This window comes from Porites lutea, chromosome 11 (genome assembly GCF_958299795.1).
Source record: "Porites lutea chromosome 11, jaPorLute2.1, whole genome shotgun sequence".
Lineage (NCBI taxonomy): Eukaryota > Metazoa > Cnidaria > Anthozoa > Scleractinia > Poritidae > Porites > Porites lutea.
This window is the reverse complement of record NC_133211.1, coordinates 19,775,353-19,846,061: the sequence shown is the minus strand read 5'-3', so window position 1 is coordinate 19,846,061 and position 70,709 is coordinate 19,775,353. Positions and strand designations below refer to the sequence as shown.

At 38.4% G+C, this 70,709-nt stretch overlaps 6 protein-coding genes across 8 annotated transcripts in view; 2 read left to right on the top strand and 4 right to left on the bottom strand.

Moving 5' to 3' along the window:
- The window catches only part of LOC140951642 (serine/threonine-protein kinase unc-51-like), a 25,083-nt gene extending 20,643 nt beyond the window's left edge, over positions 1-4,440 (bottom strand). Inside the window, exons 1-7 of the mRNA XM_073400939.1 lie at positions 4,088-4,440; positions 3,538-3,630; positions 3,152-3,193; positions 2,145-2,177; positions 1,884-1,920; positions 1,440-1,490; positions 360-482 (exon numbers count right to left, since the gene is read on the bottom strand). Coding sequence (XP_073257040.1) covers positions 360-482; positions 1,440-1,490; positions 1,884-1,920; positions 2,145-2,177; positions 3,152-3,193; positions 3,538-3,630; positions 4,088-4,180 — 472 coding nt within the window. The 5' untranslated portion in view covers positions 4,181-4,440. The remainder of the gene's footprint in view (positions 1-359; positions 483-1,439; positions 1,491-1,883; positions 1,921-2,144; positions 2,178-3,151; positions 3,194-3,537; positions 3,631-4,087) is intronic.
- Positions 4,441-4,762: 322 nt separating this feature from the next.
- On the top strand, positions 4,763-9,628 carry LOC140952672 (uncharacterized). Of its 3 annotated transcripts, none has more exons than XM_073402108.1 (11): positions 4,764-5,293; positions 6,072-6,166; positions 6,466-6,585; positions 7,130-7,243; positions 7,459-7,582; positions 7,687-7,778; positions 8,032-8,133; positions 8,685-8,738; positions 8,883-8,936; positions 9,068-9,154; positions 9,488-9,628. In XM_073402108.1, the coding sequence occupies exons 1-11, from the start codon at positions 5,191-5,193 to the stop codon at positions 9,515-9,517; spliced, it is 975 nt and encodes a 324-aa protein (XP_073258209.1). In that variant the 5' UTR covers positions 4,764-5,190; the 3' UTR covers positions 9,518-9,628. The 3 variants fall into 3 exon arrangements, with proteins under 3 accessions (XP_073258210.1, XP_073258209.1, XP_073258211.1); XM_073402110.1 differs by having other exon boundaries at positions 4,766-5,293; positions 6,060-6,166; XM_073402109.1 differs by lacking the exon at positions 8,685-8,738 and having other exon boundaries at positions 4,763-5,293.
- Positions 9,629-21,145: 11,517 nt separating this feature from the next.
- On the top strand, positions 21,146-22,824 carry LOC140952758 (orexin/Hypocretin receptor type 1-like). The gene has a single exon (XM_073402201.1). The coding sequence runs from the start codon at positions 21,249-21,251 to the stop codon at positions 22,575-22,577; it is 1,329 nt and encodes a 442-aa protein (XP_073258302.1). The 5' UTR covers positions 21,146-21,248; the 3' UTR covers positions 22,578-22,824.
- A 3,466-nt stretch (positions 22,825-26,290) lies between these two features.
- On the bottom strand, positions 26,291-33,964 carry LOC140952490 (glutathione hydrolase 1 proenzyme-like). The gene is made up of 9 exons (XM_073401915.1): positions 33,763-33,964; positions 32,156-32,466; positions 31,349-31,541; positions 30,188-30,495; positions 29,676-29,809; positions 28,817-29,007; positions 28,269-28,509; positions 27,252-27,401; positions 26,291-26,500 (listed from the first exon to the last, which is right to left on the bottom strand). The coding sequence occupies exons 1-9, from the start codon at positions 33,915-33,917 to the stop codon at positions 26,330-26,332; spliced, it is 1,854 nt and encodes a 617-aa protein (XP_073258016.1). The 5' UTR covers positions 33,918-33,964; the 3' UTR covers positions 26,291-26,329.
- Positions 33,965-36,245: 2,281 nt separating this feature from the next.
- On the bottom strand, positions 36,246-41,498 carry LOC140952124 (COUP transcription factor 1-like). Its single transcript, XM_073401549.1, has 3 exons — positions 40,998-41,498; positions 39,744-40,316; positions 36,246-36,659 (listed from the first exon to the last, which is right to left on the bottom strand). Exons 1-3 carry the CDS (start codon positions 41,212-41,214, stop codon positions 36,379-36,381), a joined length of 1,071 nt encoding a protein of 356 aa, XP_073257650.1. The 5' UTR covers positions 41,215-41,498; the 3' UTR covers positions 36,246-36,378.
- Positions 41,499-44,803: 3,305 nt separating this feature from the next.
- LOC140952692 (glutathione hydrolase 1 proenzyme-like) lies at positions 44,804-59,213 on the bottom strand. The gene is made up of 7 exons (XM_073402135.1): positions 58,917-59,213; positions 55,698-55,896; positions 54,827-55,149; positions 54,351-54,490; positions 53,423-53,610; positions 51,429-51,666; positions 44,804-46,580 (listed from the first exon to the last, which is right to left on the bottom strand). The coding sequence occupies exons 1-7, from the start codon at positions 59,095-59,097 to the stop codon at positions 46,299-46,301; spliced, it is 1,551 nt and encodes a 516-aa protein (XP_073258236.1). The 5' UTR covers positions 59,098-59,213; the 3' UTR covers positions 44,804-46,298.
- Between the last annotated feature and the right edge of the window lie 11,496 nt (positions 59,214-70,709).

Here is a 70,709-nt window from a genome sequence, read left to right as displayed (position 1 = left end):
TTTTATTAACTTTTTTCATCCAGAGCATTTAACAATAGGTACACACGGAGAATTCATCCTTTGTCTCAAGAGAAAATAACAACAAAAAATAAACAGGGCAGTTCTAATTTTACCTAGAACCTAATCACTGTAGCATTAACAAGTGAGTGAAATATTACCATCACTATGGACAGCTTCCTACATGTAAGTCTACAAAATTTTCAACTATTTTTTTCATAAATTAGCCTCTGAAATCTTTTCATAGTTGTCTGCAGTTACATGATAATGAATACTCATAACTTCAAGTCTACACAAACCAAACTGAAAACAACAAACAATATAAATAGCAACCTTCATGAGTTACAAAGGACACAGCCTACCAATTTTGATTTTGATATCTGATGGTGAGGGCTTTGCAACCCCTGTGTGATGCAGGAGAAGATTTTGGGGCTTCAGATCTCTGTGGACCACACCTTTGGACTTCAATGTGCACATGGCAGAAGCTGTAGATAAAAACATATTTAAGAAATAAAGATAACAAAATAAAAAAATTATTCTTAGGAGGAAAAACAATAACAATGGAACAACTTCATCTGTCAGAAAGTAAAGGTGTTAACAAATTTCAGCATCATCGGATTATAAGAGACAATCAACAGGCATCAGCAAATATTTGTTTATGAAGATCATGTCTGAGTACACGTGCCATAATTGAGAAATATTGAATGGTGTTATTCCACCCTAAAATGTCCTCCCTGTGTATAAATCAACATTAATACACACAGGTACATGATGTACATCATTAGAGCAAAGGCTTGATGTGTACGTGTATGCTGTGGTTCAATTTTATCCTTGGTTTAAATTTTACTTTCCTTTGTTCTGGGGTATGGTAATGAGTTTGAAACAATGAAAAACATTTAAACCAAGGATAAAATCGAACCACACAGGGTCAGTAGCTGGCCAAAACTGCCTGCTACTTTCATCTCCTTCTACCATAACTGCTGACAAAAAATAAGCACCATCTAATAAAATTGTAAAGCATCCATTTCCCACTTTTGAATGACAATGAACGCATATTTAAACAGGTTTAGATCTGTGAAACGTTCAAACCGTCCCTTGTCTTGGAACACCTGGGACATTTTGACGACATTGTTCCCAGTCTTGCATGTATTCTGATGAAACAACATGGCACCATTTGGGAGACATTAAAAGTTTCAAAATGTCCCTAGATGCCTCAGCCCTCAAGAACTTGTGCCTTTGGTGTGAGTTCTAAAGCCGCCTACTATTCATTATCAGCCTGCTAGTTGAAAACATTCTGACATCCCTGACCACAAGATATACAAAACTAAGGTACACTCATGGTATACATGTAGTGAAGGCTAGCTGTGTAAAGCTTTAACCAGGGATTACCTCAGTAGTGATGATGATGATGACATTAACACTAGAACTCAATACATGCTCACCTATCTGATGCAAAAAGATGTGAATTGTGTCCTCACTGAGAGTTCCTTTCTCTGCAACAAAAGAAAAGTTACTGAATTTAGACCTATAAGGAAAATTACTTAAAATTTTAATTTAACAGATGATCTGCCAACTTCGGTCAATAAAGTACTACTTCCCTGACCAGGTGTACATGTATGTGACTTCTTGATACACAACATACAAAAAAAATTAACTCAGTCAAAATGTTGGACTACAGAAAAGTTCGTATTTAAAAACTGAGAGTAAGACCTTACATGTACCAAAGAAAAACTGTTAAAATGTGCTTGGTATGAATGAAGGGCACACAGACACACACACGTCTCCTATGTACATGTACATAATAAATATAATGATCTTGCTAGTTTGTTAGTATACATTTTTATTGTTACAGTAACAACAGAAGTTGGTATTAATCAATTTATTACCACGAAGATAGTCCGCAAGATCCCCTCCATTGCAATACTGGAAATGAAGACATGAGAAAAGACAGAATTAACAAAATTAATATCTTTTCTGTAAACTTTACTTTTGTTTGTTAACAACTTAGGAACAATCCATTACCGTGAAATTTGAAAATATACAAAGTAAGATGAGGTTAACTAACAAAATAACAAAGCAATACTTCACATAACAGCATTTCAGGATTTTCAGGAATACTGTGACAAGTGGAAGGTGTTAATACCAACCTCCATAACAAGATAGACATTGCTTGAAGTCTCCTATGATAACAAAAAAACCATCAAGATCAATGGTTATTTATGCAAAACAAGAGAACTCTAGTGGTTAAAGCATAGTTGGAGACGGAAATCTGGAGGCCCAAACATGAATTAGAAGCATAATGTATGAGTTCTTAAAATCTTGCAGCATGGGTGCCTGATTTCAAAAAATTAAGGGACCAATAATCTTATAAATATCAGAGGTAAGGAAATAGATGGCCTTGTGTTTGTAACATTTTCTAAAATTTGCCCATAATACATTATTTTAGCTGATATCTTAGTTTAGGGCAACATGCAAAGAAAGTAATGCTCGATAGCCTGGGGCTAGTGGATTTTGCTATGGGGCTAGTGAATTCTGTTTTTAACTTGCCCGACGGGCAAATGATGCTTTTTGAGCAATTCGAATAACAGAAGAACTGTGAAATCAATTCTGCTTGTCAAAAGCTTTTGGGGCTAGTTGAAATGATGCCTGGGCTAGTAAATGCTAGCTTCAGCTTGCCCAAATGGCAGTTTCTTTGCATATAAAATTAATTTGATAAAAGTTTTGAATCATATTGCGTAGATAAACAAATGGAATGTACTTCTTATTAGTTCTTCCTTAACTGCAAAACACAAAAATAATTATGTTGAAATCAATCATTTCAGTGGGGTGGGGAGGGGTATGTTTGTTCAGGAAAACAAGCACACTCTTAAAAAAATATATGACAACTTTCATTTCCTTTACTATATCCCTCTTATCATGATCTTAACAATATCTAAAAGTTATCAATTTATGGCAAGTTTCTTTACAGAAATACTGTTATTGGAAAAAAGCCAACATATGTACATTATTTCCCAGATACAATGTCAGCAAGCAAAATTATGGAAAACATCAATGGCACTCACATATGATAGCCTTTTAGGTATACATTGACTTTTATTTACAAAAATTCTTTTTGCAAAAAAAAAATACAAAAAAGATGAAAAACGATTGTTACCTGACAGTCAAACAGTGAGACAACATTTGCGTGGTGAAGTTCCTACACAAAGGATCAAATTTTCGATAAAAATGTTAACAACATTAACGAAAAACAACAACTTCACGCAAGATTGCATGGCAGCAAGCATTAATGTGGAGGAAAGATCAATAAGCTATTATATTGCCGAAATCAGAAGCAAAACCTGATCATGTAATAACCACGTGCATTCTTTCATCCTTTGCATCCTTTCACACAAGTTAGTTGAGAATTTTCTTTGTGTCCCTGGGGGTACAGCATGTTTACACCGTCATGCAATAACAACGAATTATCATGCAAGAAGTCCGAGTTACCAGACCATGTAGGTATCAATAATGTTTAAATATAAGAAGATAGACCTGTCTTACCTTCAGAATTTTGATCTCCTTTGCAAGTAAATTCTGGGTCTTGGAAAGATTTTTCTTCGCAATTACTTTAATAGCAACAACAAAATCGTCCTTCTGCGAAGAGGAAAGGTTTGAACCAGAAAATTGAGATCGATTTCACGCATTTGGACCGATAAAAGAGGATAATTTAGCGTATACAAAACCTTTTACTTTCGCAAAGCTTTTCTTAAGATATATACTATAGTGGCTTATCACGTTGAAGTGTTGTTTCCCTGTAACCGAGGAGCATCAATATGGAGATAAATAAAATTAAGCTTAAGTTTATATAGCTAGAGCGAGCCAAGGGAAATAAATTGTCATTGCTCTACAAAAGTAAGCTCAGTTATAAAGTAAGCAGGTTGAACACTTACCTAAAAAGATAAAACAATAACAAAAAAAAGACTTCTTACTTCAAGCTTACACAGCAGTATGCTTAACTTGTTTGTGACGACGAGAGCAAAATTTAGAAAACGAATGATCACTCAGTGATTTTACTTTCGTGGGTCCCCCGGTAAATGAAATGTGCTCTCACCTTTCGGTGATTTCCCTTAAAAACGACAGCAAACGCCCCATGTCCTATGAGGTCCTTCTTGCTGTAAACAAATTCACCTACGTGCTCTGTCATTATAAAGAAGAGATGTCGAGTCTCGAGGAAGAGAGAATGAAAGGAGATCGCCTTCGTCCCGGAATATTTTTTCTGGCGGACGGATGGCACGAAAACGAAGCGAAATGATCGCCAAAAATGTGAGTTGTACGAGGACTGTGTTGTCCTTTAGTAGAATTAGCCAGTGACATAACTTCTATCTGTCCTCCATGACTACATCTTTTAGTTCTTTCCTTTAAAGAATCCTCCTTTGTCGATGAAATACGTTTGTTTTGTTTATGTTCGATGAATTTATTTCACCGCGCAAAGGTCCCGGTGACGTCACTTGGAGGGTGGCTACAAAGCTGGAGGACGCGAGGACGCTAAGCCCCTCGGGCCTGGGGCCCGTTTCTCGAAAGTCCCGGTAATTTACGGGCCCGTTAACTTACCGGGTCATTTATCGGGAAGCTTTATCGGGCCCGAAGTTGCGTTTCTCGAAGCACCCGTAAACTTTCCCGGTACTTACCGGGCCCGAAAAAATAGCGGGCCGTTACCAGACTCTGGCTCGGTCACTTCACGGTCGCCCGCGGGAGAAGGAGAACGAGTTGGAACTCTATTTCATTCGAATCATTCGCTTTGTGCGACTGTTCGAGCGGATTTTTTTTTTTTGCGTTTCGATTCGAAGGACAATTCAATATGTTCTAAGTTTAACTTTGGGGTCGTCGTTGTTTCAAAGGAGAGCAACCAAGAGGTCATTTTTATGTATTATCATGTAATTTACAAGCGATAATCGACGATGACCACAAATCAGTTGCGTTCAGTAGTTCGATTCATGTTTGCCTTTCGTCATCGATAAGCTACAGTTACTGTTGAGCTATTCTCATGCTGATAATTCCATGGATGTGCGAAGTGGAGGTTACATGTTTAATTTTTTTCAGAAGACACAAGACTAAGAGGTAAGTATATTGATATTTCAGGTAAGTGCTATTTCATGCATTAAAAATGAATGTGCTTTTCTGTATGATGGAGTTCATGACCACCATTTGGTTGGCATGCTACCCTCAGTTTGCGCGGGAAAAAATATGTTGCCGTACTGTACGTTCGCCAATCCAGTGGCCGGTTGTTGTGCAGAAAAAGGTTTTGTGGTGTTTAAAGGTATGTACAGATTTTTTTATTTATTTATACTTCATCAATCAGTTATCATAGCCTTTCTTTGTAATTGTTTATTGCAATTATTTGTTATTAACCAAATTATGTTGTATTTCGGTTCTTGGTTTTAAACCTTTTTCGTACTGCTTCTCCATTTCGCGAACGATGTCAAAGGTGAAAATAAGCAAATGAGCTTAAGCCTCATAAAAGTACAACCACTAAAGAGATTAAGATTAACTGTAACAAATGCAGCGTTCATGCAGAAAAACTTAATAGTTGGGCAATTTTTAAAATGAATTGATTATCATCACACATTCCGTGACATTTTTGAAAATTTAAGCGTATTGGTATTTGAAATATGCAATTAAATAGATGTCTGTTAAGGAAAACTCAAGAGGCAGCCGTTTCACTTAGGCCAGGAGCAAAGCACTTGTACTTGCCTAGTAAGCTAAATCCTATTATAAAATCATTTATAAATGAATTATTTTAGGTAAAATAAAGCATGCTTTAAGAAAAACCAATAAAGGTTTATTGACAGCATTTTCATTACTGCATCACTCTACATCTGTTTAAAAATTAAAATAATATTACAATAATTATTACATCTACTAATTATGGTAAATTGATTAGGTACTATCAATGATAAAATTACGAATATATTTTTGACAAATGTTTCTACTACAGCTAGACAATTAATGTCTTTTACATTTCCACATGTCCACTATTATTATTAGTTGCCAAATTTTATCATGTTTTTTTGGTACTTTGTCAGTTTGCATGTAAGTTTTTGAAAAGATGTCTGCCGGAAAAAAACAAAGAAGTTCGCGATTTACACAAGGCATGACAGATGCCCTGGTAGAAGCTTATGGAAAGCATCAAGTAAGTGAAGTTAAGCCTTAAATGATGTTGTTGGTCTTGTTTCTTTTTTAAAGTTTTGATAATTAACTTGTTAAGAGGTCATTGGTAGTTTTTAGCAGTCATTCTAAATATTTGTAACTTTAACTCTGTATAGTCACGTCACTCAGGAAGCAAGCTTTCTCTGGAAATGTAGAACTGTGTTGTCATGATTCATATACATAAACACGTAATTCTTAAAATGAATATAGGAGTCACACACATAATTATGTCAGCAAAGTTTTGGAAAATCTGTGTAACAAGCTTATACATTCTCTGTCTAGTACATTCTGCAGAGCAAATTTTCCAATCTTGTGACAAATGAGAAGAAGAAAGAGGCATGGATAAAGGTGGCAGATGCTGTTAATGCAGTAAACCCTGCAGAACGGAAAACAGTAGAACAGGTAACTACCACATTGTAGGGTACTTGCAACCTTTCCAGAAAGGAAGGTGTTTAAGTATGCTTTCAGTGAAGATTAGTGCACTGGAATCCCCCCCTGGGAGTCAGTAAGGCTCTCTAGGTTTAAAGATAAGTAACCCCATTTCTTTACCTCATTTTTTGAGTTTATATGTATATAACATAGTCTAGTATATAACATAGTCTTCCATCTTAGTAGTATCCCAGGAACCATGTATTACACTTGTCTAGTAAAACCCGACTGGTTTTACATCCTGGTAATCTCATAAAGAGCAGGGTTGTCATTAAGAGCCGGGGGCCGGGGATTTTCCCCGGCTACTAAGAGAGTGGCCCCCGGCTACTTTTATTGGAAAATAGAAGAAAAATAGAACCAAAAGAAATCCCTAGCTATTTGATTCCCTGCCTACTTGTTGTATTTACCCGGCAACTTGAAATCTTAGTGACAACCCTGTAAAGAGCCTTAAAGGATAATAATTATATTACTTGCATGAATGCTTTGATCCTCCATGTAATACTTTAAATCCTTACAGGTTAAAAAAAAATGGGAAGATGTAACAGGAAGTGTCAAGAAAAAAGAAAGACATGCCAGACAGCAAGAACTCAAAAAATTAAATACAACAGGAAATGGATTCTTAGCAGATGAGGTGAGCTGTCTTATGTACACAGGTGCAAGTTGAAACTTTCGTGCCTTCATGTGACAAACAAAATGAAGGTGATGGCAAAAAAACATGATGACATTTGAAAGTTCAAATTCTGCTGGTCTTTATGAACAGTAGGATATTTTTTATTCTGCTAATGGAAATTCAGAACTTTGTAAGACATTTTTAACACAAATAATGTTTTTTTTTCTTGTTCAAAGGACAACTCAGACAGTGCAGGGCCCAGCGTGGACATTCTAAGCCAGTCGGAGCAGGAGGTTGCCAGAATACTCGGCCCTGAAATCTTTACTGGCATTCCTGGGGGTCAAGATACTATGAAATTGAGTAATACTAGTAACTGAATTTTGTCAGTTTTAAAAAAACCTCATTAAGGGGCTTTGTCTGTGTTAGACTTTTCTAAAAATAACTCCATCTTTGATTTTTGCCAGCTTTACCAAAACCTGTGTCAGATGTGGAGTGGGAAACGTACTCGGTGATGAGTGACAGCCTCCTTGAAGACAATTATTGTGGTGCATTGCAGGTTTTTTCATTGTTATTATTTACAAGAAAGGAAATGTCCAAGAAATTTTATTATACTGATTTCTTTCTTTGAAAGATACAGAAAGTTACCATTCGTTAGCACCCAACACCATTGCCTCTTCATAAATTTTGGAGGAGGGAAGGAAAGAGGAAGCAGACAAAAGATAGTCAAAAGTAAAAAATATTATAAAAGCAGCCATTGCCTGATCATCAAAAGTCACTTATTTATTGTCTTGTTTTTTATTTGGCATCAGGAAGTCAGCCCAAATCAGGAAGTTACTTTACATCAAAATTCCATGTACAAAAGGGATTCCATTCCAAGTACAAGTACAGCCAATGTCAAATCTAATGACACTGTAAGTACAATGTAAGAAGGAAACACTTCTGAATGACTAAAACTTTGGTAATAATAAAAAAATTGGTAATAATTACAGTAACAATATTACAGCAACCAAGTACCAGTGATAGTAAAAATTATAGCAATAATGACAAAGATTATAACACTGTAAAATAAATTGTCACTGTTCATAATGTCTACTGCTGCTATATGTTTTTAATTGTGGATTTAATTACAGTGAAACTGGGAAACCGTGAACACCAGAATTATTTTTGGAAAGGCAGAGAAAACTAAACAGCAATCAAAATGTTCATTAGATTGTGGTTTTGTGGGTAGCTCGCATTTCATGGCCGATCTTTGCTTTGACTAGTCACAACACAATATGAATAAACATTCCTGAAATGTTTCAAGTGTTCACAGTTATTCTGGTTTCACTGTAAGTCCCAACCTCTGAGTTGTTTGCAAAACAGGAATTCTCATTAAAACATAACATTGTAACATGTACAAAAATCTTACATGAAGTCACACATTTTATTATTTACTTATTTACTGAATAATTCAATCTTGCAGGATGATTATCACAAAGCCAAGAAAAGCAAGATGCTTGCAGAAACATTACAGGATGTAAGACACAGAAATTTTTGTTTTTACAAAATAAATGTAGAGATCTGAAATACACATATTTTAATAAATGCAATTGTTTTGAAGGTGAAATAATGCATAGTTTTTCCCTTTTTGTTTTTGATACTGAATAATTCAACCTTGCAGGATGATTATCACAAAGCCAAGAAGAGAAAGACTCTTTCTGAAGCTCAACTGGATGTAAGACACTTAAAATAATATTGTACAGTATAATAAACAGATCTTTTAGTTAATGAAAATGTTTACGAGGGTGATTTAAGCCATAGTTTTTCCCCTTTTGGCTCAGTGAACTCTCTTATCTTCTCTTTCAGTACTTTGAAACAGTTACAGCTTATTACAAGCTGAAAATGAAGAAGGTGGAGCTAGAAATATCAATGTTAAAAGACAAGAAAGATAAGGTACAAACCACAAATTTTAAACTGTCTTCTTTCATATGCATCATGGATCACTTCATGGAGTGCTCATTTATGTCACGCCAGACATTATAATGAATGTGTTTTGTTGCCAATTTTAGTGTTAAATGGGTGGATCTTAAATTATTATGAAGAATTTTTTCATTGCACTAAAGCTCACCAAAAATCATCTCAAGTTGATTCATTAAGACACAATAATTATTATTGATGAAAATGAAAGGTATCTTTTTAATTACGGCATTTTTCACTGTGATTTTCACTTGTAATAAATGTTTGTCAAGCTTACATCCTACAATTTGTATACTTTTCCTTTTGCAGGGTCGAATCAGCTCTTCCGTGGAAGAGTAGGTAGACCACTGGTATCATTCTTTGTAAAAACTGTAAATAAAACTGGAACGTACTTATTTATGTTGAATTAAGACGGAATCCGTCAGGAAATTGAGTAATTTTAATTTTCAATGGCCAAAAATGTTGCACCAGAATAATATAAAGAATATTGCATTCTTTAGTTATCTATAATAACACCAAAGAAAATTTAAAATAAATGTGAAATTACACAAAATGACACCTTACACATGAAATTTTCAGAATTTTACTCGTGTTTTCACAATTCTTGTGAAATTTGACATTTATTTTCTCGAACTCTTATAATAAATTTTCCTCGGTGTTATTACAGATGACTAATTACATCTTTAGCCCTTGAAAAATGTAAAAAATAATGCATTATTCTTTAAATTATTCTGGTACAAGGTTCTTGTCCACTGAAAATTAAAATTACTCAATTTCCTGCAGGATTCCGTCTTAATAATTAACAATGTACATATGTATGTATTTTATTTTTGATATTGTGCAAGGCAGGTAGCCAAAATCAATATAGAGCAGTTTCAATGACCATGTTTGAGAGTCACCTTGTGTAAGAGTCTTCATGCCTTAAAACAATGATGTATACTTTTGTAAATTCATTTAACTCTACCGATTTTAAGACATACAGTAAAAACCCACAAGTAAGAACCTACATTTTCTGGAGTTAGCCTAAACAGGTTCTTATTTAAATGGTAGTTAACACAATTTTAGGCTATTTAGGTTCTTAAATAGGTTCTTATTTCTGTAAAAAAAAAATTTAACAAAAAACGAGCTACAAAACAAGATGGTAATCAGCCTATTTGTCAATTTCAAAATGCGATACTACGATATTAACCTTTTGCACTTTATTTTTTTATTACATCAATAAATTATTACTTTTATTTGCACAGCAATGCCAAGTTCCTAATTCCCCAAACAGGATTCTTGCACAGTTTTGCAGCTGCATTTCAATAATATGATGTTAAAAAATAAGAACCTGTTTTTCATTTTCTAGGCTAAACAGGTTCCTGTTTATAGGGGATATAAATGGCAAATTTTAGGCTAACAGGTTCTTACTCGCGGATTTTTACTGTATTATGAAGGTCCAACATCCTTTACCACATGTACAATAAAAGTTATTACAGAAAGTGAGTTAGGATCTCTACTGGTTTCACTACTTTGGCCTCCAGACCTCTTATAACATTGGTAATTGTTTTGTTTAGCATGAAACATTCAATGATCAACGACGTTATTTGTTATTTGTTATAATAAACCTAATGTGTTCAGGTTTTGTTTACTGGGCAAATATGGCCGAGTGATGTTAAGCGTCACTCTCTTACCGAATAATAATTTATTTGCAGGGTTGTCACTAAGATTTCAAGTTGCCGGGTAAATACAACAAGTAGGCGGGGAATCATACGGCTAGGGATTTCTTTTGGTTCTATTTTTCTTCTATTTTCCAATAAAAGTAGCCGGGGGCCACTCTCTTAGTAGCCGGGGAAAATCCCCGGCCCCCGGCTCTTAATGACAACCCTGTATTTGCATAAGAAAGGAAAGTCAAATTTTGTTGTACAATAATATTTTGACTTGTTTAATGTAGAAAATAACTTTAACTGAACACATTATTTATAAGTTCACTCCTGACTGATGATCCAGCTGCATTATTGTCAGGGATGAGTTCACAGGGATCTGCAGAGGCCATGATTTGCTGTGGTGGGTAGTCAGCATTGACTGGCATTGCTGTATTGTCAACAATACACATATTGTGCAAAACTGCAGTTGCTGTTATGATGGTACAACAGTTACTTGGTTTGAACTGTAGTGATCCACCAGAAACATCTAGACATCTAAATCTTGTCTTCCATAAGCCAAGGGCCCTCTCGATGGTGTTTCTTGTTTTGGTATGGGCCTTCTGGTATTTGGCCTGACCCGCTGTGGAAACATCATCTGGGCGAAATGGGGTCATCAGGTATGGCTGAATGCCATAACCCCTGTCTCCTAACAGCCACCCATTTCTACCCCCTTCATTTTCCATGTGGACTTGCAAGGCACTTGAGTGGAAAACTGCGGAATCGTGAACAGAACCGTGCCATTTACTCACAACATTTGTAAATAGCAGTTGTGCATTGCACACCGCCATAACATTAATAGCATGAAAGCCCTTGTGGCAGACATACAGGTGTTCCTCATTGTCAGGACCCTTAATTGCAATTAATGAGCCATCAATTGCCCCAATCACCCTCGGAAAACCAGCTATACTGTAGAAATCAGCCATAGTTTTCTGAAAGAAATAAAAAATAGGACACTAGGTTCAAACCCCATGTACATCTTTCTGGTAACCGCTTTAAATTAACCTACAAGGTTTACTGGAATCATTAGCACTGTACAACAATGGAATGGAAATATCCATACTCTACCATGGGTGGAGAGCAGGGTAGGGGATTCAAAACTGGTAAAGACTGGGAGAAATTCCTTTATTGCTGATTAGTTGTATTTTCATAAGCGAAAATGATGCCACCCTTTGTAGGCAATGGAAATTTTCTGAAATTACCCCTATTAAAATGTCACCAATGGACTCTTACATTTATCTCCACTGTTGATGTGGGGAATGTTATCCATTCTGGAGCAATATTGGCCAGACAACGTGACACAGACATCAACGACCGACTGACGCTTGCCTTCGAGATTCCCATGGTGTCACCAATAACTTTTAAGAAACTTCCAGTGCCATAGTATCGCAGTGCTGCCAAAACCTAAAAGCCATTATGTCAGGTTAAAATGGTTTGCCAATTTGTTCAAGATTCTAATAGAGGTGATAGCAGAAGAAATGTATTTTCCAACTGCAGATATGAACTACTTTGACATACAATAAAATAGTAAACTGAGCCATGAAAAAGCTTGCAATAATTAAAAGTTAAAATCATGCGGACCCCCGAGGAAACAGCAAGGCCAAATTGTTGTGTTTGCGGCAAAGTATGCTATCTTTTCAGCTTTTATTTTTTGTGTATATTAAAATTTGTCTTGAAAACTGACAAAAAGCGAAGTTCTTTGATCTTTAAATGCAAGTGAGCGCCATTTTTCTTCTTGTATACCATATCCCTAGCTACAGATCGAGCAGTTTGAATCGTAAGTCATTGTTGGTTTCTATAAATTTGACGGCCTTGGAGATCTTTATTCTGATTCAAATTGTTATCTGTTTAAACACATATGGTTGGAAATATCCCATTGAAATGACCGTCTTCTTTTCGATTGTTTTCAAGGACGATTTCTCACTTACATTTATTTTCTTTGACCTGTTTTAAACATCACGCGATCTGCCCCTTGTTACGGATCGCGTGCTTAATTAAGCATATAAATAAATCCCGAAAGACCGCAGAGGGCAACCAAACAAAAAGGGTGTTATGGCCAGGTTAAGAAATTAACTCTGAATAAAGCAAGCAAAAAGGCGAACTAGCACACCGTTTTGTCTTAATTCTGTAAGTGCTTACCTGCGTCTCCACGGAAAGCGGACAGCTTCGCGACGTATTTCTCTGCAGTTCTCCTCGGAACTTCTCCACAAGCCAATTTATTCTCGCCGACGATAACCTGAACCTCTCTATGACTTCGCATTCGTTCATGTTAAACAAGACTGTTCGAACTTGGTAAGTCCGAGGTCGGCGAACCGGGAAAAATAGTCCGCCTGCGGCAGCCATTTTGTTTTTGTTTGCAAAAATGTTGCCTCCCGGTAACTTTACGGGAGCTTGCGTGCTCCCGTAAGTTTACGGGAAAGTTACCGGGAAAATTATCGGGAGTGACCAAACTGGAAGATTCGAGAAACACCCGATAAGTTTACGGGAACTTACCGGGCGACTTACCGGGCCCGATAAGTTACCGGGACTTTCGAGAAACGGGCCCCCTGGTCGTTTCCAAAATCAGGTATCCGCGCGGAAACAACTCTTCGACTCCTTACGACCAACGACATGTGTTTTCTGTTGAAGTCATTGTGTAAGCCAAGAATGGATACGGTACTTCAAAATGTGGATCAATGCTCCGATCCGCCGAGGTTAGTTACTTTTCACGTTCATAGCGTAAGCATTAGCGAACAATGATTGTTCGGATAGCTCAGGATATGATGGATGCTCCAAAATAAGAATGGAGAAAATGTGAAAGTTGATTCATTGTATTGCCATTATCATAAAACTGTTACTAGGATTATTTCCATTATTACTTGATTTCCCTTTGAAAGGATATTTGTAACGCTCTTAAAAGGATAAAAGCCAGTACAAATACAGTCAACCATTGTAATACCTTGCCCCCCCCCCCCCCCGACCGCTCCCTAACCCCTCTTGATCTTCTTCATGCATAAACTGATACATTTTCGAGGAATTTATAATATTTAGACTGAACTGGAAATATTGCAAAATGAAAAGTCCTTTTAAATTTCTGAAATGATTGTTTTTCCTCGGAATCTCTGACTTACGAGGTCTGCTCTTGGAATCATCATTTGCCTCGGAACTTGATTCAGATCAAGTTGAGAAACATTTGCAAAGAATTTATAAATCTTCAGATATGGTTAGGGCCCTCTTAAAACATTCTGGCAACATCATTTTAAAAAAACTCACACACACCCTCTGCATCAGTTCAGTAGATTTATCATGTGAATTCCAAGAGTTGTTCATTTTCCTTAATGTCCTTCTCAAGGTTGGGGCATTTTTCATTGTTGAATCTAATTAATAAACAGAAAATGGTACTGGTACTTAATAAAGGTTATTGTTATATTAAGAGAAAAGTTGGTTTTGTTTTCCTTTCAGTCCTGATGTTTCCCTCGACTTCATCTCGGGAAACATCAGGACTCTTGGGAACAGGGTATTGTAAGTTGTAGAGTAGCCTTGTTGGTATGATCTTCTGAGATTAAGCCTTTGTTCTAAGATTTGTTTCAAATCTTTTTTTTTAGTCAGAGTTGAAAGGGCTCCCCTCTTGCTGAGGGGAGCTCCTTTCAAACACTAAGTCTAAAAGACTCCTCACTATGTTTCTTCTTTTTTTTTTCTAAGTCGAAAAGGCTCCCCACTGCATATTCTGGTGGGGAGTCTTTTCTTTTCTTTCTTTCTGAGTCTAAGTCCAAAAGGCTCCCCACTGCAGATTGTGGTGGGGAGTCTTTTCTTATTTTCTTTCTGAGTCTAAGTCCCAACTGAGATACAAAATGGAGCAAGTAAGATGTTATGGTTGTTCACACCTTCTGATCCTGGCAAGTCTTGAAGAACGCTGTGCGTATAAAAGAGATTGCTGTGGTATATCGTTTCAGCATAATTGTGTGAGGCAAGAAGAAGAATAGAAGATATTATAGTATTGCCGATTTGTGCTCGACTAAAGACTATGCTGACGAGGTAACGGCGAGGCTTTACAGCGAAAACTGTTTTGTATGTCGTGGTTCTCCTGAGCAAGAAGCACCGTTAGTTGACAAAGGCTTCCAAGTGTCTCCGCATTTCACTTACTTTCCGAACACCCTGATGAGACAGCTCCACAATTCTTTCTTTAATAATTGGATCAACTGGCTTTCTTACCCCAGCAGCCTGAAAATAAGGAAAGTTTACACCTCCATTGGATCTCTCAAGTTTTTGTTTTTGTTTTCCTGTGCAACCTTCTCACAGAAATACATTGTAAGTTTTATTTGTAATGCTTTAATATTATTATGATTTCTTCATTCTAAAAATGGCAGTTAAATGCATTCATCAGTTGTCATTAAAGGTTTTATGTTATGAGTATTATATATTAATATTTACAGTTTTAACTTTTGTTATCTAAGGGTAGTTGTAACATGTTCATTGACTATTTGCATTACTTTGCCAGTGATGTGGTTCCTGTGTTGAGATGGATCAGGTAATGTTATTAAATATTTCATCTGTGCATTTCCAGCTTTCTTTTCATTTAAAGCTTGGTGGAGCTGTTTTGCGGCAGTAGCTCTGAAGAATGAGGTGTATCTGTGAACCTGAAAAATTAAAGCCAACCATTGTGAAATTCAGTGACAAGATTATTGACATGGAGATTATATTTCTTTATTTTTATTAGCAATGTACTTACTGTGGTATAATTGTGCCTTCATATTCAGGCAAAGGACTTTTATAAGGAAAAGGGGACATTGAGGAATAAATAACCGAAAAAGGAAAAACTAGCCTGTGTCGCAGCCAGCCCTCACATCGTCTAGACCATTTGTATGGACTGTCTCTATACAGAAGGTTGAGAGTGTCTGCGACACAGATTTTTTTTTCATATATTTAATATTCCAAGTTAGAGTTTCCAGTACATCAAAGAACAAATCGGGTGAATGTGGTGTTTAAAAGGTTAGTGGCCTGTTTAGTGAGCCCTCCCCTACCCCTCCCCCTCCCTTGTATTTTTAAGATCAAGCTGGTAAGTGCAGGATCAAGTGCTTTGCTTTGCAATGCTTTCCAGATGATAGTGCCCCCTTTATCTCAATGTGTGGATTTGTGGCACTGTATGAGGTTATTTTCCTCCTTCATTTATGTATACATTACCCCCACAAAACCAACACACCTACCTTGAAATTAGGGAATGTGGCAATTTGTTGTATGTGAATTGCCGCTGGACAGTTCTTCTTTTAGGATACTTGAGTATATGTCCGCTTTCGCTTGTAACAGTGATCATTAACCTAAATGAAGGTAAGTTTAAAATTTACGGTTATTATTATTATTTTTACTATTATTATTATTATTATTATTATTATCATTATTATTAATATTGTTGTTGTTGTTGTTGTTGTTGTTAGACAATTTTCATAAAAAAGATCCCATAAAAAGGAGAGATTCTTACATATGACTTTGTATCCTGCGGGTCTTTTTTCTTCCTTTTATCTTTGCCCTGATGGCACCACAAGATTTTCTCACCGATATGTACATAGGGGATGCCATCAAAGGCCAGCTGGTTTGCTCCTGTGACATCAGCTTTCCCTTTTCTCTCCCAGTACACTTTCACATTTTTGGAATTTAAAATCTCCATAAAAAAAGAAAGAATCATCCAGCCCAACAAACTTGTCAAAGATTGAGGACAACACTGAGAGGTGCCAGGACTTCAAGATTAAGCTTACCACTCGAGCCAAAACTCTTGTCCTTCTTGTATACAATGAAAGAACTCCTTGCTTCTATTTGATAGTCAGAAATGATTTTATCCACCTCTGCAACGCTGTTTAAAACGTGAATTCGTGGAGGAAGTTCCTCCGCATCCGAGGGATTCATCTATAGCAAATTTCACTACAAAACATGTATATCCAGCGTTTCTAACTCTGCGATTTTGAGTTTCCCGCGCGAGCCCCTGCTAAGTCATTTACATTCCATTCACGATATTAAAATCGGAAGAGAGTCGGAGAGCAAGTCGGAGAGTCGTAGCCATTTGCCGGAAAATAACTTTATTCAGTTCCAGTATCCGCGCGGATACCTGATTTTGGAGTATCCATTCTAGTCACAACCCTCGGGCCCGGGTTGTTCAATCAAATTTTGTGCAAAATTTGAAGTCAGTACCCTGGTCCCAGAGGTTTTCAAGAAAATTATCCGAGAAGATGCTTTTTAATAAGCAAGAGAGAAAGAAACCCAGATTAAAATTTAACTCTGTGTCAGCCCTAATCGGGCCTTCGAACAACAGGGCCCTAACCACACAAAAAGCGGTCAAATGATGTGAAACGTCTCAAACTTCTCTAAAACTTCGCAGAAAGACAGAAAACCACAGCCAGCTTATTATTTGTACTTACCTGAAGAGTTTTACACTATCTTTCCGGAGTTTTGTTTCCCAAATTAAAAATTACTTGCGGTATGGATTCACGCAAATGGGCCTGCCACGCTTCAGAATGTCGAATTAATACCTATATGCAGGGGCGGATCTAGGGGGAGGGTGCAGCGCGTGCGCACCCCCTGAGATGACCTGCGGTTTTCTAATACAACTGGTATTCTGCAAAAAACAAAAAACTATGTGGTTTATTGGTGTTGAAGTAGAGCAAGAGACGAGTGCACCCCCTCCTAAACAAAATCCTGTATCCGCCCCAGATATGACCCATGTGGCAAGCCCGGTCATAAATTAATCGGTGCCGCTGGTCGTCTCCGTTGAAATGAACACTGTTAATTATAAACCTAGATTAACCCAAAGGGTGTTGCGTTTCGCGGTATTTCGGCGCCGTAAATTTAGCAACCTCTAACTGAGCCGTTGGCTTTTCAGCAGTGTTTTGTTTTAATATTCCCTTGTGTTTACCGTAACACATCCGCTTTTTGAGGTCTAAATTTTAATTTCCATATAAACTACCAAGGAAAACATGTCAAGGGAAAAGATTGACGATTAAACTTGCTAGCGTTAAGGTGGCTCGACAAGATTTTTTTTGCAAGTGTGAGTGGTGGCTATTTTTTTTCTCTTGTCACTTCAGCGCATGACAATAAACTGCCTTATGGATCGATTCGGAGCGATCGTAAAAAATCCTCTATGAAGTGATAACATTTAAAAACCACCCTCGGACAATAGAAACAATTAGGGCGATCAGGATAATAATAATCATCATCATCATCCTCATCCTCATCATCCGTTATTTTACTAACAAAAGTACATATTAAGTGTTTCATGAGCTTGTTATAAGTAACTAGTGGGCTGGTTAGTAGTAACGGCACACAAATTGATTACCAGTTCATGCCTATTATTAGCTAATAGCTAGATTATATCGATAAACTAAGTCTACCTTAAATGGCCCAATAGAAGCCTACTTCCAAATGAACGCCTCTTGCCTTATAAACACCCCCTCATCGTTGTTACAGTTGTACTAGAGGCCCCTTTCTCATAAACGCCCTCTGTCTAATAGACGCCCGCTATTAGAATTATTCCTCATTACATCACCCAAGAGATGAATTTTCCGATATTATTTTTAATTTCTTGCTAGTAGTGAAAGTCAAGGGAATTAGAAAAAACCAGCAAAACTCTTTCATTTCCTTGCTTGATTAAATAGGCTTTGCGCATTTTATCTTTAGCTTGTTCATTGTCAAGCTCAAAAACGGATAGACTAATAATGGCAACACAATAACCCTGAGCGAGGATTCTGGATTCTAAAAGGCGTAGACGTATCAATTGATAGAGAGGGCATTCCGCTATTTTGAAACTCTCTTGATATTTTCGAAGAGCATATTAGGTTTGTTGAGCTTGTTACAGTTATGAGAATAAACACCTCTCTCTCATCAAACGCCTCCTATCCCAAACGCCCACGCTTGGACCCCTGAAATTAAACAGACACCTTGGGCTTTTATTAGGCAAAATACGGTATTAATAAAAGAGTTTTTAAAACACTGTATTGCCGTTCAAAAAATTGCCGGGTTGATTTTATGAAGTGATTTAAGTAGATGTTGATCTTTGCCTTCGCTTAGTTTCTTAAAAATGCCTCTATCCAACTAATCCAAGCGGTCATCCCTACGTACATCGGGGACTCCACCTTTTTTTCCAAACAACGCGCTCTAGCAAAGCAAAAATGTCGAACCGAAGAAAGTTTTGTTGACAGCCGCTCGCTATTGATTCCATCGGACAATCGAGGTGATAAGCAATTCTCTGTCTAGCGATCACCGTGAATTTGCTGGCCCTTATCAACCCTGAATAACTCTACTGAGCGGTCAAATGACTCTATTCTACACTTTCCATGCATGTACCAATTGGCTACTCTTACGGCCTCCTAGGTGGATAACAGGGGGTGCGATGTTTTGACATGACAGCTAACGAAGCATGAGTTTCATCTCCTTGAACTGGAGAAAACCCTCACAATTAAAACTCTAGTCGACGACAGAATGCTATTGGGAAGATAGTATATATGGGTCCGACTCGTTTTGCAACCACAGCGCACTTTTAATTTCAGACCCTTTTCATATAACAAGCCTACATTGAAGCCGTAAGAAAAGCTATCCTCTTCTCATGCAGACGATCACAACGAAACCCAAGACGGCTAAAGTCACTTTTCTCTCGTTGATTGAGTTTTTTTTGGCGAGGTTGGTACACCTCTGGGTAGACCTATTTAAGTCATGACAATTTGTTTCGAACATGATCGAAGGTCAGCAGTTTACACTGGATGTCTTTCTACTGTATTTTGCTTTGCGGTTGTTGCTAACAACAAACAAAATCATCAGATATTTATTATATGATGCATGTTGTTTATTCTAGGTCGAATTTTTTTCCGTATTACATGCTAAATTTCTCTCTTTAAAGTGGTCACTCTTGAAAAGTTGGGGGCACAGCCAGAAAATCAGCCATAAAGGTATATGTGCCGCTGTGAATTAAAGGGTAGGGTTGAGCCTGCTGGGTACCGGTACGGTATAGAAATCAGAGGAAATAGACGAAGGATCAGGGGCTGCACCTGCAAGAATAGAGTATCAGTTATGGGAAACTGGTCAATCATTTAAGAGGAAATGGAGTTTTTGGTTCACAGTTAGCCTGGGAACGGGAAGGGATACCTTGGTTCCCCGTCTATAATAAGGAATAATCATCTGCAGTTGAGATAGTCTGATGTAGGTCAAAGGCACCCTATCCCAGTCCCAAAATTTCTTGAGCGAACCCTGCCCCGAGCGGTACCTGTCTTGTTCTCGAGGGCGGGGTTACCGCTTAACATAGGTTTGACTGTTATTGTCCGGATCGTCTGCTTCACCGAGATGTCTCAAAATATCATGTTCAGGTGATCGTTAAGATATTATGGGACCTTGGATGAGATGCAGAATGACCCGTTCGATTTCGGATCGCGATCGCCTGGGTAGAATCCCTCCCCATACTTTTTTAAAACCAGAACATTGACACGCTAGTTCACTATACTAATGCACGAAAATCACTTAACGGTCTTCTGGAACTGATTCTTTGAACCAAAAATATCTCTTACCTTAAGACATTGCATGCATTCACCCGTTAAATATTCGCTGACTCTTGGTCTACACAGCGTAACAAAAGGTGATATTTATCTCCTGAGATCAATTGTCGCTCAGCAGGTGAAAACGAAAACGTAATTCAAGGAGAAATCAGAATTAGAGTGTAAAATGTTACGAACCTTTGGATAATATGGTGAAGGTAAAATGAGTAGTGGGGAAGATCTTTTATTTGTAAGTTTCACGATGGGTACGAGTCGAAAAACTATGTAAAATGACTTATTTATATCTTATCGTTCGCAACAGGAATTGCTGCCTCATTTGTCTTGAATACGTGCGATCGGAGGTTATGATGGCGTTTCGCATAAAAACAATTGAAAAATTCAAGCATCATAGAAAGAAGTCGTCATTTTCAACCGCTCCGTCGGTGCATGACAAGCTTGTTCAATTTCACTGACCGTTTGCTTCTCTCTTTTAAACGCTTGGCTGGTTGCACGCTTTGTAAACAAACTGTTTACCTCAAAGACTAAAGAACAAAAGAGGTGTATTCATTAATTTTACCATCCTCCCCAAAAAATAAGTGAGTTGTATGTCGCAGTATTTTCCTTAAAATAAAATACCACTCAATTTGTCTTCATAGTGTTGTTTAATTCAGCAGTTGTTTGAATCCGCGCATGCTTTGTGTTGACTTCACAGGGTGCGGTGCTGGTGCTGTATTAACGAAGCGGAAAGAAAATACCTGCGAAATATCACGCCACCTGGCAAGCGTGTTATCCATAGCAAATATCTTCCAGTTTACTCGAAATCCAGCACTCAAAAGCTTGACAGTAGAGGCTCCGTCAGTCGTCAATGAATAAGGCGGAAAGTTCGCTCTTTCCTACTTAGCCATGCCTGTTTGGATTCCTTCAACGCGTCAAAACGCAGCGTTTCCGTCAATAAAATCCACCGATGTTTCAATAATGCGGTATTCAGGGACGCATCAAGATGCCATGTACTACAATACAATAGCTGTTGGCAAAGTCATTGCGCTGATCCTTATTTTAACAGTCTCTTCAACCGGGAATGTATTGGTGTGCTACTGCGGTTTACGGTCACCTCACATGTCGGCTATGAACAGCTTAATCGTGAATCTATCCGTCGGCGAACTAGCTATTGCGTTTATTGCTATACCACTTAGGATAGAGCAAGAAATATTGGGAGGATATTTCGTTGGGGGACCAACAGTTTGCAAATTGCTGGAATACGCCCAATCTGTTGCGTTGGGCGCCGTTACGGTAACTTTACTCATGATAAGCATGGATAGGCTGTATTCTGTGTTGTGTCCTCTCTCCAAAATCACTCGCCGCCAAGCGCGGTACATGAGCGTGTTCTCATGGTGTTACGCGCTGCTGTTCGCTAACCCTGTCTTATATTACTTTTTGGGATCAAAACACCAGCCGCGAGCTTTGTTGTTTAGTTGCGACAAGCACTTTGTTTTACCCTGGAAAGACAAACTATTCTCTCTCGTGCAACTATGGGCGGTGTTCCTACTGCCAATTATGATCATGACAATCACTTATTTTGCGGTAGTAAGTAAGCTGTTGAAACCAGATTCAGTTCACTCAACCAAAGCAGGTTTGCCTGAATTGGCACACAAAGTTCCAGCCAACGTTGACCGAAGGTTCACGAGCTCTCTCCGCTCCAACGTGGTTCCTCTAGCCAAGCGCAAGTCCGTAGTCATGAACTTAATAGTCATGGCAACTTTTATTTTCTGTTACGCCCCGTTGGCTGCACTTTACGCCCTTGAAACCGTCGGGCAACCTAAGAGGAGAAGTTTTGAAATTTTCCGTGACCTGGCTTGTTTCTTAGCGCTGGGGAAATTGTGCGCCAACCCAGTGATTTACAGCTTTTTTGACAGCAATTTACGAGACCGGCTGTTTAAGTGCCGCAGAAGGAGTGCTCAAAACTCGCAAGTACATCAGAAGATTATTCACCCTGGATTGTGTACACAGGGCAAACTCAGTGAGCTTAATGTCAGCAATTTCTGTAGGCTTGCTGACTCCAGAGGTCAAAGTGCCGTTTACAAAGAACCGCTTCTGAGGGTGGCGTCTGGATCTAGCCCACCCCCTAGCGCTCCCGGGTCCGGCACTAAGCGAGATAAGCTGGAACGGTTAATTTGCAATACCAGGCGATATCGAAGCCTGGGACTTTCAACCTGGCGAAGTTCGAATATTTAAGTCTTATAATAATGAGATCGTTCTTGAGAACTTGCTCTAAGACATACGAGACTGTTATTATTGTGCTTTTGGTCATTTGAAAAGAAGCGAGGGCTGAGAGAAGATCATCTTGGAAGGAAAAATAAATTTAAAATAAAGAGAGGGGAAGACCAAGGATTGCTAAAGTAGCTCACGTCAGTGCGGCTTTATTGTAACTGTAAACGCTTTGCCGAGAAATTGCTACACCTTACAACAACCCACTAGATGAGCATCTAGATTTGTCTTCACAAGACGATATAAAATGCGAGACAAATTGTATGACCGGACCAGGGGATAAAACTGTTCCATAGTATGGTCAAGAGAGGCCCTTTATCCTCTCTTGGTATAGTCAGTATATTGAACTCAGAAACGTAGTATCAAACGTCAATAATTTTTCGTCTTCTGGTATCAAGAATATTATTTTATTTTTATTTTATTTTAATTATGAACACACGGCGAACATGATCTTCGCAGGAGAATGAACACCTAGCTATGGGCGGTTTAGGCAACTTCAACTTTTTTTCAACTTTCAACTTTATTTGCACTTCAAGTCTTGTTTACTTTACAAGTTAGGTGAAATTAGGGGAAATAGTCAGGTAGAAATAAATGGCTTTTTGCAGAAGTGTACAGTGGAGCAGAGCTTTCGAGCTGACCACCGCTTACAGAAAATATAAAATATAGACTAAGTGCGTGGCTAGCTAGATAAGGTTAGTTACGTTGCATGTTATTGTGCATGTTCGTCCGTTTAGGTTGTTCATTCTACTGCAAAGATCGTGATCACTTTCAAATCTCGTTGAAATCTTAATCCTTTATTATTTTAACCGTTTTGTTTTTTTGCTAAGGAGGAACAAGAAGATGATAGTGCACGTGAAACGCTTCCCACATTAGGTGTGGTAAAACTCACTAGGCCTAATTTCAGTATCTTAATTCTCGAAGCTATTTTCTTAAATTAATGTAGGTTTCATTTATATATAGCGAGATAGACTCATCTTAAAGTTAATCTGGATGCAATGCTTGTAAATACAAGCAGAAAATATTTTCCCTCCAATAGGTTCATCCTTACTGAACCCCAAGAGGGGCAAATTTGAAATTTTAGTTTTGTATTTCTCGTTGCGATTAATATAAATAAAATTAAAATTAAAAACTAATTCAATTCAATGTGTTAATCTTGTAACACGGTGGGCATATGTGACATCAAAAACGCTCACCTTCATTCATCTTTTTTAGTTTTAACGCAATTCACTTTAAAATTTGCATCAACATAGAACTCACCATTCCCTAAAATCGTTTGTTTTTTGTTTTTTCAGATTTTGGCATTTTAGGCGGGAAAATGATGTCACAAAGTTCCCGCCAAATTTCGTTTTTATTATTAAAGGATATCTTATGAAGGTTTCTGAAAGAACTCACCACGAGGATGTCAAAAGTGAAAAAAATTTTGAAATACACCAATCCACTCAAAAGATATAGCGTGTTGAAATTTGTATTTCCCTCCATTTTATGCTATTTTTAGTGACAAGATGGCGGAAATTCAAACGCAAGGGGATTTTGCTTGCAACTGTAAGTCATAACAATAATCAAGGTAGCCATGTGAAACAAGTGTTTTATCGGTTCAGTGAATTAAATGAAGGTGAATTTTGTGACACGGCCTTAATAGCAGCTGGGCCGCGTGTAGTTTTGATTTATCAATTGAACAGGAAATGGGATTGTTTGTCCCTCATCAAAGGACCCAGGAGAAACAAAGGAAAAATTGGAATGTTAAAAACCCATGAAGGGGACCAATCAAGGCGTGGTTCAGCACCCCAAAAAGATGCCATCCTAACAAACAACCAAATCAATAAGATGCGATAAACCCGTACATTCTCTGGGAAACTGCATATTTACGACTAAGTTTGTGGGTATAGAACTACTTACCAAAGACAGAAGTAAAACAAGTGAAAAAAAAAAAAGCTTTTTAATCACATTATACATCTATTGCTCTTGGCATAGTCCTGTATAGCAATGTACAGAGTACTGATCGGTGCTATCTCAACTAAGCTTCACCCCTGACGGAGTGATTTGACTAACTCCATTGTATACTCTTTTGCCCTTTAAAATTGTTAATCTCTGTCTGATGGTTTAAGTAAAATAACTCTATTATTTCCCTGGTAACTGATTTTTCCGATAATCAGTTGGTTGGCTAAAATAGTAATTGCCCGATTTTATATCGAAAGTTTGCAATGTCACTTAGTAGACTAAGATTCTATAGCCTTGGAAAAACAATAGCAGACTGAAGTCGTGGTTCTAACGCCGTACGTCGGCTTGGACACTCATTTATATTAGGCCTAGATTTTAAGGCAGTCTCAGCCTCGCTTGAAAAATTCCTGTAGTCTCAGTTCTGGCCTTATGTTGCGAGTCTGACATGTTATAAGCTACTGTACAGTAATGTTGTAGATTATTTTTCTGTGTTTGTGTGTGTGCCTTTTCTTATTTTCGTGTTTTAATTTTGATAAGTTAAATCTCTCCTGAACATAAGGACAACTTAGATATGGTCCTAATGAAACTGTTTGCGAAAGAAGCAAACCTAGCAATACTTCAAGTTAATCAGTTAAGGAACAGTAGTTTGTACCAGAAGCATATAGCCCCGCTTCGGGGTTATATACTTCAGTTTGTACACATTGGTTAACGAAATGTTGAATTGGAGTCAAAGGACATCAAATATGTTGAACGTTGTAATCTTGAAGAAGGACCGTCTCACAAGTCGTAATTTTTCGTTGAGGAATGATTTTCAGTTTCCTAAAATTGCGGAGTCTGAATAATCATTCAACAACCTGCAACATTAGCCTGAATTTCATCCGATTACTTCGAGTCCTTATTACTCCCTCAGTAACGTCTGAATCGACCGGCCGTTAATGCCGTCCAGTGACGTCACTACTCCTTGACCTTTGCTTTAATTCATGCAAAAAGTAAAACACGATTTTCAAGTGGCAAACCTAGAAATTTCGTTTGGAAATGTCTGCATGATACAGAATTAATTTTTTTTTTTTCGATCGTAATTCATATTTAACGTTCAAACTCGGTCGCAATCACGCAAGGAAATAAACACACACACGGAACACTTAGTTCAAAAACACAATGATTTGCTTTAATTGAAAAGAAGCTATTTGGTCCTTAACGAAGAAAAAAACAAGGAAACAAGAAAGAAAGCTAACAGAATCATTACACTTGACGTTAAAAATAGCAAGAAGGTCAAATTATATTATTGAACTCAGAAAACTTCGCGTAAACAAAATCACCGGCCGCCGAAACCACAAAACGGCTCCAAATGAAACCTACCGACTCTCCGCAATGATCCTTAATTCGCAGCTCAATTTAGCATTTCAATATCGAAGACAAGGGCAATTTTGCTGTTTAAGATGAAGATTAAGCTTATCGAAATGTTTGAACTACACGAAAGAATGCCACGGATGCGATCCGCTGAATATCAAGCGACAATCCCGCTAAAATTTTTCATAATTATACATAATTATGCGAATGTTTAGACAATCAACCAATCAAAATCACTACCCGGTTTTCGGGTAGTGAGTGACGTCACTAGACGGCATTAACGGCCGGTCGATTCAGACGTTGTTGAGAGGAGAAAACGACTCGAAGCAATCGGATGAATTTCAGGCTACCTGCAACATCGCGTTATCTTTAATGTTGACCCGTATGTGGTTGACAAAATTTTAGAGTTATGAAGCATCCAAGTTCCACGGTTAGTATCCTGCGGGAAGTCCTCCTTTTCTGTAATCAGACTCAGCATAGATTTGTGGTACCAGACCGTACACGTATCCCTTTCGTCTTCCGTGGGTATCAACTAGTTTGAATTTGTAAGGTTTTTTCACAATTCCTTGAACTACACCATGACTAACGTCACTCACTTTAACCTTTGGAAAAACAACAGAAGATCAGATTAAAGCCTTGAACCGGAGGTGCTTTCTAATACAAAAGCGCGGGCTAAAGAACACGACTACAATAATACCGTAACTGAGTAAATTATAACTAACATCAGGAGCCGATAACCCGAAGTGAGCAACTCCCATACTAGTCCTATTTCACGGCGTTTTTACAGACCGTTTTATTTTTAGCCCCTTTTTGGAACAATTTTTCCTGCGAAAATGGAATCTACCCCACGTCTATGAACGCATTCGAAGTGTAAGATATCAAAAAGGAAAACGTAACGTCATTAAAAGGCAAAAATTATCATTTTTAGGTCTGTAGGTTTTGCTAACAGGTTTGTGGGAGTTTCAAGATATTCTAAATTCGCGCCAAAACCGTTCTAAAAATAAACTGGTCCGTGAAAACTCCGTGACACGAGCATATGGAAGCTGCTCGCTCCGGCAGATTATGGGCGCGGGCTAAGGGGATACAAAAGGAGAATATGTAACCTCGTAGTCTTTTAGGGATCAATTAACCAAGTCTTATGACTATCTGTGCTTATTTTGTCCTTAGAAATGCAATTAAGTTAACCGGTGAAAACTTCCCCTGTACAATTCATGTTTGGTGTGGATCAAGAGACTTTGTTTGTTGGCCTCGGTCATTCCCTGATTTTTTTAAAATTAAATCAAAGAAAGGCAGCAATTTGACAACTTTCATTTTTGTGGCCTCACAGTGAAGAAACTTGTAGTAATTACAAACCTTATGTCCAATGGCTTCAAGCCCCTTCACTACTTCTTTAGGAAACTTGGTTTCTGCAAATACAGAGCTTGGGAATAGTTGATCGTGAACTCGCGGCATCGTGATGGCACTCTGCAGATCCCTTTTGAACCAGAAATAGTTCATGATTGCCTGCAAAACAAAAACGATGTTGTAAGATGTGAGAATGTTTGTACGAGAGTCAGCCGCAGATTCTCGATCTGCCATTGATGGTGGAATTTTCCGTTCGGAATTGGAATAGGTCACAACAGAACTTCCGCTGTACTAGGAAAATTCACACAAGTATCCTATAACTATCCTATGATATAGTGAAACAGTGTGACTTATAAGGGCATGAACAGGTTTAACCTCGTATTCGAAACTTTATAGTTTTAAGAGCCCATTCACACGAATCCAACATATTGCTCCAACATGATGTCATCGTCCAATAATATTAGTTGATGTTAGATCCATCTAACTATTCAAACCTGATCAGACAATAACAATTAATGGCAACAACCGCTAAAAAAACGTATTACCAAGATGTTACTGTATGGCTACAATACACGACAATAGTACCCGCTCTCCGATTGGCTGATTGACGGGCAAGATTTTCTTGTATTAAAGACATCTTGAAAATTTTTTTCGGCTGGACTGCTGTTTTGAGCTGTTAGTAAAAGCGAAGAGTGCGAGGGGGAAAACAACAAAAAATAACGACAAAATATAACTATATCATTCCAGTCACAGAGAGAAAAATACTAACGTAGAGATAGTAATTTAGTACGACCTCAAATGACCTCTTGCGCACGCAAGCGAATGTTGAAAATTCCGGTGTTTTTGTAATGTGTTCTTTTTAAGAAAATCCCCCAAAAGGCCATACACTGAATGAATAACTTATTAACCTTGCCCGTTCGGTCATTACAGGAAAATCTCAGACCTCGGCTTTCATCATCATTTTCCCCTCACTCTCGGTCACTAACGTGAATCGAACATAATGATTGTTATATACAACAAACTAACCTGTGCTACCGACGTTGTTATAATAGTACCGCCCGCAGCACCAATCGTCATCAGCACATTGCCTTTTTTGTCAAGTATCATCTCAGGGACCGCTGAGGATTGTGGTCTCTTGCCAGGCTTGATGAAATTTACAGGTGAAGGGGGCAGTCCAAACTCGTTCGTTACATTTGGTGCGCTGAAGTCGTCCATCTCGTTGTTGTAGACAAAACCGAGTTTGTTTGAAAGAAACTTTGCTCCAAAACTGTGAAAAAGCAAGTCACGATACATTTAATAACTCAAGTTTTAAATTAATGATAATTTTCCTATTGAGGAGGTTGTATAGATCTTCGAATCTTTAGAGTGAGTAAAACGCTATAAACTATAACAAAGAAGTTGTCAAGTCTAAGTTGGCATACTTTTGAAAAATAATTGCCTAATTCCTTTTTTTCAATTTTCCAGTAAGATACACAATTACCTACTCGACTGGTTGGCATCTCCAATTAAGAACAAACCCGGTATAAGTATACTAAGTCACGGTAACATGCTTTACACTAAAGAAGAGTTCTTACTATCCATTGACAGTGCTTGTAAGCGACACCGCGTCGCCATTAGCTGCCAGTACTGCTAGATGTGTTGTTCCAGTTTTGATTGGCACGTGATATCGGGGGGTGCCATAGTAACTTGGGTTGTGTGTTTCGCTGTCAGTAATGTGCTGCCTTAACTCGTCCGCAAGCTTGAGGCTCATCATTTCCTTGACAGTCTGTCGAGAAAATGCTAAGAAGTAATCTTTGGATAGGTTCCTTTTCTTCTCACTTCGCAAGTAAACGAGTATATTTTCTTTTAAAGTGCGAAAAAGTGGACACTGACGTTTGAATTTATACTTTCCGCGGGCCCTTTAAAAGCTTTTTAGTGAGGTTCTGAGAAATCGAATACTGATTCAACAAAGTAGTGGTTAGGTACCAAAACTTTGAAAGGTGAAAATGATCGATTAGTTCATTTTAAAATTATTAAGTTCCTTGTCCATGTCAACAACTTGATTTGTCTCATTTCCGACTGAAAGTACAATACTTCAATAGGGGATCTTGCATGCTGTTGGTGAAATCTGGGCTAGGGATTGTGCAAGTGCGGGGTATTTAACATGACAAAACACTTTTGTATAACCTCTGCCTATGTTTCTGCGTCATTAAGAATGAAAACCTACGAAATGAAAAAGAAAAGCCACTGCCGAGAAGTTTGACCGCGATGGGCCTTCGAGGAGACGGCCTAAGAGAAGAGGTTGTATCCACGCCGGTATATTACGCTTCTAGCGGCGTGATTTGCTTTGTGAATTTTTTAAACGTCTGGTGAGTTCACACAAGACATGGTAACGTATTAGCTGACAGATTTTCCCTTCTCGCGTTAACAAGATCTTCAGACATCATAACGAACCTTGTTGACACCCCTTTCGTAGTCTGGATCAGCTAACATTGAACGATACTTGTACGCAAATTTGAATGCTTCAATGATACGGTGATATGTGCGGACGGGGTCAGACTCAAGCTCTTTCGGTCCCATCTTATATCCTGTGGCGAGAAATTAAAACATTACCATTACACCATTGTACATAAGACTGCGTCATAACAATATAGTTGACCAAATTTTGTCACCTTTTTTACTTCTTTTAACGCTTTGCTGCAGAAAAGGCTTATCATGGAATTCATTCGAAGCAATTTTCAGTCGAGTACGTTGAACCAAAATCAGAAGACAAGTCAGTATTCCTTAAGCCTATCAAAAGATGCAGTCACTTGAAAATGCCAATCAGCGAGCCCCGTGGGCGGAGACCCACTCAGAACTCGCAGAAAATCTTCGTAACCAGCCCAAAAAGCGGGAAAAAAGTGGTAACAAGGCACAAGAAGTGTTTGCTTTATTGGTAAGTGGTTAACAAATAAGATTGTTCCTACCGTCCAATATGTTCAAAGTGAGTGCCAGCACAGGTCCAGCGGTTGGCGGCGGGCAGCTTAATAATGTCATGTCATCCAGCTTGCTTTTTAACGCCGGACGGAACTTGACTCTGTAGTTCTTTAGGTCGTTCAAGTTCATAACTCCTCCGGCTTCCTGAACCTCTTTTACAAGAGTTTTGCTCATTTTACCGTTGTAAAATGGCTCTGCACTGCCTGCTCGGGCAATAAATTGTAGTGTCTTAGCAAGCTGAGGTCTCCTTAGCAGGTCGCCTTTCTTTAAAAGTTTCCCATTTCGGGTGAATACTCGCCTTTGAGAAGAAAATGTTAACAAAACAAAGCGTTACTTTCTTGCAGAGGACATCAGTTAAAATTCCGTCTGGGAAGCTATATTAAAAAAAACACCTAAACGCTTAAAACCCTCTAAATTCTTTGTCTAAGAGCTAAACATCGCGATGGCAAAGCTTCCAAGAATAGTAAGCGTCACTTGGTATGAAAAGTTAGCCTTGGAATTGGGGCCAATCAAAAACAGCGAAATATTTTGAATGAAGAATCTAACATCTAAAATTTGGCCAGGATTGGATACTTCACTGTAATCAGATACAGTGAAACCTCTATTAATTAAGCGGACGCCTTCCCAAGTGTCCGCTTAATAGAGGCTGTCCGCGTAATAGGGGATTGTAAAAATTACGCAATGTTTGTTAACGATTACATTAAACGGTTACTCTGTACTGTGATAGAGTGAAAGAGGTCCATGTTCTTTAAGGAAGCTAAGGAAGCTGTGCTGTTCTTGTGCAAGACTTTTAGGACATCGTTTATCGTTTACAGCCGGATATCGGTCTAATCTACAGTTTATTGACAGCTAAATGTATTGATTTTAATTTATCTTTGTTAATCGACAACAGTACGTATTTCAAGGAGGTAATACAATTATTGTCAATTCAGTCCGGTGCCCGCTTAACAGAGGTTTTTAACCATAGAAATTACCCAAGTACAATTTATTGTAGTGCCCGCGTCCGTTTAATAGAGGTGTCCGCAGAATAGGGGTTCATCATAAAGAGAAATATAAGACGTTCGTTTATTTCGGGACTCGGCTTAGTGTACGCTTAATAGAGGGTGTCCGCTAAATAGAGGTTTCACTGAATTATCGAGCGTACTTCTCACCTAAACGTTTTATCCTTTAGGAGCATATCCTTCCAGATGTTTATGGCTATTTCGACAGTCTCTGGAATGATAAAGCCTTTCTTTGCAATGTTTATTGCCGGTTTAAAAAGCTCCTTCCACGGTAACTTGCCATATTTCTTCCATGCAGCCTCTAAACCTCTCAACTCACCAGGAACAGCTACCGCTAATCCACCTGGGAAGAGGAAAAAAGGAGAACCTACTCTCGGCAAATGAGTAAATCGTGTTTGCTTTTCCAGAGGGCTGATCTTGGACTAGCATAACGTAGCATACATGTTACTTGAGGCTTATGCAGTGAATATCATTTTAAAAAACTATTTGCATGTGGAAGGATATCTTGTAAATCAGAATCCTTCGCACTGGTCTAGCCAATGGTTGTCTCTTGGACGGTCGTTTTTTTTCTCATGGTTCGTTATGCGTCCATTGTTTAATAAGGCTAAATGGGTGACGATGAGCCTCCAACAGAGACCTTGTTCTGGCTCTTCGGGCGACGATGAAGACGAATGCGTGACTCGTCACGAACTTGGATGGCTACAGTTGTAGCTATTAAAAAAATCCTGGATGGAGCCTTGCGTTCACAAACGCTTCATTTTTTTGCTAATTTTTATGATTAAAGACTATATCTTTGGCATTATTCTAAGCCGAAAACGTAAAAAATTAGAAATACTTTGACGCCAAATTTATTAAATTTGGATGCTTCTATGAAAGGTGGCACTAGCTCAACAAGTCTTTGTTGTAATGTTGTTTACACCTTGAGGCGCAGCAACTAAATGGAATGCGCAACCTTACCTCTAATACCGTTCGTTGGATTTCCTTTAAACAAGTTTTCGTCCGACTTCTCAGGGGCGGTCTCTCTAAAATCGATCATCTCCCCTGACTTTTTATAACTGTCATACACCATCATAAAGCCTCCGCCACCGATTCCAGTAGAGTGCATATTAATAACACCCACACACAGAGTGGCGGCTATAGCAGCGTCGACAGCCGAGCCTCCCCTTTTTAGGATGTTCCGCCCGGCTTTTGAGCATTCTACATTGTCCGTCGCAACTGCTGCGTGACGATATCCGTACTGTTTACTTGGAAGTTTGACCTTGGTCGGACTGCGTTTTCCAGGGAAAGACATAAAAAACAGCTGTCAAGACTCACTGATTAGTAAGTTATGGATCTGATTTCAGTCTAAAATAATCCAGGTAAAACTTTTTTTTTTGTCCATTTAAATAATTTGGGGGCCCCAACCCCCCAGCCAACCCGGCCCTCCAGCCTCCCAGCGCCCCCAGTCCTTTCTTTCCCTGGTCCCTGTTTAACGTACACCGAACCCTAATCGATAGGCGTTCCGTATTAAAGTTGATCACTCACAATGAAATTCAAATATGTCAATTAATGTAGTCTCTGCTGAGCAGGTTCTGCGATTCACTTATTTCTAGTCATGAAATCCAAGTATGACAATCAACCGTACAGGTGTCAAAAGATCTTAAAGAACGAATATTATTCCCTTTGGAGGGTATGCTAGCCGATTAAAGGGTTATTTCCTACAGTATGTTGCAGGTTCCCATCTACAGTGTATGCACATAGATAAATCAGACAGCTAAGGTGAGCCAGAGTTTCATGTCGTTGTTGACTGTTGTCAGTTTCTTTTGCGTTGCCCATTCCTTGCATATATCTCCTTTTCCCGTACAATCACAAGTCTCATAATTAAGTTATTTTGTCATTCTCACTTGTTTTGCCTCTCTTAAGAACATCAACTTCGGAAAACGGTTTTGGGACCCAGTTCCCTCCTCCAGCTCTGACGATTAATCACGTGAGAACCAGTTCAGGATCAACGCGGTTCTTTCTTTCTGTTGTACATAAGCCGCTGATGTTATGACTTTACAAACTATGCTCTCTCAACGGACAACATTGCAAATGATCGATCAGCTTCCTAAAATGGACATCCAGAGTTGGTCCCTGCCCTTTTTTTTATTTCTTGAGCTCCTGCTTTTAGTTGAATCTCCACAAGACGGACACCCCGCCAAAACGAACACCTTGAGTTGGTGCCTGCCTTTCTTTACCCCTTTTAGTTGACTCTTTATAAGGCGGACATCTCTCAAGAGGGAAGAATATAGTGCCAATTCTAAAGGTGTCCGTCTTAGAGAAGGTTGGCTTAGTTTTAAAGCGATTTCTACGAAGCTGTAAAAGGAAAGGTATAAATTTTTTTGCTTGCAAGCAATCTCTTGTAGACAATGTTGGGTTTATATATGTTTCAATTAACTGATAAATTTTAATATCGACTTGTAGTTACCGCGGCAATAAAAATATTGACTATCAATTTAAAACTACTGCACCACCAAACATCCCCGAGCTGAAAACTCTTAAATGTTCAAATTTATTTTTATGGCTGAAATGAAGCATTTTCTTACCTTCCCATCATAAAGCGTTTTCTCAAATTCCGCACAAACGGCGTATCCTTGAACATAAAGCCAAGTCCGGCGATCGCCCCGCACGCCGTTATGAAGACGATTAAGACACGCAGATATCTCCTCGTAGAACGAGTGGCGCACTTTCTTTCCAACATGGCGACGGAGACCTCTCGTGAAAGATCTCAGAATACGATGTTGATTTGTTCTTGTAACTCGCTGAGTGAATTTTACAGGTGGTTTACTGAAAAGAAACGCTTGGCGAAACTTCCTATCAATTGGCCACTAAGTCACCCGTGTTGGGGTCTGGTACCCGCGCTTTTGTTTTGAAACGTAACCACGTGTGTCATGGAATTGATCATCACCTTAACTGTCTAACAGGGCCAGTTAGGGCTATGTCGCTTGGTTTCCTTGTCGCTTTGGAAATACAAGGGACACTACATTACTCGATCATGCGACAGTATCCACTAATTAAGCTCCCCAACAGTGCCGGAACAAATAACCCAGGATATCAATCTAATCAATGGACCGAATTATCTGTTAGAAACCCATGGTTCCCTACTGCGGTTCTCAAATCTAGTCATTCTGTTTAAACCGTTTTATTCCAATCAATCTTATTCCGATCCCGAAAATACGTTTCGCGGGCAGAAAATGCCTTTCAGCTGCCAGATAGTGGGATATAGAACAAAGTGATAAGAGCAAAACTAGTTGAGAAAAATGAAGTGAAAATGAAATCAAGGACTTTTAGAAAATGCAGCTGGATATCGTTCTTTTAAAATAACAGTTCCTAATCCAGGCATCATAAAATAGTTAATCCTGAATGTCGCTCCCCTTTTTCTCTAAAATACCTGAAATACAGTAAAAACCCGCATGTAAGAACCAAGTGATTTAAGAACCCACAGGCTGAAATTTGGCATATAAAATACCGAAAAAAATATAAGAACCTATTCAGCCTGGCAAAGAAAGATAGGTTCTAATACAAGTGTGAAAAAAATTCTGACAAACGTTATGTACTTGCTTGGATTTTTACCAGAACTATGTTTTCCATAAACCATTATGTATGAGAAGTACAATCAGTTCTGCCAGTTGTTACACTAAACCAACCTCCAAAAAATAAGAACCTGTTAAGAACCTAATTAGCCTGAATTGTGAAAAAACTACCCTAAAATATAAGAACCGTGACCTGTTCATCCTGACCTCGAAAATTCTAGTTTCTTATATGCGGGTTTTTACTGTACTCCAATTCAGCCCTTCAATTAAGCTTAGTTCGTGTTCAAGAAAAACCATGACCAACTCACTGTCCGCGTGACACTTTTAAGGTAAATTATGGCCTTGCGCATGCGCAATTCACTGCCATTGCTCGAAGTTTTGTGGTTTATGCTGCATGTGCTCCTTGCTTGCTTCTCTTAAAGCTCTTCTGGTAGGTAAAATGTCAGTTTTCCTACTGCAGTCTTGATACCGTTTACAATTTACTATGTTTAGATATTAAGTTTGAGCTAATAAATTGAAATTGTTTCCAATGCTGTCAATGCTTTTTTTGTCCACTACCCTCCGTTTATAAGCCGTCCCAAATTATTTATATTAGGGCCATTTTGTTCTAGGTAGAGAAAGGTTTTTCGACTCTACCAAAAGTCGCCTCAAAATGATCCAAATTGGGTTCTGTTTGACAAAATTTGTTGGCTTCTCCCTCATTTCAAATTTATTCTAGCTCCTTTGAGTCAGGAAGATGTTCTTTTTGAACGTAAATCAGAGGTACCAGTAAAAAAAAAACACAGACCAATAATTTGTCACCTTTAGTTAATTTGTTAGCAATGTGAAATAAAACACACCAACTTCGACAGAGCGGATATGACCCATTTGATAATGATAACATAAAAAACTTTATTCTGCATGATTATATTACATTAAATGTTACTTACTAAATATCTACAAATTATATAAGCTGAAAATCGTTTTGGACTAAAAACTGACATTGGTCTGTGAATTGCGACCTTCCAGCTTTTTTTACTTAAATTCTTTCATCAGAAAATGGATCAAGTGCAATAGTGATATTGATGTTCATCGAATAACGGTTTCAGTCGTGATCTGTCAAGAACTGAATCATAGTACATTGGTTTAAGGCACCAAAAGACAACGTTCTGATATTTTCGTTACATTTTAACTGTTCCCTTTATAATAAAAAGCGCTTGTGAAACTTTTCTTAAATTGCAACTTCCAAATTACTATAAACACCTCATGAAAACTCGCTACCGTTTGATTGGCTCAGGACAGAAGCGTCCGATTTCGATTCAATCTGGAGCTTAAGAAATTGTAGTCTCTAGTAACTCCTCACAAAAATCTGTTATACTTATTTTTCGTTTCCTATTAAAAAACGCCAATTTACATTTAAACAAAAACTGTTAGGCAAACGACTTGTTTTCAACGAGATATTGTCCTCTGTACCTCTCTCTCCGTTTCCCTGAACAGCGATGGCCGTATTATATTACTTTCAAATACAGCTAAAAATATAATTTTCTTTTAGCCCCAAATCTTGAGCTAGTCTATTTTGTCAGTCCCAAACACTGGACAGATGAAATGCGAATGAGACTTGGCTGACTTCTGGCCCAGTTGACACTTGACTTACGTGGTTGAAGCTTTAACGTTACCGTGCCAGCCAAGAGAGTTGGCTCTGAGTATGTCATCCACAAGGCTATTAATTGATGTTCCGCCGATGAGCTTATTAAAGAACACATGTTCCAGAATCTTAGGATCTACGGCGCCTAGAGACGTAAGCTTTATGAGAAGCTGTCCAAAGCGACTGGGTGCCTGCGGTCGATGAAGGCGAAGATATTCTTCCAAAGCATTGCGCGTCTTGTTTTGAACTGCTTGAATCTGGACGGCATCAGAGAGCTGGTCAATATCTGTCAAAATATGAGATAGCAAAGTTTAATGACGACGTCGACGTTTTCACGATTTGAAACGACTATCTTCAGAAACTTTTACTTTTTCCTTCAATAGAGAACTTTAATTTGCGGATTCCGGCCGAAGGACGTAGTACTACGAAGACGAGATTGAAGTAAAGTTTTTTCGCATATTCTCAAAAACCAGACACCAGGGAAAGGTTTATTTTTACTTTTTTTCACCAGAAAAGTTGATACGGTCATTTTTGACAAACTGAGGAGGTTGAAGCCCTCTCCCGATCGCAAAATGATAAAACTTTTAACATTTGATAACTTATTTCCGACATTAAAGGCACGCAAAAACATGTAGTAGAATGACGACGGCTATCAGGTTTTCCCGCCAAAATGACGCTGTTTCACGCACGCGCAGTGATTGAGTATCGAGAAAATCTTGTACTTGTTGTCGTCCTCGTCTTAGGGCCTGTTTACATGGAGTGGGGGACCCCGGTCTAGTGGGGTTGGTTTCTTTTGTTTTCAAGCTCTGGGGGACACAAAACAAAAGAAACCTACCCCACTAGACCGGGGTCCCCCACTTCATGTAAACAGGGTCTTAGAATCTTAAAAGGTCTGTAATAACTATAGAGCGTTTTCACTCACATGGCCAGCATCTATGCAAATTCATTGGAACAAAAGAAAGTGTTTGCATAAGAAAAGAGTTTAACTCCCACAGGATTGTCTTGGTACACCAACATGGCCGCCGTTTCATTGTTTTGGAACACCAACATGGCCGCCGTGACGTCATGTGAAAACGCTCTTATTCTCCAGGCTAGGGTTCAGTTTAGATACTTATTTTTCTGTTTTGAAACTGAAATTGCTGCCGCAGCATGGTCGCATACTATATTTATCTACTACTTAATAAATGAAACTTGAAAAACAGCTTCTCTTGACTCAGTGTTGCTTAATCATATTTGTTCCTTACAAAGTTTGCCAGAAAAACAGCGAGTGCGCTAAATTACCTTTTGTGTTCGTTACTACGGTTAGCTCTCCTGTCTCTTGTAGATGCAGTTAATTTAGCTATTTAAAACCCCTAGAAAGCAAAAGCAACGTTACAAAATTTGCTAAAATGTATATCTGGCAAGTTTCACGCCTGTGAATCGAAAACTTCGATCTCATTCCTATTCTCGCCTGGTAGAAAAGTTTGAGCCATTACGAGAGCATCAACTGACATATTTTGAAAAATATTTTAATTATTTAAAGCAACTGGAACCAATGAGAGAAAACTGAAAAGAGTCCATGTGGTTGATAGACTTTCTTCGAAATTTTCTTATTTTAGTAGGGAAAGTCACTGGAGACAAGGTCGTGTTCATTCGTGTTCTTGTGTTCGTGTTCTGCCCCCTTAAGGGCACTCATTTTTTTGAGTTTCTTCAAAGAATTCGTTCCTTCCCATCTAAGGCAGACTGAGTGGAAATGTCATCCATTCCAGCGATATCGCAGAGACCAACGAAGACTTCTGCTTTCAGAATAATATTTTTTTAATGTTTTAATGTTTTATTAAAATATTGAAGCTAACTTATATTGCACGCAGTATTAGAGAATACTAGTCAAGCAGTTAGGTCAAAGCTAAGGGGTGGTTCATTCAACCCACCTGAAGTAGTAAATCTAAACGATTGAAAAAAGCCGTTGTTTTGAGGAAGCCTTTCAATGTTCGTTTACAAACAATTTTATTTAGAATAGCGCTTGAAACACGCGAACATTTATAACAAGTTCATTATTTTTATGACTGCAAGTAAAAGAACAAAAACAGTTTCCGACTTAACACCTGGCTGAGAAATGCGTGGCATTTATAATCATATTCTTCGTCGGTAAAGTTGTCGTTTTTCATCCATGTTATTTCCGCAGTAAATCGATTATTTCATCATTTTAAACTAGCATTTGCCGGAAGGGTTCCTTTTTCGCGGCAAAGTCAAACACGACATTGTTAATTGCCGTATATATGCACGATTAACTCGGCAAAAAGTTAAAATCAGAATATTCTCTGTCGTGTTTTACTCCTTTCAAAAAATCCTTGTTAATCCGCATTTTAGGAACACGTACAAAAGGCGAGAAATCGAACTGATTAATTTCCATGGCAAAAGTTAGAATGTATATAAAGAGCCGAAACACCCTTCCGGAAAGATAATTTCTTTTTCAATAAATTGAAAAGGGATTTGTTTTTCCGTTGCAAATGACACTGTATTTTTTAATCGGCAAATTCAAGGCAATGGTCTTGCCTAAAGAGAGATAAAGAATAAGGTTAAAATTTGAATTACGTTTAGCTGATGCTCCGCAAACGACGAGCGAAATCTTGATTAAGGTATTAATAGAATATGGCCCCCCCACAAATTTCCCAAATTTCCCAGTTATTAGGATGCCCTGTTTATGCAATATGGGGCAATGTATTTTCAAAATATCACGATGGCGGTTCACGTTCAGTTTAATTTTCACACCAGTGATCACTGAATATTGTTATGATCCAAAAAAGGGCCAGTCTTTGTAAGAAACCAATATTTGTAATTGGAAAACTGCGATGCACTATTTTTTTTTCAGGGAACTAGCGTTAAGAGTTTAAATTTGTCAAACGTTGAATACAATTATGGAGGCATTATCAAATGTCACCATATTTTTATGACACCTTTGAAATTAAAGCAGTTTTTGATTAAATTTCCTTGGTACGTGCTTTAACTTGAAAATGACATTCGTGAAAGGATTTAGAAGGCGTTGCTCTGGAATATCTAAAAAGCCCTTCAGATAAGTTTTGACACTTTAACGCGTCTCGTTCACTTTAGAATATCATATGACAATTTGAAGAAGCCGATAAGTATTCTTGTATTGTAATATTGCAAGTTTGGAACGCAATTGTTAGTAAATTTACGAAGATACTGATGTCGAATAAAAAAGACACAAGTCAGAAAGGAAAAGTACTTTAATAGTAATAGGTGAAAAGGTCTGGGTATAGCACCGAGCTCAATAAAATTAAACGACAGTTTTATGCGTGGCAGTCGAACTGTACTTTTCCTCATTAAGTTTTATACAAAAACGGACAAAAATAATCTTTTCTCAACTTACCCGGGTTAAATAGCACCAAAGCCTTCAGAAGAGTAAACTCAGCCCGGTTTAACTCCAGCTGTACAAGTTTAAAAACAGCTTCATTCAACTTCCCAATGTTATGAAGAACTCGATCCAGGTGTTCCCGAGGTGTTTTTTCCACGACTTCAGCCACTATAGGCGCCAACTCGAATGGCATGGCCCACTGAACTAGGTTAATCACGAATATCTTGCACCAGTTTTCTTGTAAAAGCATAACTTGGTCGTAATGAGAGAGTTCTGCAAAGTGGCGAACGTTCTTTGCCCAGTGAATCGACATAAACAGGAGACGCGCGGCGATTTCTGTTGAGTTCTCTTGAACCGGTAATTTTGTAGCGACATTGGAACCGAGGTCGTAAGGGATGTTTTTCTCCTGATTCGACCTTGCTTCGCTTTTCGTTTGCGGCGTTTGATAAGGTTCCACCGCTTGCAGATGATAAACAAAATCAGACAACGAAACGAAGTCAGTCTCTCGGCGAATTTCACCCTTCATCTGTTGTCGCCGGACCCTTTTCCTTCCTTTTTCGACATCTTGCGCTCTTGTTTGTTGTACAGCTTAAAAGCAAACAAAACATTCATTCAAAATTATGTTTTTCCTCTCTCTCCAACGAGTCAAAAAGGAACGCCCATGCTTTATTTTTGAAATTAAACTTGCGGAACGATACACAGCATCCTGTTTCTGTAATAAGCCCACTATAACATTTTTAGGCAAAATAAAAAACGAAAATAACATTCTAAAATCATAAAGAAATGTCTGGTTTTAAAGCTTATGTTTACCTCACATTTCATTTTGTTATTAACAAATCCTTAATTAAGTTAAAAAAAGATATAATATATTTTACGAAAAAAATGCCCGTTACTTGCGTCTTGACGACAAAAAGTTTCAGCAAGATCAAGAAAATTTTTCATTCCAGGTTATATTTTAGCTTTATTAAATGGTTCCAACTTAAACCCTCTTTTAACTTCTCTTAAACCTTGGAAAACAGATTTGATTAAAAAAATTTAAGCCTAAATAAAACTGAAACTGCAGATGTGCCTTTTTTTCTCTCTTCACACCAAAAAACTCAATGTAACTGATTTGTATAAAAGCTATAGTCAGCCGTCGTTACCTGTAAAATAAGGTTCAATGAGCAAATTTGGACACCACTCAGAAATCATATTTTCCTACTGCGAGGCAAACCATGCAAGACAATAAAGTCATGAAAGGAAAATAAATGTCGTTTTAATAATTCTCACCTTCTCTCTTCATTCCCACACGAAGGCATTTTCTCATCCTGCAGTATTGACAGCTATTACGGTACCGCTTGTTTACCGGACAGCATCCTGCTACTCTACAAGTGTAATACAAACGTTTCTTGATACTTCTTTTGAAGAACAATTTGCAACCCTCGCAGGTATTCGCACCATAATGTCGGCCGGTAGAGTGATCGCCGCACACGGCGCAAATCTCCATTTCTGAAAAGACTTCAACTGAACAGGGATCAACTTGATCGATAAATCAACTTCTGCACTCAGCGCGCACCCGAGTCAATAGCAGATCTTGTACTATGTGGGCTTGGGCAATGACCTAGTGATTTTATTGACGCCCCTCGCAATTTATATTACTGCACCATTCAAAACTTAAAATCGCTACACATGTCACAGCTCGGTTGAACGGTGGTGATCAATCATTGATTAGCCGAGCCGAATTATTAACATTGAAACGTGAGGTGTATTAATTTTGTTTTCAGTAAAACAGTGTTTTTCTTTCGGAGGCATTCGTTGAATATTTATGTCGCGCTTTTTTCTAGAAAACAAAGCGTTGCTTTGACGTTAGGAAACAGCTTTAAATTGGGCAATGAAGTAGATCGAGCGTCGCTTGCATTTTTTAATGCTCTTTTTTGCTAATTTTCTTTTTTTCATTCTGTCATCAAGGGGTCTTAACTCGTGTGGCTTTAATTTGAAATAGTATAGAGAACTTGTTTATTTTTATTTCCAGGTTACATCTAATTCCTAGCACGCTGAGAGACCAGATTACCACTTTATGAGGACTTCACTGCGAAACAATATTCGCAGATGCGAATTTCGCACGCTATTTAAACAAAATACTTCGATAAGAAACAGCCTTCCGCCCAAACAAGTGTAGGCACAATTTGATCACAGAGTGCCTCAATCGGTCCTTTTCAAGTTAAAGATACATGCTTGATATCATAGTAGAGAAAAGCCATTTATTGGTTAAGAAAACTTAAGTGTTTCCTGTGACGTCTTCGAAAAACGTCTCCTTAATCGAGAATTATAGAAAAAGGGCGATTAAAACAGGGCCAAAAAAGATATTAACATCACCATAGCTGTTTACACGGTAAATGAGAATTGTAATATACAGTAATCGTTTTAAAAAAGCGTTTCAATACATTGTATAAATTACGAACTGCTCAGTGTGAGAAAGCCGAATTCACCGCGAAGGATTATACTTTAGCATGAAAAATGGCCTCGCTTGTGAAAAAAATTGTAAAATTAAAGACGGGGAAAAATGCCTTTAATATTGATAATACAAATGACATTCCGGATATCAAGATGAGAAAGATGTTCAAGTAGGCAGCTTAGAATTGACAGCAATCAGATCAACTAAGTTTCAAGGTGTATGTCAAAGGTGATAACAAAGGCCTTCCTTTTTTACAAGAAAAAGCCGACAGTTTTTTCTCTTACATATTCTTGTTAAAATGTAAATTTTTGCTCCGATCCCTTCAATTCGGCTGTACGTAAGAGGCGCATGAAATAAAAATCGACTTCTGTTGTTAGAAATTAATCAAAACGAGTTTAGAATTATTCGCCATTTCATTAATTTTCACGTTACACGGTATTTTAAATTCGCTTTTAAAGTGACATTCACTCTTCAATGCACATAACGAGAAACAAATGACAAGTTTTTAACCAAATAACGAGTTAGTAATCAATTAAAAACTCTCGAGATGAGAATTAGCACGAGCTTAATGTAAAAATAAAGGTATCAAGAGCTCTTCGTCGCAGACAGATGAGCATGGAAATGAAACTGAATTTAATGTTTAATTCACACAGCAAATAAGTTACAGTTTTGAATTAACACGTAAACAGAGGCAATGCTGTTTTTCTTCCCGGCGTTCGCGGGAAATTCTTCTTTATCAAACAGCTGTGCTGCTGATTCTTATGCCATTAACCTATTTAAAAAGACTTTTGTTGAGACAAAAAAATACGAAAAGAAAGAACGAGAATTTTTTATTCAAGTACATGTAACCTGAGTGTTTCAATATTTTATGAAATACTCCTAGAAAATTCTCAATCCTCTTTTTCCCTTTATCTCTTGGTCAGTTTATTTGACTTTAAACAGTTCGACATTGAAAGAAGAATTAAGGAAACGTGTTGACACATAATTCAAAAAGTCAATTGCGGAAGACATTGTGGGAACTGTAATTAAATTGCTATTAGGTTGTCGATATTTTCCTTCCGTGGAAAGGAATTAAGCTTTCGTAGGCTGGTCAGGAGTTTCTTAAAAGAAGGCAAAGTACTCGCAAGCTGTTATAACCAGATGTGTTTGAATTTAACTACAAAATCGTTTTTGTTTTGAAGCATGTTTTTCTCGCTTCAGAAAATCTTTATCCCTGCTTCCGTTTTAGTCACCATTTTACCATTTTTTTTAGTACCAAGAGCCAGTGAGAGTGGCTCTTGTTATAAGTACTAAAAAGATTTTTATGCAGAGTATTTTCTTCCGCAGCTTGCTGAGAGCATATTGAATGCTGTTCGTAAAAACGAACTGAAAAGCCTCCTTTTCATCCTCGGCACGACACAGATTGTCGTGGTAAAACTCACTCAATTGTCAAATAAACCATAAAAAATATCGTGCAATTTAAACTTCTGTCCACTTATTTTCGCAAGATGTCCCGCACAATTTCTGAATCAATGACACACGCGTATCTACAATTGCTCTCCAAAACGGATTAATTCAGCTAGAAAAAATACAGTATTTGTATCCGTAAATTATGAAGCCCAATATTCGTGTTTTCGTTGCCCAGTTGAATTAAAAGCCGTGAACATGTCATTAATAGATGAAGCTGATTTATTTTCCTTCAACCAGCCCATGTAATGAGAAAATTATACAGTAAAAAGCAAGAAGAAGTAAATTAACCGGCGTAACCAATTTTTCTAAAACATTAAACCTTAGCGAGAAAAACTAGAACTTGTTAGTTTTAAAGAAGGAAAACCAGGGCTCTAAGGTTTTTCTTTTTCGACAAAATGCCAATTATTTGTGACCAGGAAAGAACAAGGTTATTTAGTCTTTAACATGAGCAATGCCATCAGTTTTGAGATTCGGATTAAACAAACAAACAAACAAACAAAAAAGAAAAGAAAACTATTTTAGGACGAGTTGAATCTTTTGTCCCATATATACACCGGCATGCGAGGTTTTCTTGGACGATAACTGTAGGGAGCTTTTTAGGCATGGACAACTTGGAGCCGGCCCAAAATTGCTTGAGCCCAAGAGCCATAATGGCCCTTGTTGAGACCCAAATAGTGATCCACTAGTGTTGATTTTGGTCGTCCTGAGTTAAAACAGTGTTTAGGTTCAAGCAGGTTTGAACTACATTTTGCGCCAAAAGTACGTTCTTTAAAACTATTCTTCACGATTTAAAACAGCTTAAAATTACTAAAACATCAAGGGCAAATTGGGTATAGTGTACTTTCTAAGTGTATTACTGATGGCATTTTTGAATCAAGTTTTAAAAACGTGTACCATGCACGCGTTTCAACTTAAACTTGGAAAAGTGGCCGTTCGAAAAACATTTCTCCTTCTATATGGCGATTAATGCGATAAAGATTAGAAAGCTTTTTTACTGTGCTAAAACGCTAGATAGTTTAAGTTACCGTAAAATCCGGTTAAAAGTTCGTAAGGGCTTTTGGGTGGTGTGATATATGAAAAGGGTAAGGAGGCGGGGCGAGGGGAAGGGGGGGGGGGGTTGGTGGGTGCTAATATCTGAGTGGGCTGAGAGGGGAATAAGAAAATACTTTGAAACAAGTATACGCCGAAGGCGAAGTTAATATTATTTTGCCGCTTCTGATTGGCTCTAATTCCCCGACTACTCCTTCGTAACCAACCAGCGCTAACCAAATTTGGAAGATGCGAAGAATATACCATCGATTCAATGGTTTATTTGATTATAACGAGGCTGATCAAAAAACGAAGTTACATGGGCAATAGATCATCGATCAACCTCACTTCCAGGCGTGGCCGCCAAACTGTTTTTATATTCACGAATCAACTAAAAAATGGCGTTCACGTCTTTCCAAAGAAGAAATGGCTGATTCTCCGACTAAAACCTAACAGAAGAAATTCAAGAAAGCACAAAACATTTTGCTGGATGGATGTCATCTACATTTTAGGAGTGTCCAGAAGAAAACACATCTAGCGATCTATAGCGTGAAACCGTGCCGAGAAATAGGCCAAACTTTTTAGAAGAAAGTCTACGAGGAGACAAGCTTGTGAAGAACTTAGAAATATTTTGAATGAATAATAAAACAATTACTGAATCCGGGTTTCGTATGATATGACAAATTATACAGATCTCGGAGGCTGTTATCCACAAAGTCTATCTGCATAATTCTTCACATCCTACTCAGCCTCATTCAATTCATAACTTCTAATTAAAATTGTTGTTTTTTGACGAAGAACAGCGAAAGAATTAACATCTTTTTTAAATCTATGCTTTCACATTTCCAATTAATGAGTTTTTATGTAAAACTAGTCTGTTTTAAATGATAAGGAAGAAACTTTTGCTAACTTCGAGTTCTTTTGTTGTTTTGCTCCGGCACTCACATCAGCGTTACCATGCATTTTAACTAAAATGTAAAAGATTTTTTAGCGATTAAACTATCAAAACTTTAAAATTTAACCTTAAAATCAGCTGAGTAATTATAACAATAGGTGTAAACCCATTTGCCCGGGGGAATTTTGCCGAAAAACGCCTTAAGAAGCTAGTCGAGTCGATTCCTGTTGACTGTGTGGCTATGAAGAACCCTAACCCTAAAACAATATTATAGCTACACTTGTAAATTAAATGATCCAAGGACGGTAGTGTACACAGATTTCCATGGAAATTTTGGAATCAACTTTACATTTTTTGCATTTTCAGTCCAGCCACCTTGACTGGATCGTGCTCATTCTGGGTTGGTTAGATGACAAAGTTGTCCTTGACAGTTAAAACTGATGACGTCACAAGTGGTACAAGGGACGTGGATTTGCAGGGAAAGTTAAGGGCGTTTCAGGGGCGAATGGGTAAAATAACGCATTTTTCAACATCTTTCCTTTTCTGTTCGAACAAGCGATCGAGTGGGGGAAGGAAGGTAAGAAGAGATAGGAAAAAAGGTCTATTTTTTCCACCCCTGCCCTTCACAGAGTCGGGCTACTAGCCGAGAAGGAAAAAAGGGGGAAGGGGTTGTACCCAGTTTGTGTGGTGGGATAAGGGGTGTGGGATAGCGTTATAACCGGAAGTTTTACGGTAACTTTACATATTCTTTGGAGCAAACATGTTAGCCTCCCGCGGGAACTCCAAATTTTCTAGGGTCAGACTTTGCACGAATGCCTTCTCCAGTTTTTCGATACACGGCTTGTACCACAGCGAAAGCACTTTTATTTGCCTCGACTACATTGTGTCCCAGTTTTTCTAAACCTTTAACTATATTGCCATTAAGACGATACTTTTCCTTCTTTTCAACTTCTACGTTCATGTCTGGCGCAAGGTTTTGGTGAACTCGAGGATCATCAACCGCGTCCGACAAGGACTTTCCAAACCAAAGCTTGTTCATCAACACCTATGAATAACAGTAAAAATCCATCAAACAACAATCTACGAACAGAGTCACAGACTGCAGGAGGGCAAATAAGGGAGGGAGGGCAGGGAAGGCAGGCGAGAACGTACTGAATGCCCCTGGGTGTCACATTTTGGTTCTCTGTGTACCCGACTAAGAGGCTCCTGCGCTCTTATGAATTACCGGTTAATTTCTAACAGACTGGCGACCTCCAACGATTATTAGGTAAGCATGCAGTTGATACAGTTAATAAAGTTCATTCATCGTGTTGTGATTAACGTGAAAAATCCCTATAAACTGTAAGTGATGGAAACTAGGTACGACACTTTGGGAATTTGGGGTAATGCAAATAACGCTTCATGTTGTTGAGCTCAGGGGCGATGCGTGGTTTTTGAGGTTAGGTACGCACACGAAGGCGTAGTGAAACAAGCACCGAAGGCGCAAGTCTCTAGGGGGTCTGGAGGCATACTCCCCAAGAAAAATTTTATTTTTAGGGCTTCGGAAATGCTATTTCTCATGATTTTCAGGGGGAAGTTTCATAAATAAAAGCATGGAAAACGCTAACTTTTCATTAACTTTGTTGTTTATTTGTCAACCTTTTGTACTACTGATATATGTGTATATTAGCAGGTTATTAGTTATAAACTGTAAATGTGGCTACAGGAAAAAGGCGAGGCGTCTCCCTTTACGACGGGAATTCGAAAACTACTTTGTCAATATCCCGATTCTTGTGCTTGTGTATGTGGAGTATTGCCAAAGTGGCTCACTCATAGTGCTTCGAAGATCAGAGGGGTTTTTGAGTCCCTTCATGCCGCTAAAACTGCCTTCGGCAGCGCAGGTGACCATGGGTAGGCTAGCAAAGTGACAAAAGCGACACATATCCCTGGATAGAACTGGCGGCTTGCGTCATCAAGGGTCCGGTCGACCAGAGTTGTGGTTTCACTTTTTTCACTTTTACTTCATAACTTTTTTTGCTTAAAGCAAAAATATGTAAACAACGAAAAATCACGTCCTCTTCTCGTAAATCGAGAAATCTAGAAAGATAAAAATTCCTTTTTAAAATTATTTGATTAAATTTTCAAAAAGGAACTTACTTTCTGTTGGTTCCGCTTCATTGACCTTGTTCACACTCTGGCTAAAAAAGTCGCAGGGTTTTGAACCCATATTAGAATGATTGAAAAGTGCAATTTTCACAAAGTTTTCTTTTCGTAAAATAGCAGCAATACAAAAGAAAAGTGTGCATGTGTAAAGGGCTTTTTTCGTCAAAAAATCTCTAAATTAATAATAAAAAAAAAAATTAAAATAGTCAGCAGATTTGCATCAGTTACTGAAATCATAAAATATGTCGAAAAGCTACTGCTATTCGCCTGTTCAGTATTTTCTAGAACCTTATGTCAAACGGTATACAAGTTCCAAGCGAGTTCCTTTGACGAATTAAGTTTTTTCCCACGAGTCTGGAGTACTGTGTATATTCAAGTGTGGACGAAGGTCGATTTTCAAGTTCTGTGTTTACAAGTTGGCGGAAGCTGTAAGATATCTGAAGTTCAAGTCAGAGTTTGTTATTATTGGCAGAGGCTGTTTAGTTTTACTTACGTTCAAGTAAAGTTTGTGTTGGCGGATGCTGTGTTTTAAAGCTCTGTAAATACCATGTTTCTTTGGTATTAAACTTCCTTGTGTTAATCCGACATCCCTGCGTGCTGATCGTCTGTGAATAATTATCCTCAAAACATTTCAACTCGTAACATTGAGTTTTAGCCAATTCCATGCTCAACGTAATTGACTCCTTACCCATGCCTTACATACCTTTAATCAGTACATGAGACTGCTATGCTGTTTTTGAAGCCTGATGTAAGAAAAACAGAGAATTCTTTTTCCATTGTTTGTTTTGTTAGACATGTTATTCACCACCAGTAACCTCATATTTGACTTAGGTCTAAACGTTCAGAGCTAAGTCAATTTAGAAGGATTTGTATGAAGTCATCAGAGCATAACTGGGCTAATATCTCAGAGACAATTTGCCCCGAAATGCTAGTTTTTGGCAAGTAGGCCTCTGTTGCTCTTTTCAGAATATCCTGACAAATCCCGTAATTTCACTTATTTACACCTTACTCTTACCATATTTCATTTCTTACTATTCCTCCGCATTTACAATTAATCAGTTCCACAACCACGACGCCGAAGTGTACGCTCTATAGCGTCTTGTTTTTGTTAAAACCCCTACAGATCAGGCTAGTTCAGCAAGTAATGAATTGACAAGTATCGACAAGAAGGGAAGAATACAGAAATGGAGAATGCAGCGGAAGTAGACTACTTAGGTCCGATATCTCTTTGGAATATAGAATGAAGCTCTCCATAACACACATCTAGGAAATTCTCTGCTCTTAGACTTGAGAAGTTCGATGTCCGCACACCAAAGGTAACAACTGAACCAACAACTCTTTTCACTGCCACCAATTTTGATTCAAGTCATGGCTGGTAAGGGCTCCTGCTCGTACATAAAGGGACGCAGTTAGCTGATGCACTTGCGCACATGATGTACCATTTCTTAGGTGATTTACATAATCATAACGAGCGTGAAATAGAAAGTGAGAAGCGTATCCGGAATACCTAAACAAACCTTGTATAGTTGAACTAATCGCGATTATAGACCCTAAGCCATATCAAAGCACTTATTTTTTATATACCATTGAGAATTCACCGATGGATTTGTCCAGGGAAAGTCAAACATCGACGAATACTTCCTAATTCGAAGAATCAGCGAATGAGAGAAATGACACGAAGTCTGAATCTTCTTCGAAGGTTCAAGGTCAAGAAAGCTGGATTTTCCTAATACATGTCACCTTTCTCCATCGATTTTCCAATTATATCTAACGATTATTTACTCTGCAATGTTATTGATTATTTCCTCTTGTTATTTGGTTAACGAAGGCAATTTCTCCGGCTCGGTGCCTTCGAGTTTCTCACCTCTTCCTTTCATCTTCAATTGGATACTGTTTAACATAACATAACATAACGTAAAACTTTATTTATACTCGAATTTTAGAGTAGCTAACAAGCTAATATCTTTGAGCTGACACTACATGAAAATAATATAGAAATATATATATACATAAAATGCATTATAAGAAAAAATAATAAAATAACATTAATAATAATAAGCACATATAAAAAAAAAAAGAAAAGAAAACATTATTTACAATTCACAATTTTAAGTTTAAGTATGTCAGGCAAAAAGAATCTACACGAAGGTAACATCCTGTATTTTGGTTTTAAAGTCTGCAAAAAAACTGGTACGAAAAAAGTCCGGCAGTGCATTCCACTGCTTAGCTGAAAAGTAAGAAAAGGAGTTAAGACCATAGGTAGTTGTTTTAGGTTTACTTAGTGAAAGAATGTACTTGCCACGAAGATCATAGGAAGAGGACCGGAGTGAAAACATTTTCTTCATATAAGTAGGAAAATGAGTGGAAAACAAACTCTTATATAACAGCATGAGGAAATTTTGAATGCGTTTGTTACACAACGAAGTAGAGCTGACTTTTGAGAGAAGAGTGTTGTATAAAGCTTCAAGCTTATCCGCATCGCGCGCTCCACAAAAGTGCCAGACAGAGGAGCAATAATAAAATTGAGGTAAAATATACGCTTTGTAAAGTTTGAATAAGATTTCCCTGCGTATGAGTTTTCGAAAGCGCAACATAACATTAAATTGATTATTAATCTTTTTGCATACATTTGATATACGTTTAGAAAAATTCAGTTTATTATCTATTTCCATTCCAAAATCTCTAACGTGTCCTTTACTGGGAAGGAAAAACCATACTCCGTATCACCGAGGATTAGACACTGGTGCTTGCTCTCATTAACTAACATCCCATTTTCATGGTACCACTGATCGGCCACGCCAACATCATGAGATACGCATGCATCCAGAGCTGCCGGATCGACGTGGGAGTAGTATACCTGATGATCATCCGCATAAGCTTTCAACTTGGCCTTCTTGACGTGGAAGAAACCAAATATGATAAAGTAATGTAATAGGATGAGTAAATGTTTGGTCAAAAAGAGGCTTTGTGCTTTAGTAAAAGATCGAGCATCGAATAAAACACTAGGCAAGATTGAAGCGGATTTCTAGATGTATCCGACTTATACGTTTGATTTTGGATTGAGACAAACCCTTTCAAACTGGCAAAAGCTAGTTTGCAGGTCAGCGCGGTCTCAAAGCTGACTGTGTCCCTTTAAGCTTGTGTAGCTATAAATACTCAATCGCTAAAATCAAATATCATTGTATGTTTTCCAAATTGATGCGAAGCGACTTCGATATGCAGCGAAACTATCGCAACTTGTGGCGAAATGACTTTGTAGCGAAACTACCATTAAGCATTTTGCCCGCCGGAAAATTACGCCGCATTGCTAGTTTTATTTCTTTTTCAACATTTCTAGTACAGTTAAACCTTCAATAAGCGACCAACCACTGTTAAGGGGTCAGTAATAAAAGTCCCGAAATAGCTCTAGAAAAGAAGTGTAAATGAACCTCTGTTAAGCGGTCATTTCTTGGCCATCCGGAGGAGCGTTCTCCTATTGTTGTCACCTCCATTGATCGGTCTCCAAGCGCTTAATACAATTACTAAGTTTGGCATTATCTTTACGATATAATAAAGGAAAATAACGTCCGGGGGTGACGACTAATGTCGCTCCCGTCGCGTGTTCGCACCAAAATAGAGTGATGTTTTTGCAAAAGATTATGCTAACAAGCCTTTTTGAGCGGCCACTCTCCATTTAAGTGGCCACTTGCTGGTACCCCGAGGGTGGCCGCTTAATGGAGGTTTAACTGAAATTCACATGGTTATGTCATACCAGAGAGACAGCCGTGGTGATTCTTTTGCCTCCAGACGCGCCAATTATAAGCTGTACGTCACCACTATCGTTCGTCAAAATGGCAGGAGACATAGACGAGAACGGCCGCTTGTATGGCGCTGGAAAATTAACCTCAGATGGTTTAACACCACCTTTGTCTTTTCCGGGAATATCAAAATCTGCCATTTGATTATTGTAGATAATCCCAGTGAGGATGGATCGATATAGGCATCCAAATCTGTCAAGATCAGAAATCGTGTTCGTAAACAAGAGCCGACGACGGTGATGTCCTGGTGTACCAATTCTTGGTTTGCAACCACGTGAAAAGGCGGCCATGTTGGGAGATCAATACAATAGAATTTTTTCTCGAAGAATTTACACGAAAATTGAGTTTAGTTCCCAGAGGAGAGAAATGCTTTTGTTCTTAACCACCAACATGGCAGCAATGACGTCACGTGCATGCAAACCAGCAATACTCATGGTAATTTCTATCACAATGTCTTTAATCCGTGACGTTTTTTGCGCGGTCTTGATCATGTCCTTGTGTAAAGGTACACGAGGATATTGAACCCACGCGCCGGACTGTCTTATTTAATAAGTGCTATTACCATATTAGACTCTTTTGTCAGGTGGGCTCAGGATACATTTCTCTAAAGATCCACAGCTCACGTGAGTGACATAGCGATTGAGTTATTGAGTTACGCGGCCAAGGTCGCCTTTTAGGGAGTGCCTTAAGCACTGTGAAGTTATATATAAAGCACTTACCCGGCAGATTTCTGCGCTTACTTGGGTATATTACAAACTGAGAAGATCAAGAAACATGCGCGTCTCTTTTGAATATAAAATTCACGCGAGTGATATTAAACTATAATATATGAATTTCATAGATTTGAACCGCGGAATGAAGAAAAGATCATCGCAGATAAAGACGCAACTTATGCAGTTGCGAAAGAACCGATGCCTAAATTTTTTTCTATGATGAGGGGGCGAGGTAAATATTTCTAAGGCCGTTATTCAGCGAGAGTGAAAATGATTACAGTAAAATTCCGAAAATAAGCCCCTCCAAATATACGCCCCCCAAACTCGTAATGCAAAATCCCTCTGTTAAATCGTCCCTCTGAATAAAGCTATATTTCGAGAAAGGTTGTCGGAAAAAGTGCACGCGACAATGCCAAAAGATATTGTAAGTGGTTTTGAGTTCACTGTTCTTCAAAGAAATTTGAAAGAATGGCACGAGAGGCCATGGACGTATGTTTGCGAGTGCTAAAAGAAAGAAACAAAACTAGGTTCGACAGCTACAGTGTCAGGAACAATGTGTTGACCATATCGCATATTACCTTTCGGGATTGTCGCGTCCACACTTTTTCAGACAACCTTTCTCGAACTAGCTGTATAAGCTTTTTTTATTTGCTGACTTGTAGAATTTCGAAAACATTTGCTTTTATTTTTCTTGAGTTCATTGATGAACTTCAATTTCTGGACAAAATTCCTCATTTGAGGAAATCCCGAGATCACAAAATGGCATTCTTGTTCTACTCGAATAACGAATTTCAAAGCCGGATCTGATTATCGTTTTACCATCTGCCATTTTCTCCAGCTCTACCAAAACATCTGAGCTAGCGCAACCTCGTCTCAGGGCTTCTCGGTTACGGTCCAATCCTCCTTTCTGTCGATATCTCGTCCGGTTATTGAGGTAATTTTACAGATATATCACAAACCTTTTCCAGATTTGGTTAACGCTGACTGGTTAGGAATTGTTAGCTGGGGGATTTGAGCCAGTCAGAAACGAAGATATATTTTGCATGAATAATTAAATGTCTTATTATTCATTTTGAATTTTTGACCACGTGACAGGTCCCGTGACCATGACACTACCAAAAGACACCAGAAGACCTTAAGATTTACATTAAGAGAAAATTTCATTCTGTTATAAATATCCTACGAAATTCAGGATAAGCGTTGACTCTAGACCCATTGTCTTTTGCTAAACAAACCTGTAATTTATAGTGGATGTCACTGAAACTGCGTCACCGTTTTTTGCTAAAACCGCTACGTGTGTGGTGCCATAATCAGCTCCAGAATATGAGCGCGCGTAATAAGACACGTTGTTGTATGTTCTGTTGTCTTTTATATGTCTGCGCAAGTCGTCACCAAAATGTTGTTGTATCATCTCTTGCGCAATCTGAAAAGAAAAACGTGGAAATATCAGGCAAAGAAAATCCCTAGAGTTAACAACTTAGTCAGTACTTCAGATTGGCTCCAGCAGGTGGGAGGGAAAACGCCTGTCAATGGCAGTCTTATATCCTAGGTAAACGATGGGTTTAAAATAGACCCACACGTAGTATGACACGTTGTCGTATGTTTCGCCATCTTGTATTAGTTTACGTAGCTTGTCGTCTAGTTGTTCTTCTATCAGTCATATTTTGCTCAATCTGCCGAGGAAAAACGTAGAGAAAATTTCGCGCTGAAAATTCCAGAGCCTGTTATTCAACTTCACCATTCTTCGAATTGGTTCATATATGTATAATTGTACACTAAGGGAGAGAGGGAATGGCCATAGACTGAAGGAGTGCTTATATTCTGGCGAATCAGGGAGGTGAGTCCGAGTGATCCAACCCCCCTCCACTCCACCCTCCAAGATTAAATGCATCCATCAGAAGGTTTTCCTCTATATGCAATGTTTAACTAGTAGCTTAAACCCTATGAAACTTACTTTGCCCTTTGACTTTCAGACATGGAATACCTGATTTAATGAGCCCAGGGGTTTTTCAAATTGACGAAATCTGCAACGAGATTTATTGCTAAATACAAAAAAAGGATGTTTCAAAGCTGCACATTTTAAAGAGAACAGTGAGCTTCTAAGTAGAAAACTAAGGTGCAACTAGCTAGGAAGAGGGTTGGAAAAAAAGTTTTCTCATTTACCTCGTTTATATTCCTATTAAACGCGGGATCTCCAAGTCGACTTCGCCGTGCGTAAGCAAACTTAAAAGCTTCAATGATTCGGTGATATGTCAACACGGAGGCTTCCGTACCATCACGAGCTGATGAAGTCATGTTGTAACCTATAAAATCAAACTGCGCTTGATTCTTTAAAGATATTTAACTATGTGTAGCATGGAATATTCAGGGGAGCTCTGTATATAGTACCAGCACTCTTTTAAACCCGCTGGCGAATGGAAATTCTGTTTTTTCTTTGCTGTACAACTTGACAGAGGAATTCAATTTCATAATTATTCATTTAAAAAAATATATAGATAGATAAGTAAGGAATTTACGTCAGTATATCTGATCCCTTAATATGGGGTCCGCTTAACTCAGGTTCCACCGTATTATGTTTATTTTGCTATTAATAGCAAATAGATGATGATGATGATAATGAGAACGGAACACCTACCTACCTTTCAGTATATTTAAGATGAGACCTAGTACAGCGCCACTTGTAGGGGGAGGAGTAAGGAGCATTTTCATTCCCGCTAGTTCCATTTCTAGGGGTTCCCTGATCACTGTCTTGTAGTTCCTCAGATCTTGTTCAGTGACCTGTCCCTTTCTTTGCTCGTCTGGAATACGTATTCTTATGTCTTGTGAGATACTCTTGGCCAGCGGCCCATTATAGAAATATTCAGGATGGTCTCGAATTTGTTCCAGTGTCATCGCGTACTTTTCGTTTTTGATGATAGTCCCCTCTTTATGAGGCTTGCCATTTTTATCCAGGAGAAGTTCGCTGAAATATGTCAAACAAAAATAACATGATAAAAGTCAAAGGAGCATTTAAATTTTAGTGTGAACGCGAATTGCGGGTGCACACCCCATGCGTTAAATAGTTAATATTTGATTTAGTTTAGATCTCCAAACGTAATTGGACGCGCATATAGTTTAGGCTTTTAGTGTTGTACCAAGATTGTAATTAATATAATTTAAGCTTTTTCTTCTTATCCCCTTCTTTTTAGCATTTGTAAATTGACTTCAGAATAGCCCTTTGGGAGAGTTAATAAAAAGTTATTGTATTGTATTGTAATATTTTTATTAGAGTTTTTAAGGACAAGTTTTTAAAATTAATTAATAAATTATACTTCTGATAAATATTATTGTAAATATTTTAAGTGTCCTTGAAGTAGGGTTTTATTGTAGTAAATTTTTATCTTTTTAGATGTATGTAGTTAATTGAATTATTCTCTTTGAAAAGCCTTCATAAGGAAAGTCAATAAAGTATGTATGTATGTACGAGTAGAATGATAAAAACGCGAAAATAACTACCATCAAACAGCTCACCTCAACCCAGAATCGTTTTTTACTTTCATTACCATATCTTTTTCACTCAGGACCTCGGCTACCGCGGTGCTTATTGGAAAACCGTCTCTGGCTAAATCAATAGCAGGCTGGACCAGTGTCTCCCAAGGTAACTGATGGTATTCTCTCCAAGCTCGGCGAAGACCGTGAACCTCCCCTGGGACAGCAATAGCAAGACCGCCTAAAAGAAAACGTTGTAAAATAATCGAATACCAACCCGCGTTCTGTGAGTAGAGCGGCGTGCAAAGTGTGCAGGGAGGAGCGTCAAGCTCTCGCGTGTGACCTTCAAATTGTAGCATTTTATTTTTAGATTGATGAGACACACAGGGAGTATATGTAATGGGTAGCAGGAAAATAAAGACTGGCAGATTTCGTTCAAAGATGGGGTCTCCCGAAGAAAGTTATGTTTTACGTGCACTTAAGTGAAAGGGCCTTAAGTGGTCCCATAGAAAAACACAATATAAAGCAGAAAAAAAAGTGCCAATCAGAGTAAGCAGAAATGAATATGTGTCACAGAACAACGTTTCATACCAGAATGATTCAACAAATCTTACATTCGCCGTTTCCGTAAATGAAAGTACAGCACGGCTCTACACACGTATCCACGGCTCTACCACGGAAAATCTGTATACTGTTCACAGAACGCTTATTTTTATTGAGAACGTGACGGTCGAGTGTTTAACATAACGTGCAGCCATCTTGGTTTCAAATGTATTGAGTGGGAGGGCATCAGGGACAAAGAAGGACTTCACGCGGTACGCCTACCTCTCCGAGGCTTTTACTACACAACACATAATTGACATTTACATTCAATATTGAAAGTCAAAGTAAGCTCCCCATCGCAACAATCGTACGAGAAGACAGTAAACAGACTACGGAACCTGCTGGTTGCTATTTCCCTTCCTCGCTTCCCATCACAACCCACGCCTCCGCTTAACCCAACCCCGCCAACCCCTGCCCTGAGAAAAAAAAGACCACACACACATGTAAATAGCAAAGGGGTAGCAGTTTGGCGATACCATCGCAAGCTGCTCCAGCACCGTCAAATGTGCTTATGCTACAGTCAATTGACAACCTGGCCGCCCGACCCCCAGGAGAGCATTAGCCTGGTGTTAAAACGCCGTTAATTTCCCCGCCCTCCGGCCAAGAAGTTTGTCAAAAGCGCTGTATAGAGGGGCATTGGTACTTTCGAACAAAACAGACACAACTTAGTTTAGATTCAATTAATGGTCTCGTTCCAAAGGTCCAATACAGTTGACTCCCGATAACTCGAACCTTGAAGGGAAATCGAAAAAGGTTCGAGTTATCGGGAGTTTTAGTTATCGGGAGCTCGCAGAAAATAGCCGGGAGTAAGGAAAAAAAAACAGTTTTTACTGCACAGTGAGCATTTTAATCACATTTAATTGTAGAAAAATTGTGAAAATTGAAAGATACTTTTAGATTATAAATCAGAGCGTAAAGTAATAAAACGTTGCCTAAATAGAGCATGCATTTTACTTTTTGAGAAGTAAAGTTATTTCACGTTTGATTTGTGACAAACAACACCAGCCTCCACTATCGATCCACTAGTAAACTACATGCCTACAACATGTCAATGGGAAATTCAAAATTCAATGCTTCGGAGGCAGTACACTGTTTTTTTCCCGACTTTTTAAGGGCTCAAAACATGGTTCGAGTTATCGAGGGTAAAATTATATAGAAATGATCTGAGGGGAAACAAAAATTGCTTCGAGTTAGCGGGAGTTTCGAGTTATCGAGGGTTTGAGTTACCGAGGGTAAAATTACAGAGAATGTATGATGGAAATCCAGGGGAAATCGATTTCGGTTCGAGTTAGCGCGAGGTTCGAGTTAGCGAGGGCTCGAGTTATCGGGAGTCAACTATATATATATTCAAGTATACGTATAACCGCCATAAGCAGTGAAATTTGACCTCTCGTGAACAAACTCCAGTGACAACATTTCAATTCAACCAAAGTGCGCGTACATTGATAACTTGATTTACAGCAACTGTTTTTTGTTTAGTCCTTCCGTGTTAAATTCCCGCTGCTGTCTCCTTTTCCGACAATGCCTGCGTGCTGTTAAATCAACGTTAATGACCAGGCTGCAGGCGCGCAGTGTCCTTTATATATGCAAATACACACTTGCGTACTTGAGAAATTGGTAGGAATCTTTTAAAAGATTTAAGTTATAAGTAAAAGCCATTTGTAGTGTTGTGACTTGACCTTGTATTGAGCAGATTTGTTCGTGAGCTTATTGAAGATTTTCACACATATTCCATACAATAGGTGAGATAACAACAGAAAACGCAAGGTTCCATGCACTGATTCAGGTCGATTTACACAGCGTTAATCAAAATATTCTCAGATTCGAGAATAAGAAAAGTTTTTATTAGAAGGGGTAATTTTTCCCTATTTCGCTTGTACTTTTTACAGACATTTTATTTTAATAGCCGGAAGATAAGCCTTAGAAATTGAAAGGTTTGATCAATTCACGCTCGCGCGTTCTAGTCATTTTTTTAGCTTTTAACACCTGATTAACACAAATTATACTTCAAAAAAACTTTATAGAAGGACATATGTGATCGTCTATCGTTCTGCTGGCGATAAGCTAGCCGTTGATTCACTTGTATGCATAGGGAAACTTGGAAATGCTTGTTTGTGGACTGAGTCTTGTTCCCCCCAAAGAGATTTGTGTCTGGCAAATCGTTTCCAATCAAAGATTTGTGAATGATAAACTCGTGTCTGGCAAACCCTCCAAGTGTTTATGTATATACAGTTACACGCCCCTCATAACTTCATCCGCGCTTAACGAGTGTCATTTGGTCCTTAACTTTCAAAACAGCTGTTCCACAGAATGCAATGAGCACACATAACGCAAAAGAGTATCGAAATATGACTGTACCGTACAAAATCAACTTAAGCGGTCACCTTCGGGCAGTTTCAGTGACATCCTATCCAATTCATACTTGCGGGCGTGAACAACAGAAATGTCATCATTATCCAGCTATTCCGTGCGGCCCCTGATCAAGCAAATCAAGATTTTTTTTCTGGTATACTGACTGCATATTTGAACTGTAAGTACTTTTCTATATATACTAGGGATTTCTATATATACTAGGGATTTCTATATATACTCGGGATTTCGCCTTCTGGGGGAAATCCCTGCGGGGGCAAAAACGAAAAAGAAAACAGTAGCACTTACCATATATGGACATGTTTTTCCCTGATTCGGTTGGTGGAAACATATCAGACGTTGTCGCTGCAGGAGCAGTTTCCCTAAAGTCGATGACTGTGGCTTTCTTGAGTTTTCGATTATAAACCAGCATCACACCACCGCCACCAACTCCAGAAGAGTGCATGTTTATAACTCCCAGACAGAACATAGCGGCGATGGCTGCGTCTACGGCCGAACCGTTTGAGTTCAGGATATCATTGCCAATTTCGGAACATTTTTCAGTGTCCGTAGCAACTGCCTGTCTTGAATAGGGTCCACCCAAAGACTTGTCCCTTTTTGTAAAATACAAACCAAGAAAAACAGCCAGTCCAGCCAAGATTAACAACACAACCACCAGCACTACTATGAATATGATTCGCTTTCTGCAAGAGGGAAACATAAGATTAGAGTTAGTTAACCACTCTTTTACTCCCACGGAGTGTCTGAGGAACACCGTATCCCCTAATGGAAGGAAAAGTTACCAGTAAAAGCCGCCCTCGAATAAACGCCGCATTGAAAACGTTTAAAACCTTCATTACACATTGTACTCACTATCTGTCTTCTCATTGGCTAAGAGCCCGCAGCTCATTTTGGAATTAGTTAGATTACTACATTAGTTAGTTATCTGCTAGCAGATAACTGACTAATCTGTAGGTTGCGCGCACAATGCATGATTTCCAATAACAATATCAATTCAGGTTCCTTGCGACGGTGTGTTTGTCGTTCAAACGATGTATAATAAAACAATTATTAGATTCGGTTTTTGTGATATCCTAAATAATCAAGGTCTCAGTAAGTGTTATCAGCCTCGGCCTTAGGCTCGGCTGATAACACTTACCTCGACCTTGATTATTCCGGATTAGTCACTAAAACCACATCCAATAATCATCCATTTTTCAAGTTCACAACCAAAACAACTCAACCTCGTCCCCAGGTCTTCTCGGTTAACGGTGCATTAACCTGCAAGAACGCTGCATTTTTGACGTCATTTCCTCGCTAAACACAAAATTCTCCCAAATTTGGTCATCAGCAACTGGTTATGGTGAATCAAACGTGTGCTTTTAGCCAATCAGAATCGGGGAAATATTTTGAATTAATAAAAATTGTTTATTTTTAAACACCGCGGAGATTAATCGAATAAATTCGGTAAATCAAGAATAAATCCTAGCTTTCAGTTATTGAATAGATAAAAAGAAGTGGTAACACGCGAACGAACTACTGAATAGTAACACAGTATTAGTGTTTATTTTAATCAGTTACAAGCTCCAAACTTGAAATCCGCAAAGTAATGGACAACTTTTTATAACCATCCATGTATCTGAGTGTTCGGAATGAAAAAAACATTTTTTAAACGATTAAATACGATTGTCTAGCTACAGCTATAGCCTGCAAATACAGCCGTTTCTCCTTTAGTTTCCTCGCCGCTAGAGACGTTTCTCCTCAGAGACAGAAATTCCATGCTGATGACGTAAAACCTGTCCGGAGTCTGGTCGGGAGCTCTGATTGGCCGACATCGTAGTCAGATTGTTTTACCTCTAGACCTTTGTCACGCGGCGGTCATTTTGTCTCAGGAGATCTAAAAAGCTTTGTTTATGCACGGCTAACCTCGTTCTTTCTACGAGGCTAGCCGAGCATAAACAAAGCTTTTTAATTCTCCTGAGACAAAATGGCCGCCGCGTGACAAAGGTCTATTGTCATGTATTGTTTACGAGTGACAGACAAAAGACCACGAGGGTCCGTAAAGCGTTGTAAACTAGATGAATCTACTGCAAAACAATTAATATTCCTGGAATATATTGTTCTTTTGAAAAAGCATCTGAGTTTTGCTGGAGCTTGTCGGTTCGCAGTCAAACACAAAACTTAACCATAATCGACCAGGAGAAACATAAAAACTTAGACTTTACACTTTACTGTATTTCTTTGGCGTTCTGGGTCTACAGTTTCCTGAGTTTCTATAGTTATGTTTTCTACTTTCTTTGGCGTGTTACCTTTGGCGTGTTGCCATGCTGAGATTCCCTAGGCTCCGTTGTGTGGATCACTTCTGCTATTGCCTTGTGAGCCTCCATGCTCACTTTTAAATCAACAAAGTACATATTTGTTGCTGTCCTCGGTGGAGTTATCTTAATTGTAGACAATATCCGTTTTTGATTTCGAAGATATACCGAAGCATGTTGAATACCTAAACGAATTTCAGTTTAATAGAGTATGCCATGAGCAAAGAGAAAACACAGATATCTCTACCTTCTAGCTCTCTCCTCCGCAGTGGCCTCTTTGCGTCGTAGGGAGGCTGGGGAGAGGAAAAAAATTATTTTATTTTATTAGCTTCGCCTATTACTGAAACAATGAATAATAAATGCTTAATTAGGCAGGAGTGCCGCAACAGCGGTGAGCCGAATTACAGTGGTCTTAGAGCTTAAAGATATATACGAAACAGTAAAACTACATATGACAATTAAAAGCAACAACGAAGACGGACAGACACGTTACGTGAAACATTACATGACGGACAAATGGTTTTCCGGGATCGTGGGTTCTCTGGGTCATAGTTATGTTCTAAGGCATCCACGTAGTACTTATACGTGATGGATTTGAATTAACTGATCTGAAGGTTGCCTGAAAGTTGAAGGTCATTTGCTAGCGTGTTCCAGATCTGGTGGTTCTATTGAAAAACAATCTCTGAAAAGTGACAGTATTACATTTCCTTGAAATAGAGTGAGTGACATTACGGTTGCTGTTAGGTCTGGTAGTGCAAGTAACCAAGACTTGCCGGAGAACAAAAGGACTAACTCTAACTGTGCCGGTTTCAACTTTGAAAGAGAAAAACATGTCTAAAAACTCGTGCCAATAGGAGATTGGTGATAAGTTAAGTTACATTTTTAGCCTGTCCCTATGTGTTTGGTCACAAATGAATGGTAGATCCAGGATGTACTTTGTAGCGCGCCTCTTGAAACGCTCGAGCTTTCGAATCAGGTCTATTGACTGCGGAGTCCAGACTTGCAAAGCATAGCCAAGATGGGATCTTACTAGGGTAAGGTATGCCGAGCATCTAACCGTAATGCTTTTGACGCCGGAGTCTGGTGTGAAAATGAAGCGCGCGAAAAGCGAGCGGTCCGCTTGCTGTTCCTTTAATTATTTCTATTCTTAATATCATAGCCAGCGGGGGCCTCTGCGAAAAAAAGATATTTCCTTCGATTTGCAGTAAACTTACGACTATAGAGTTTTCTTTCTGGCATTGCTTTCAGCATTTACGAAGTCGTCCACGTGGAATGTCAGTCGCGTTGTTAACGACTTCGTAAATACTGTGAAAAAAGAGCCATGCTAGAAAGAAACCCTGTCTGCTCGCAGAGTAGTTCGCAGTGTTCTTTTATGTACAAACTGATATACGTTGTTTTGATTTTTCCTAAAGGTGTTGATTTTAAATACAGAACTGAAACATTTCCAAAAAATACGTCCAGTTCTTTTCACCTCGCTGAATCATAATCTTAAAAACCGACCCCTTCAACTTTAATATATTTAGCTCACTGCCAAGTTCTCCCAGTCAAAAATTTCGACTTTGCGAAGCCACCTTCAAACTTGGCATGTTTTTTTTTTATTCGCTCTTTCCAGTAGTGTGGAGTGATATTAGATAACTGCCAGTGATCCTTATCAAATCTTAACAAAACCGTGCACAGCAAGGGTCTATTGTTATAACCTTTTTCGTCAAAAAATGAATAATTAAGGCTAGGGAACCAAACTTCGTTAAAAAAATGTTACATCACCGTTTTTCACTGTGGCTTAATAAAGTATTCAGGAGTATGAATTGTAGGATACCAATAAGCATAATTTTGAAATAATGAGCCTGCTTAAATATCCCACGTCTTTCACGGGTGTTACAACAACACTGGACAGCCTTGAACGAAGACCATTGTTGCAATTATGGTATAACAGACAACAAAGCTCAATTGATGCAGGACCAATTCAACCAATTAACGGACATTTGCAAGATCGGAGCTGGTTTATCAGCAACCATTCAAGCATGGATTCAACTATAAATTGTTTAAACAAAATACTTAGAAAACTGCAGAGAAAAACTGTATATCAAAAAACCTTTCAGAATACTAAGTTCCTACAGCATTAGTATGCCGTGTAAAACTCGTAAAAAGTAGAAGGCTGTGAAATAAAGACCCCTGTAAAGGTTTTCTCATTTTCAACTTTAAGAGTATATACTATTTTACGCATTCGCAGTGAAATATGGCGACAGTGGAAATTTACCTAAGTCTGATTCTTAGGATAATAATGATATCTCAGTGAATTATTTCGCTTGAAGCATACTAATGAGGCCAAACCTTCGAGACATGTCTATGAAAATGATCACTGAATTGTTGAGACACGGCAGTGACACGGCCACGAGAGAGCAGAACTTTAAAGACCCCGCAGTATGCAGATATCCCATTGAATCATTGACTTATTAACTTATTAATTATAAACCTATGCTTGAAAAACAAATCTAAAGCTCAAAATTGCAAAAGAAAAAGTTTTGAGGGATTTTGTGAGCACGCGGTTTATTAGTTGTTCAAGCATGACAGATGGTGTCTCTGCCGATCTTGCCGATGCATTAAGTTATGGAGCAAGCAGTAAAGTTACCTCCAAAACAAAACTAAAAGGAGGTAAAAATCACTTTCTTACCTGCTAACCGTGCAACATAGCTTCGCTTTCCTTCCAAAGGTATCATATTACAAGCTTAACATGTACTCAGTAACCTCAATCGATCGATTGATCGATCTCCGAATTCCCAGAAATACAATATGCATACGCCGTAATGGCGGACACGCGCGGAAAAAAACTGGTGCCTAGTCATGAAAGCGAGGCATTGCAGGATAAACAAAAATTGCAAATGAAGACTTTCTGTGAACTTGCAGAGTGTTTAGCACGGATTCCACCTAAAATAACTTTGTACGGACGTCTTTTTAAATACAATTATGTTGGATGTCTTCAGCCTTTAATGTTTAGTGCTGATTTGCAATCAAAAGGGACGCGTATATCTTCAAGGAAACAGGGTGATTTTGTAGGTTTCCGAAGCATCAAAAGCTCGACAAGTGGGCGATGGCTGCAGAAAAGCGGCAAACATGTTGGCCCAAACTTCACATTGAAACCGAATACCATATTAATCCCATCGCTTTGCGCGTATAATCCAGCGGCGAGGCCCTTTGCGCGAGAGCTAACTAAGATAGAGCTAAGACGATCAGTGCGTTCATTATACAAGCCTTCGGAAATCTCTGCATTATAAAGATTATAAAAATTCCAACAAAATTGCCAAAAAAGACTTGCGCCTAACATCGCTGCTACAAGAGCCGCTGAAACTTTTCTGTAAGACTAAAGCAGCAAAAGTCGCACGAAATTGCTCGTCACAGAGCCAGTTATCTTTGGCCCGCCGAGCAGAGATAACTTTTTCTTGATATAAATTGACTTTAGTCGAAGGGTATTTGACTAACGGACCTCTCGCGGAAAATAGGTGGTCATTTGTGTTCGGTTCTCATTTAAAAATACAGAAGGAGTTTATCGATCTTAGAAAACAGTTATTGAGTTCATTTAATAAAAGTACGAACCGAGAGAAAGTAAATCATTTTTTTTCTTTGTTCGTTCTTTATCAGTTTCTGGCCCTGTCGAGACTTATGCTTTTTCAAAAGTATGCATCAAAAACGCATCATTCGATTCGCGTCCATACTACCGTTTTGATGCGTTTTCGAATAAATCCTTCTAAAACGATAGAATTGCATGTGCATGCCACAAAGGGATCTACAAACACACGCACCTGCGATATTTTGGTCATCGTTTTCAATTTGATGCGTTTTCGACCGTCCACACTAATACGATATGAACGCGGTTTCGTTTTAATCTACTTTCAAGAGCGTTTTCAAATCGATGCGTTTTCTATGAAAACGCTGGGCGAATAAGTTTGAACGGGCTCTTATAGTTCAATGTGGACATAGTTACCATGCAGCCATTGTCTCGTTGGTTGTGCGAATATGGTAAAAATGTTTTTCACCGCGTATTATCAGCAAGAGGGCCAGCCCGCCTGCTTATATAAACCGGATCAGCCGGCTTACTGGGCTGGCTCACCTCACATAAACAGACCCTAAGGTGTAACCGGGACCAAGGGTGGAAAATATTGTCTTTCACTTACCTTGCTTATATTCTTATCATAATATAATATAATATAATTTAATAACTTCTAGAGCGCTATTTACATTCACTGATCAACAGCGCTTAACAACTTAAAAAACTACAATAAAATACAAATTTGTAAAACTAATTACATGTACATGAATATTAATAATGTATATTAATAATAATGTTAATTTATAATATTTATTTATGATAATGTTAATAAACTTAATTAGTAATACTAATAAAAGCAGGATCACCAAGTCGACTTCGCCAAGCATAACCAAACGCTATCTGCAACTCGTTTAAGTTGCTGATGAATGAATGTTCCCTTACAGGTTTCTTTGCTGTACAACTACACAGTGAAGAAACCTATCGTTAGCGGGCACCAACCCCCTTCCTCAGTGCTTCCTGTAGGCTCATTTTCAGTTAAGCAAATGAATGATGCTGTTGTTGATGATTGACGATGAACAAATGAAAAAAGTAACGATTCAGAGGTAGCACATCTACCGAGTGGTACTTCGTCTACCTGATTCCTGGTCGAATTGGAATTTGGAAATGTTGGTTTCAGAAGAGAGGAGACAACCGGAGTACCTGGAGAAAAACCTCTTGTAGCAAAGGAGCCGAACGAATAACCTGAGATCAGGCTCTATTTTCGTTTCGCTTTGAAAATTACATTCCGGCGGGCAAGAATACAAACCTTTAACGAAATGTCTGCCGCCCACTTTTTTGATTGATTGACATTTGCCGAATCAGCCAATCAGAATTACTTCCGTTGCTTGTTTTTCTAGTATGCAAATTTTTCACGCGTGGGAAAAATGTAGACTGGCTGACTTAAAAAATAACTTTTATCTGCTAACTTTTTCAGCTAAAAATAAAACAGTCAGCACAATCACATTTAACTTCTTGCGAGATTAAGGGAGATCTCGACGGTTATTTCTGTTGGCGTAGAAGGTAAAAAGTTTTCGAAAAGACGGCGACACGATGTTCTACTAGTTTTATTATTTTGGCTAGGTGCTCTGGAATTTAAAATACTGAAATCTCTATTTTTTCGTTGTCTTGATGTTTTCCTCGGCAATTTCCCCCGATTTTCAGTACATAAATCTTTAAAAACAAAAGCAAACAGCCAACGAGCGAGGACACCAGTTTTCTTGGTTTATTTTTAACAAAAAGCGTAGTCAAACAACCAGTCTGTGAACACTGAAGATTCCTTGAACAGCGATGCGATATTTTTCGTCTAATACTTCACAGTTGGCGATTGAGGTTTCTTTTGCAGTGAGCCTCCGCTTGCGTACCCCGTTCAAAGAAGTCATTCCCGGCTAAACTTTCAAATGAAACCAGTTTTAAGATGGACAGTAGTATTTTGATTTGCACCCGTTTGTTGGTAAATCAAAATGCACCTTGTTAGCGGCCAACAACTTGCAGAGGGATTCAACTCCGCGATACACTCACTTTCCGTAAATAAAGCAAATCCTGAGAAGATATGAACAACCACATGAATTTTCTGAATTTCCATGGCACATATTAAGGCATATTTTCCTACCATAAGACCATAAAACAATAAAAAAGACAGCAAAATCGATCCTTCTCTCCACCGACGACGGATCATTCACGAAAACAACCACGCGAGGAATAAGCGCTTTCAACTTCCGGCGTTTCCGACAGCCAATCAGATCTTGGGGCATTGTTCTAACAGCCAATCAGCGTTACGGCCAAAATCTGGCCGTAACGAGCACAAACTTGTAATAATTTGTGTCAGGCCCAATTTCAGCGGTAGCCGTTAGAGAGAATGTATGAGAACCGCTCAAATTGGGCCTGATCTCAGGTTACCGAACGAAGAAAAACTCAACCCACTAAGGCACGAAGCCGGGATTTGAACCCAGGCCACACTGGTGGGAGGCGATTGCTCTCACCACTGCGCCACCCTTGCTACCCGCATGATGATGATGATGATGATGATAGCTAGCGAGAAAGCTCTTTGAGAGTTTACTCGAAGGCTGTGATGATGAGGGGGAGGAGAACAGAGCACCTACCTACCTAAATTGTCACAATAAATAGCTATAGAGAGAAAATCACAGCAGTGCTAAATAAGGCAGGCTCCGTTTCAGATGTATAAAAGGGTAGAGATGTCAATAGCTCAAATATATGAAAGGGTAAGGAAACATGTCATTTCGATCTGCAAAAAGACCCAAAAGGGCTAACAGATGAATTTAACAGCTGTGAAAGAGTCGAGAAAACGTTATGGTCTTGTAATTTATTCACATTTAAAACTTATACTTTAGCATTAAAAATGGCCTCGCTTGTAAAAAAAATTGTAAAAATCAAAGACGGGGAAAATGCCTTTAATATTGATAATACAATGACACTTCCGGATATCAAGATAAGAAAGATGTTCAAGTAGGCAGCTTAGAGTTGATAAAACAATCAGATCAACTAAGTTTCAAGGTGTATGTCAGAGGTGATAACAAAGGCCTTCCTTTTTTACAAGAAAAAGCCGACAGTCTTTTCTCTTACGTATTCTCGTTAAAGTGTAATTTTTTTGCTCCGATCCCATAAATTCGGCCGTACGTACTGTACGTAAGAGGCGCATGAAATAAAAATCGACTTCTGTTGTAAGAAATTAATCAAAACGAGTTGAGAATTATTCACCATTTCATTAATTTTCACGTTACACGGTATTTTAAATTCGCTTTTAAAGTGACATTCACTCTTCAATGCACATAACGAGAAACAAATGACAAGTTTTTAACCAAATAACGAGTTAGTAATCAATTAAAAACTCTCGAGATGAGAATTAGCACGAGCTTAAAGTAAAAATAAAAGTATCAAGAGCTCTTCGTCGCAGACAGATGAGCATGGAAATGAAACTGAATTTAATGTTTAATTCAAACAGCAAATAAGTTACAGTTTTGAATTAACACGTAAACAGAGGCAATGCTGTTTTTTTCCCGGCGTTCGCGGGAAATCCTTCTTTATCAAAAAGCTGTGCTGCTGATTCTTATGCCATTAACCTATTTAAAAAGACTTTTGTTGAGAGAAAAAAATACAAAAAGAAAGAACGAAAATTTTTATTCAAGTACATGTAACCTGAGTGTTTCAATATTTTATGAAATACTTCTAGAAAATTCTCGATCCTGTTTTTTCCTTTATCTCTTGGTCAGTTTATTGGACTTTAAACAGTTCGACATTGAAAGAAGAATTAAGAAAATGTGTTGACACACAATTCGAAAAGTCAATTTGCGGAAGACATTGTGGGAACTGTAATTAAATTGCTATTAGGTTGTCGATATTTTCCTTCCGTGTAAAGAAATTAAGCTTTCGTAGGATGGTCAGGAGTTTTTTAAAAGAAGGCAAAGTACTCGAAAGCTGTTATAACCAGATGTGTTTGAATTTAACTACACAAAATCGTTTTTGTTTTGAAGCATGTTTTTCTCGCTTCAGAAAATCTTTATCCCTGCTTCCGTTTTAGTCACCATTTTACCATTTTTTTTAGTACCATGAGCCAGTGAGAGTGGCTCTTGTTAGTACTCAAAAGATTTTTATGTAGAGTAGTTTCTTCCGCAGCTTGCTGAGAGCATATTGAATGCTGTTCGTAAAAACGAACTGAAAAGAATCCTTTTCATCCTCGGCACGACACAGATTGTCGTGGTAAAACTCACTAATTATTGTCAAATAAACCATAAAAAATATCGTGCAATTTAAACTTCTGTTCAATTATTTTCGCAAGATGTCCCGCACAATTTCTGAATCAATGACACACGCGTATATGTCTACAATTGCTCTCCAAAACGGATTAATTCAGCTAGAAAAAATACAGAATTTGTATCGGTAAATTATGGAGCCCAATATTCGTGTTTTCGTTGCCCAGTTGAATTAAAAAACGTGAACATGTCATTAGTAGATGAAGCTGATTTATTTTTCCTTCAACGAGCCCATGTAATGAGAAAATTATACAGTAAAAAGCAAGAGGAAGTAAATTAACCGTAGCGAGAAAAACTAGAACTTGTTAGTTTTAAAAAAGAAAACCTACTGAGCTCTAAGGCTTTTCTTTTTCGACAAAATGACAATTTATTTGTGACTAGCAAAGAATAAAGTTATTAAGTCCTTAACATGAGCAATGCCATCAGTTTTGAAATTCCGATCAAACAAACAAACAAAAAAGAAAAGAAAAGAAAACTATTTTAGGACGAGTTTGAATCTTTTATCCCATACATTAACCGGCACGGGAGGTTTTCTTGGACGATAAATATAGGGAGATTTTTAGGCATGGACAACTTGGAGCCGGCCCCAAATTGCTCGAGACAAATTGCTTGAGACCCAGCTAGTGATATCCACTAGTGTTGATTTTGGTCGTCCTCTACTGCTGTGTTCTGGAGAGCAATAAATAAACCGCGAACTTTAAAAGCTTTTTAATTTGTCAGATATCGTCGTAACATCGAAGTTTCACCGCGAAAAAAGTAGTTTGAAAAAGGTAAATAACAGCAAAAAGGCATGCATAATATACCAAGATTACATACAAAAGAAATAAGAATTATTAGTGTCATAATGACAAAGCAGGTACCACTTGCATCAAGAGGTCACGTGACCAATGCTTCCTTTTAAACAATGAGTTCGAATCTTGCTGATGCCAAAAATTGACGGAGCGCATAAAAATTATCGTACACCAGAAATTTGAGAGGAAACGCATGTAAGGGAGATATTTTATGGCACTTTGATGTTTCAACAAAGTAGTATGATTTGTATACTCTTGCCTTCCAACATGGCGGCAAAGCTACTTTTTGCTTGTATCTTGTTAAACGTTTGATAGTTACGCTCAAATGTGATGAAAACGTTACCCCATAATCTTACCAACAATTTCCTTGAAGTTTAAGTGCACAATTTCTGTCCAGAAAGAGGTAATTCATAGTTTTCAAAATCACATTTTGGTCACGTGACCAGTTACGAACTTACTCATCTTAAGAAAATGGTGCTGGTTTGAAAAACTAAATCACTATTATTTTGTTTAAGATATAAGTCACTAATGGTTTTTTGAAGTCAAAATCATATAACTTTCATTTTCATAAAAACGGATATGTCACATGACCTCTTAGTGCAATGGCCTATAGAGAGAAGTAGTTACGTCACGTTGCCATGGCAGCAAAAATTTCTGGATGACAAGAAACCAAAATAAAGTGGATTGTTTCAAACTTCGTCGATCTTATTTAATTTCATTTAATTTGTCAAATGTTCGCGAAATTTTCTCGGTTAAATCCGAAAGGAACGTGTCTAAGGTTAGAAAAAGAAAAAGAAACTTTTTTATGTGTTGTGCTCACCTAATCCATTAAGCGGGCGCGTGAAATTAGGAAGTTTCACGTCGCAGTCGTGCTAGCCTCCCACGCAGGCGTTTTTAGGGAAACTCGTTTTTCATCCCTCCCCAGGAGGGATGAAAAACAAGCTCCCCTAAAAACGCCTGCGTAGGAGGCTACAGTCGTGCAAGAACGGCTAAGAAATGTACAAAAAAGCGTGATGAACGTGCAAAGTTGTTTTTTTGTCAGTCTAAACCTACTGTTTTTTTGCTGTTTGCCGTCGCCGTTGCAAAAACTCCCTATTGTTGTCATCCAGACATTTGCTACCATGGTAACGTGACATCACACTTCT

Coding starts and splice junctions, on each gene's coding strand:
- LOC140952672 (XM_073402108.1), top strand. CDS start 5,191: ATGCTACCCTCAGTTTGCGCGGGAAAAAATATGTTGCCGTACTGTACG. Junction 7,779..8,031: donor ATTATTGTGGTGCATTGCAG/GTTTTTTCATTG, acceptor ATTTGGCATCAG/GAAGTCAGCCCAAATCAGGA. Junction 8,937..9,067: donor TTTCTGAAGCTCAACTGGAT/GTAAGACACTTA, acceptor CTTCTCTTTCAG/TACTTTGAAACAGTTACAGC.
- LOC140952758 (XM_073402201.1), top strand. CDS start 21,249: ATGCCTGTTTGGATTCCTTCAACGCGTCAAAACGCAGCGTTTCCGTCA.
- LOC140952490 (XM_073401915.1), bottom strand. CDS start 33,917: ATGTTGGAAAGAAAGTGCGCCACTCGTTCTACGAGGAGATATCTGCGT. Junction 32,467..33,762: donor AAACGCTTTATGATGGGAAG/GTAAGAAAATGC, acceptor TGGAAAACGCAG/TCCGACCAAGGTCAAACTTC. Junction 26,501..27,251: donor TTGAAGCCATTGGACATAAG/GTTTGTAATTAC, acceptor GTTTTTCCAAAG/GTTAAAGTGAGTGACGTTAG.
- LOC140952124 (XM_073401549.1), bottom strand. CDS start 41,214: ATGGAGATTTGCGCCGTGTGCGGCGATCACTCTACCGGCCGACATTAT. Junction 40,317..40,997: donor TGTGGGAATGAAGAGAGAAG/GTGAGAATTATT, acceptor TTTGCTTTTAAG/CTGTACAACAAACAAGAGCG. Junction 36,660..39,743: donor TTTGGTGCTATTTAACCCGG/GTAAGTTGAGAA, acceptor ATATTTTGACAG/ATATTGACCAGCTCTCTGAT.
- LOC140952692 (XM_073402135.1), bottom strand. CDS start 59,097: ATGTTCTGTCTGGGAGTTATAAACATGCACTCTTCTGGAGTTGGTGGC. Junction 55,897..58,916: donor GAAAAACATGTCCATATATG/GTAAGTGCTACT, acceptor GTTTTCTTTTAG/GCGGTCTTGCTATTGCTGTC. Junction 51,667..53,422: donor ACATCCACTATAAATTACAG/GTTTGTTTAGCA, acceptor TGATCTTGACAG/ATTTGGATGCCTATATCGAT.